General features: G+C 29.6%; 7 protein-coding genes across 8 annotated transcripts; 6 read left to right on the top strand and 1 right to left on the bottom strand.

The window, feature by feature from the left end:
• The first annotated feature begins 12,258 nt into the window (after positions 1-12,258).
• LOC113853000 (caffeic acid 3-O-methyltransferase-like) lies at positions 12,259-14,437 on the top strand. The gene is made up of 3 exons (XM_027483429.1): positions 12,259-13,549; positions 13,792-13,856; positions 14,138-14,437. The coding sequence occupies exons 1-3, from the start codon at positions 13,222-13,224 to the stop codon at positions 14,435-14,437; spliced, it is 693 nt and encodes a 230-aa protein (XP_027339230.1). The 5' UTR covers positions 12,259-13,221.
• Positions 14,438-18,669: 4,232 nt separating this feature from the next.
• LOC113850463 (probable indole-3-pyruvate monooxygenase YUCCA10) lies at positions 18,670-22,933 on the top strand. The gene is made up of 4 exons (XM_027481022.1): positions 18,670-19,281; positions 20,893-21,126; positions 22,463-22,588; positions 22,760-22,933. The coding sequence occupies exons 1-4, from the start codon at positions 18,670-18,672 to the stop codon at positions 22,931-22,933; spliced, it is 1,146 nt and encodes a 381-aa protein (XP_027336823.1).
• An 861-nt stretch (positions 22,934-23,794) lies between these two features.
• Positions 23,795-34,191, top strand: LOC113869571 (O-fucosyltransferase 38). The gene is made up of 13 exons (XM_027505961.1): positions 23,795-23,967; positions 24,063-24,129; positions 25,436-25,683; positions 26,222-26,315; positions 26,498-26,565; positions 27,286-27,374; positions 27,464-27,641; positions 30,063-30,191; positions 30,918-31,054; positions 31,146-31,359; positions 31,461-31,645; positions 33,370-33,465; positions 33,801-34,191. The coding sequence occupies exons 3-13, from the start codon at positions 25,480-25,482 to the stop codon at positions 33,937-33,939; spliced, it is 1,533 nt and encodes a 510-aa protein (XP_027361762.1). The 5' UTR covers positions 23,795-23,967; positions 24,063-24,129; positions 25,436-25,479; the 3' UTR covers positions 33,940-34,191.
• Positions 34,192-35,611: 1,420 nt separating this feature from the next.
• LOC113874505 (probable inactive ATP-dependent zinc metalloprotease FTSHI 4, chloroplastic) lies at positions 35,612-43,866 on the top strand. 2 transcript variants are annotated; one of them, XM_027512736.1, is made up of 17 exons: positions 35,612-36,074; positions 36,373-36,628; positions 37,588-37,960; positions 38,708-38,966; positions 39,618-39,749; positions 40,112-40,186; positions 40,252-40,377; positions 40,481-40,590; positions 40,670-40,748; positions 40,858-40,995; positions 41,091-41,202; positions 41,743-41,906; positions 42,017-42,122; positions 42,251-42,327; positions 42,631-42,774; positions 42,864-43,031; positions 43,165-43,866. In XM_027512736.1, exons 1-16 carry the CDS (start codon positions 35,835-35,837, stop codon positions 43,005-43,007), a joined length of 2,535 nt encoding a protein of 844 aa, XP_027368537.1. In that variant the 5' UTR covers positions 35,612-35,834; the 3' UTR covers positions 43,008-43,031; positions 43,165-43,866. The 2 variants fall into 2 exon arrangements, with proteins under 2 accessions (XP_027368537.1, XP_027368530.1); XM_027512729.1 differs by having other exon boundaries at positions 35,655-36,074; positions 42,864-43,699.
• A 1,859-nt stretch (positions 43,867-45,725) lies between these two features.
• On the top strand, positions 45,726-49,855 carry LOC113874521 (alcohol dehydrogenase). Its single transcript, XM_027512746.1, has 10 exons — positions 45,726-45,765; positions 46,792-46,928; positions 47,035-47,081; positions 47,269-47,594; positions 47,869-47,951; positions 48,036-48,111; positions 48,417-48,478; positions 48,565-48,660; positions 49,027-49,188; positions 49,739-49,855. The coding sequence occupies exons 1-10, from the start codon at positions 45,726-45,728 to the stop codon at positions 49,853-49,855; spliced, it is 1,146 nt and encodes a 381-aa protein (XP_027368547.1).
• A 1,519-nt stretch (positions 49,856-51,374) lies between these two features.
• LOC113853277 (cell wall / vacuolar inhibitor of fructosidase 2) lies at positions 51,375-51,911 on the top strand. Its single transcript, XM_027483828.1, has one exon. The coding sequence runs from the start codon at positions 51,375-51,377 to the stop codon at positions 51,909-51,911; it is 537 nt and encodes a 178-aa protein (XP_027339629.1).
• Positions 51,912-60,982: 9,071 nt separating this feature from the next.
• Positions 60,983-61,780, bottom strand: LOC113853298 (transcription factor HEC3-like). The gene has a single exon (XM_027483864.1). The coding sequence runs from the start codon at positions 61,778-61,780 to the stop codon at positions 60,983-60,985; it is 798 nt and encodes a 265-aa protein (XP_027339665.1).
• Positions 61,781-72,089: the final 10,309 nt, after the last annotated feature.

The following is a 72,089-nucleotide window of genomic DNA, read 5'->3' as shown; positions in this document are numbered from 1 at the left end:
TTCATGGCAAGGCAAAATTGCTCTTGAGTATGGTTGAATCGATTTACAAATGGCACAATTTAGGCAACAAGGTGACATAATTATTGGTGTTGAAGATGCTTTTATCTACAAGAATGTCAATTTTGATGCAAATTCATGATGATTGTTTGCTTCTTATTATAAGAACATGCTATGATATATATATATATATATATATATATATATATATATATATATATATATATATATATATATTGTGAGTAAGAATGTAGTTAATCAAATAACTGTGTAAGCGTCATTGATGTGACAATAGTAAGCTGTTTAAATTTTTATTGTTAGCATATGCTTTTTTCTTTTGTTGGGTAGCAAATTCTATTATGAAATGATGAGATGACGCTAAAATGACTGCACATATCAAAATTTGATTTTCCTAATTTATTGCTTTGTAACAAATCGCACCATATATGATCTGTGATATCATTATATTTTTACCCTCAACAAAATAATTAGAAAATTATTCTATTCTTATTTCTTTAATTTTTCTTTTCTTTATGACCAACGAAAAGCTTTCTGAGATTATTTTTTCATGTTTATAGAGTAGTATTTCAATGGAGTTTATCCAAATTCCCTGAAATCCAAATATCTTGTCATAGTTAATTCAAATTTTGATGACTGTATCCAGGAGAATGGACGTAGATTCATCTATAGTTTCAATTCTGTTAATTGTGGTGGCTTAATTGATAGAACCAATGAAAAAAATTTAATGTGGATAATTCAATGATGCAGTTTGAGCAAAGGTTGTTTATTAAAAAGATAATGAATGATATTAAAAGGGTATAAGAGCTTTAATGTGAATTCATGGCTTTATTGCTAATTAAATCGAGATGAAAAGGAAAAATCATTAACAAGATATAGAAGATTATCAAGGACCTTCTTGTATTAAAAAAAAATTAAAGACTATTTTATATTAAAAGATTTTTACAAAACATAGACAATTCTCATTCGTCCACTTAAGAGGGCAAAACACCAATGTGTTTTTAAGGATCATGTACTAATATATATCAAAGTCATTTTGTGAATTAGCTATTGCAATAACAACCTCCAATGCATGCTTTGCAAGTTACTTGAACACCAAAAAAGTAGAAAAATAATTCTATCTAAGGTGGACATGAATTAAATTTGCACAAAATTAATTTAAATCTATTTAAAATTCATTTATATAGATTGAATTTTAAACTATTTTATTTTATTTTATAAAAATTGGTTTAAAACCAATTTTAAAATTTAAATTTAGTTTAAAATCAAGTTAAATCCACTTTTGGCCAAAAGTAGTTTTAGTGTTATCAAAAACATCAAATAAAACATAAATATGAGTTCATATTATGTTAAATTCAATTTTTTTTTTAAAGAATGAAAGTAAGATTTTGGAGGATTTGAAAACTGCAAATTAATTAAATTAAATTGCAAATAAATTAAGAAATATTATCCATAGAATACCAAATGCATGTAACTCTGATTATCATAGTATATAAAATTTTGAATATTTACCCAATTCAATTATTAATTCAATTAAATAACCTAATTGAACTATATTACGGATTAAATCAAATTATCATTTAATCTAACCCGCATTAATTATCAAATTAGAATATCAATTAAATCTTAATTTGGACCACAAAAAAGTTAATCATGATCGCAATACACAAATTTGAAATTAGAGAAAAAGAGAACAAACTCAGAGCAATTTGACTCAGAACTTAAATCAAATTTATAGCATTTAGATTTCGTGGATCGAACGAAAGAAGAGGAGAATAAGAGAATTCGAGAGAAAGTAAAAATAACTATTCTTATTTTGACCAAATCTCAAAAGCTCAAAGTGTCTAATTGCATATGCACGCGCACACGCCCTAATTCAGAACCTTATTAATCTAATTATAAGCTCTGATTAGGGTAAACTAAATGAGCAAAATTTGGGCCTCAATTATAACTATAAGCCCAAATACAATTGTCTAATAACAAAGGGTCTAAATGCAATATCATAATAATATTCAACAAATCTGCCTTAACTTCAAAAAATCATAAAAAATCAAAATCAATTCCAAATTCAGCGATCCATATATGCATTTTGAAGCCTTGGATGAATAGAATCAAATGCAACTAAAACCAGCCAAAAATGATATCTGTAGAAAAAGTTATGGCTGAAAGAATAGTCAAAGGTTAGAATAACAGAAAATACAAAATTAAAGCATTTATTTGTAATAAGCCCAATTTATTCAAATAAGTAGACAATGATAAAAAAAAAGTCTAAAAATAAAGCATATTAAAAGTGATTATAAATTAAAATTAAACTATAAATATAAACTTAAAATATGTTACATCAGGGAGCTTAAGATGAGTGAAAATATATAGGTGGCCTCACATATGAGTGGAAAGGAAATTATGATGGTACATAGTAAACTTCATCAAGATGATCAGGTGAGGGAGAAAGCGACTAGTCTGTTGTTTGCACCTTAATGCGTCTACGCTATATTCTCCTCCCTTCCTTATGCATACTAGGTTGAGCTACATCAATGACTGGATTCATGATATTTCCACTTTGCAGTAAAGGTTTTATACAATTTTAAGAAATAATTTTGTATTGAAAAGAGGAAATTAAATTAAAATTGATTATATTCAGAATGCAAAGTGCGAAAATGTAAAACTTTCATTTAGATTACTCAAATTTGTAAAATTTCTCAATAATAAAGCAATGAGAAATAAATAAATTTAGGTAAAAAGTTGAAATAACATACATGTACACTGATCTCATTAATATACAAGAGTTTTAATATTTACAAAATATAATTTCAAATTGCATTAGGACTCATATATACCATTTATAAATACAAAATACAATAAGTCCTAATGAACAGTATATCCATGACAAAAAACTGAAGACGATCCTAGTCATCATTCCCAAACCATCCCTCTATCTCTGTTAATTCCTCTGAGGATATGTCCTTGTCTTCACCAAGATCACTCGTTTAGCCACCACTTCAGTACCTTGATTCGCTCTGCAGTAAAATAACTTGGTCTTGCATGTTGATCATGACCCAAAAAAGTATATAAATAATTCCACGCATTTGGCGGTCTGACCAAAAAATTATATCCTTAGGAGTAGTCACCATAACATTACATGTCAATTCAGTCATGTGCAAACCTAAACACTTCACACAATCCATGGAAATAAATGAGTGTGTAGCACCCAAGTCAAAGAACACATCCAACAATCTGCCCTTAATGACGCATTTACCTCTGATCAGCTCCTCAGATTGTGAAGCCTCTACCCTCACTCATAGCAAAGACTCTCCCTAGAATGCTCGGCTTTGGCCTTATGCTTGGCCCCGTGCTCTCTCTCGATTCAGCCCTTTGGACTGTACTCGTACTGCCACTTTTCTTAATAGCCCAGCACACATTAGTAGTGAGTTCAGTATTTCATCAATTCTTGAAACTTGGCTGTGTATTCTCCCACTGTCATGTTTCCTTGTTTCAAATCAAGGAATTCTCAAGCCTTCTACTTCTTCAGGTCCTGGAAAAAGTAGTTCCTTAGAAAGCTCGCCTTAAATGCCTCCCATTAAATGTAGCTACCATTTTGTGGCAAAGTCTGATTGGCAAACATTCACCAGTCTTTTACCTCTCCATATATAGCATGTATGTGGTGTATGTTACTTTATGCTATTCCCTGCATCTTATCACATGAAAGATCTTCTCTATGTCTGCCACCCACCTCTGAGCTCCTTCAGGGTCAAATATACCCTCAAATTTCAGAGGGTTGTGTCTAGTGAAGGCAGAAAGCCCTCAGTATTCAGCGGGCTCTGCATCTTGGTTGTGCACCAAAGTCTCTATAACTTAGGTCATTCGCTTTAGTAGGTCGTTGGTGACACCAGCTCCTCTACCTCTACCGGCCATTTCTAACCTTAGTCTAGCAAACAAATTCAACAAATCATAATTAATAAGTCAAATCAATAACAACATTTATAATTCAGGCACACAAAACATATCAACACATAGCTTAGACGCTTCAACCCCAATACTCCAGTCTGGTTTGGATGAACTACTCTGATACTAAAATGGTAACATCTTAATTTAATTTTTAAATATTTTCTAAATAAATTAATTTCGTAATAAATGGGAATAATGAAATATCATTCAATGATTTCTAATACATAATTTCAATAAAGTATTTCCAAAATAAGGAGAGTTATAAGTTTGAGACAAAACAAATGCTACATGACCTATTTAAATACATCACAATTTTCAAAAAAATAGTTTTATAAATTCTATAGCAGTTCTATCATTCTCGTTCACTGAGCCTTATGTTGATCGTCTAAGTCACCTGAAAATAAATGTAAGAATGAGTATTCTACACTATCACACACGCAAGCATATATCTCACCCAAATTTAAACATAAATTGAATCATACATTAGACAAGTACCAACTCATACTTTCAAAACATTTCATTCAAATTTCACAATCAAGTGCATTCATTGCACTTTAGCCACGCTCACTGTAGCATTTGTGATCACAGTTTTCTAATGTCCACAACCTTAGGAACTTACTTAGTTTCACACTATAGATGATCGCTGAATAGCCCCCGCTCCACGGATACAACGTGTGTGGTACTGAGCCTTCTAGCAAAGGTGTTAGTCAAAGGCCGAGTCAGGAGAAGAGTGTGTGGCCTGTGGTGCACCCATACTTACCACCAACCCTATTTTTCCTAAGGTATTTCCATCGGCCTCATCTTTCAAACTCCTAATGTATCGCTGAACCATTCATAGTTTCCAACCAATTCAAACATAATCACACTTAGCATGTCATTCACACACATTCTCGTCCATTTCATATTATTCTACATCGATCAATGGTATGTCTACACATACAATCAATCATTCCAAACACAATCACATTCACATGCACCCTACCATCTTCATCACACCCGATATGCTCGATATTTTATCACATTATATCCCACACAAGGTTTTCATCAAAATCCAATCACAATCAAACCATTCTCATCAAATATACATCGTTCTACGTTTTATCCTAATTACATTGCAATACACAACTAAATAAGTAAATTCTAAGTACAATGAGATAGGGTAGAGTCTCCCTTACCTTGGAATTAAGACCCACAACACAAATCGACAATGAAAGTGCTCTCCACACGAATTTTTGTCCTAAACACATGGAAAACTCCATGAGAAACCGAGAAAAGGAAGGAAAAGGATGAAAACTAAAACCCTAACTAATAAAACTTACCTCCAAGTGTCCCAATCACGATTTGAACCTTCAATCTTGCACCTAAACGATTTTGGAGGTAATTTAATTGGTGAAGAAGGGTTAAGGGTCGAGAGAATCGAAGAAGAGATGAGAAGAAAGGTGGGAAATGAATTTTTCAAAACCTAAACCCCTCAAATACCTTAGGATGGTGACACTCTCGCTACAGCGAGACATTTCTCGCTACGGTGAGGCCCCTTCTCGCTACAGCGAAATTATCAAAGGGTTCTGCAGCTCATTTTCTGCAGAATCTCGTTACAGTGAGACTATGCACAAAAAATATCCCTTCTTTGTTGCCCTCTCGCTGTAGCGAGGAGCCTCTCGCTACAGCAAGAACGCAACAGTTGCACTTCTCTCGCCTAGGGCCTTCTCGCTACAGCGAGAATCTATTCGCTACAGTGAGAATCTATTCGCTACAGTGAGAACGCCCCTGCAGCACACACTTAGCCTATATTTCCAATTAGTCCAACCCAACCACAAGTCAAACATTTTCATTCATATTTACGTGTCCATCCATACATGGTCATACACACACATACGCATATACTTATGTCATTATCATATAAATCAAAATGCACATTCAAACAACAATTTCACATACTTATATTAATAATAAAATAATATTACAAAATTCAGAGCGTTACACTATATATGTACAAGCATAGGGTATGGTGGATCCTATCACTGCAAGGGTAATTAAAAAGGAACATCATATCCTATGGTCATTTCTAAAGTAAATACAATACTTCATAATAAAAGTACAATGGCATAACCGCTACCACTCCCTAGATACATAGTCTAGTGTACTACTAATGAGCAACTCTAACAACCTAACGAGTCTTTAAGAAACTGTCATCTTTATTCTTTAAAAGATTTTGTAAGGATGAACCTCTTTTCTCATTACTTAACATGAATTCACAATAATATCAAGCAATATAAATAAGAATAACACACTAATCAATTGGAAAATACAGTTTATATGCATATGCATACAATAATCATCAATATTATAACTTTGTTATATTTCCTTTTCTACTGTTCTCAAGTTTCTGATTTCAAACTTTGTCATATGCATACAATAGGATCTCTTGAGGTCTTCCTCAGTATAGATAGTTTCTGAATAGTTGCAACTACACAAATACAATGTGTGTCAATCCGGTCCCTTTTAGCAAAACCATGGTTAGGAGTTTAGGTCAAGAAATGAATGTAAGACATGTGATGCTGTTACTCTCATTAATATGCACAAATTAAGAAAAGCATCCACCACCTCACTTTCTTAAGATTTCTAAAATCGCCTTTATCTTCTACACTCTCAGTGTACCTCTGAACTATCCACATTTGTTCTTATCATTTTCCTTTCTCATCTCATTTCCCTTTTCCTATTTCTCATTATGACTCCACTCTTTTCATTAGCCATTATAATATGAACTTATTGTTTTTATACTAACATGTTATTCATCTTTTTATCCTTCTATTTTATTCAAGTTCACTACCTATGTCATATATCAATTATTCATTACAGAAGATTGGTGTCTCTGGACTCAATCCACAACATACTTACATATATTTTCAATACACATGTCATTCTAGGTCATCAAGAATAAGAAAAACACATTTTATCAACGAGATCATTCAAACATATATTCACAAATAAGAAACACACAATCACATTCACATGAGCACAACACATCATGTTATCAATAATGAAATAGAACTCTCCTTACCTCAAATAGGCAAATTATCCAAAAGTCTAAGATCTTATAGCGATTCTGTAGAGTGGAGATTTAAACTTGGATTTAGAGTAAGTTTAGAGTTTAGGGACTTTTCTCTAAAAGGAGGGAAGAGAGAGTTTAGAGAAAAAGAGTTAGAAAGGTTTCTTGAATTGCAATGAAGTTTCTGAGCTGGAATCCCTTAAATATCTCTCAAATATCGCATGCTATCGCTTGAGTGAGCAGACTATCGCTTGTGCAAGACCATTCTCGTCTAATCGAGCCATTTCTCGCTTAGGCGAGAATATCAAATAGGAGTTCCTCCAAACTTTTTTTTTCTATTTTCGTTTAAGTGAGTGTCATTTTCACCTAAACAATAAGATATCTAGAGAGTTGACTATTTTTTCTGTGAATCCTCGCTTAAGCGACTCATTTCACTTGGACGAGATTCTTCCTTACTTAAGCAAGATCTCTTCTCATTTAAGCAAGAGAACAGTTAAACTGAGTTTATCCTATTCTCGCTTAAATAAAAATATCCTAAATCTTGTGGTTTTAAAAGTTCAGTCTTGTTTGAGCTAAGCCTATCTTACTTAAACAAGACCCTACAGGAGGCTTTTACCAATCACCTATAAATCATTACTAAAACACATTTCAACATTATTTAATATCAAACAATTTACCTTTTAGAAAATATTTTGACAGTTGCGATGCTATCCCCTGTCAATCAACGGAAAGAGATCTTAATCCCTCACGAGGATATTCCATTTGACTCTAACCCATCGTGCACGTGTTCCTCGTTCAAAAATTTTATATTAATATAATTGATGGATATAATTTTATAAATTAATTTAATATTTCGTTTGTATATTTGTTTTCGTGGATCAGCATCCAGCTGTATCACTATCATTACTTATATATTTCTTATATTAAATTGTAAAAATATAATAAATATATTTTTTAATAAATTTATATTATTATTAATTTTTATGATAGGTTAATTAACTGAGTGTGTGCTTGAATTGTTATTAACGGTATTTTATAGAATTGGATTTGAATAAAAAATGAATGGAATCTTGGGATTGTTTAGTACGATGTTTATGTGTGGGCCCTTGTATGCACATCTGGTGCCTTTTTTATTACACGTTCTCAATGTGTAATCAATTTGCCCCAACCAATCGAACGGCTATAATTCATTTGGCACGAAGTCGAAACATTGAGCGGATGGAAATTCATTTCAATTCAAAGTCTTAATAATTGCAACTGAAAAAAAGGCAGCTCTGACTCTTGTCTGTCGGCACAAAAATTGCATCTCACATCATAGAACAGTAAACATATAAAATAGTAATAAGCAGTTTTAATAATTTTTTAAGATTTTTTTAAAGTTACGTATTCAAATCAAACATTAAAAATTATTGAACAAATGGATTAAGTGTTAAAATTATTTTAATTTAACTTATAGTCTCAAGTTGAGCATCAGTGAATGCAAATTAAAGGAAAAGTGTTATTTATAATAATTTCATTCAATTCAAACAATTTTTTGATAAAAAAATACATGTGATATAGATTAAAAAACATTAAAAACATTAAATGTCTTACTAAATACTTTAAATTATTATAAAAAGCATGTTAAATATATTTTATGATTTACTAAATACTTTAAATTATTATAAAAAGCATGTTAAATATATTTTATGATTTTGAATCATAAATATTAACATTTTTTATGAAAAATATTTTTAAATTTTTAATATATATTATTAGATACAGTTTCAAATTTTTTTTAATTAAAATGCTTATACTATCCCATGATAGATAATAAAAGATTATTTTAAAATTTTCATAAATATTCAAGTGTTTTATAATAAATTATGATCATTTAATTTTTAATTTAGTTTAATTTTATAAAATTTCAATTTAATTTTTTTATCTCATGTTTTATTTTATTTTTTAAATAAAAATAAGTTTAATTTAACGATAATAAAAATTTTCAAAAGATATTAACGATTAAATTGAATTATAACAAAGATTAAAGAATCACGTTATTAATTTTGATAAAAATTACTTAAAATAAATAAATTTATAAAATAAATAAAATTGAGCTATGAGAGTTTTTTTTATATAGATTTTGATTTTCTTTTCATACAATAGTTTTCTTTTGATTATTATATATTTTCTTTTTTATATTGTATGTCACTTTCTTCTTTGCTCATTTTTGTCATTCTCTTTTTAATTTTACACGTTTTCATATAAGTTCAAAGAAGACATTATTTTTGAATTTTTTTAAATATTATTGAGTAATATGATATGATAATAATAAGAAAAGATATAATTCTCTTTTTTCTTATCAAATTTACTCTGTCTGTGTTTTTAAAGTTTGTGCACAAAAATTAAAAGAAATAATTAATATTTTAAAATTTATAAAAGAATATATTTTTCTTAAAATATTAATTAATATTTTGAATTCAATTTGTAGAAATTGTTTCAACTTAATTTGTAATTTTAAATTCAAATTTTAATGAATAAAAAGTGTATTAAATACTCTAAAAAATACTTGTAATATGGAGTAATTTTCTTCATTTAATATACAAAATAAATTTAAAATAGTTTAAAAAATAATTAATAGATTTCACAACTAATTATATTATATATTTATTTAATAGAAATATTTTTTAACATGATTATTTTATGTCATTTTACAACTTAAGAGAATCTAAAATTTATTATTTTGTAAATTTTGCTGATTGTACTTACGGATATTGATGAATAAATAATATTTTAATTAAAATTTATATTGTAACATATTAAAAACACAATTAAATAATATTTTGATTGAAGTAAAGTATATTTTTAATTAAAATTACCTAAAACATAATTTAAAACTTACATATAAATTTTATCCTATACCGTCATAACAGTGAATAATTGGAAATAACTGATAAAAATAATTATTATCAAGTATTAAAAATACAAAAAAACTAGCTCGCTTTTTTTTCATTAGCACCAAAAACAGCACTCAACATGATATTGATCATTAATCACCATAGCTTTTTATTTTTTTAAATAAAAATGCATACACTGTCTGTCCCATGTTATTACCAGTTTAAAAAAAAATTAAATATCGGTCCTTAATAAATTATTGTAAACTATTCTCTTGGTTCAGTTTTAATTGTTTTATGTCATATATTATAGAAAAAATAAATTAATTCTTTAATTTTTTTATTTTTAATTCTCCAACTTTTAAAATGTAATTTCATAAGTCTTTTTTATTAATAATATTTACTCTATTAACATTTTTATTTTTTTCCTATTGTATCATTGTTTATTGTTTCTTTTCATATGTCTTCTTCTACATCTCTCGAAAACCAGCACACACTCACGTTTTTTAACCTCTGGTACAACCACTCACATTTGTATTAGTTAGTTTGTTTTTAATTCAAAATTGTAACACAATTAGGATGGATACTACAACGAACGCGTTGATCGTGATAGTTGAACTCAATTAAAATGTTGTAAGACTTATTAATTTTAAAAAAAAAACTAAAGATAACAAAATAATGTATACAAAATAAAAAGGTGTAAAAATTAATAAATATTATTCTAATTTTCTTAATAAATATTAGGTTAATTTTTTAACCTTTTCGTTTATTTATTTATCTCTTGTTTCATCTTAATTTTGTCACATTTATCTTGTGGCAATCCCAGATTAATAAATTTGATCAAATACAAATAAATTTAATTTAGCAATAATGAAACATATCTGAAAATATTAAAGAATTAAATCAAAATAAAATAAAATCAAAGAACCAAATTACTAATTTTGATGACAAATATCTTAAAACAAATAATTTTTTTTAAAAAAAATCTGAGCAATTAGAGTGTTTTTTTTATGAAATTTAATTTTTTAATGCCTTGATTTTCGTATATTTATTTTATTTTATTTTATGTATTTTATTACATTTCTTGCTTTCTCTTCTTCATTTCATCCATTTTATATCACTGCAAAGTAGACATTATTTTTTAGTTTAAGATTTTTTATATTATTAAATAACATGATATTATTATGATAGAAGGAGAAAGTTATAATTTTTCTGAAATTTATTTCCTCTATTTTTTTTTTCATTTTAGTATTTGCACAAGAATTAAAATTGACATTTTAAATTTTATAAAAAGTATTACTTAGTTTTTTTTTATTATACCCTTTATCTGATATATTATTTAATATCTCATTTATTTATAATATTTTTACTAAACACCTATTAATTATTAAGTGTAGTTTATACAAAAAATAATTGTTTATTGTTTTATAAAATGATAATAAAAAATGAGTGAAGTGAAATTGCTAAAGTGTAATAAGATTAATTAAAAATATATTATGATAGTGTAATAATTGTTTATTTTAAGTATTAAGATTTTAAAATATGGGTTTGATTTAATATTAATTAGCAAGAGTTTTGGGCTAAAGTAATTTTAAACTAGTTGAGTATTGTATTTTTTTATTTTTTTTAAATTAAAGGGTGGTTAAAACTTGATTTTTTTTATTGTTTAGATTTGTATTTTTTTTTTATGTATTGTCATATATCTAATATTTGTTTTTGTTTTTTTTACCTTTTTTATAAATATGATTGAATTCTTACTAGGAAGGGAGTAAATAAGTTTAAGAGTCTCTTACTGCATATTTTATAAATTTGAAGAGAAAGTTATTATTTTCCTTTTCTTTATTCATGCTAAGTGAGCTAGCGATCGGTAATAGTACGTTGTATTGCCTATATAGCTTGGATCGTGTTGTCTCCTCTCCTGTCATCTGCAAGCAGTTTAGAGAGAAGCAACAAACAAGATCAAAGAATGGGAGATGAAGAAGGAAGTTATAAACAATGCCACAACAAGCTCTGGAAGCAAAGCAAGACTTGCCATTTTGGAACTAGCTCACATCATGAGTGTTCCGATGTCCCTAACCGCTATCTTAAACCTCAAAGTCCCCGAGGCCATGTGACAAGACGGTTTCAACACTAAACCCTAAACCCTACCATACGATCTGTTATATAAATAGATAAATGTTCTTTTCTATTATGGATAGCAATGGTATGGTCAATCATTGTGGGTATAATGGTAGATATTCTGAATCAAGTTATTATTATTTCTTTTTCTTCTTTTGCGTTAAGCTTATTTATTATTCTTTGCTACAAAAAGATTTTTTTTAATGAACGTGTCACAGTTAATTACTCCTTTTTTTTTTTGTTTTTTTTGTAAAGATGAAGAAACAAATTCTATTTTCTCTACTATTTACTACGAAGATGAAGAATTAAATTCTAACTATATTTTATTCTTTTTTTTACTTCTTACAAGTGCAGGATAATTCCAAGGAGCTACGGGTTTTTTTCTCCCAAGTGGGGCCCTCCCTTCACCACCTCCATGGGAATGAGGATGGTCTACAGGGTTCATAACTACTACTCTTACTACAGGACGTTTACCTAGCCAGCCTGAGTCTGGTCACTGTGACCCCTTTTGTGAGAAGGCACTCCTTCTCCCGAAGTTATAGGGCTATTTTGCTGAGTTCCTTAGAGAGAGTTGTCTCGCGTCCTTAGGTATTCTCTACGGTTTCAGGTACACGTAGAACCTCCAATGCATCCTCCGCTTGCTCACAAGCTACTACATCTTTGACGAGCACTTGTGCAGCAGTGGCCAAAGGAAATACTCTCTCACCGACGTCGGAAAGACCCTCGTTGACGATGAACATGGGTTATCCTATGCCTATTACATGCTCCAGCATCATCAGGTTATTACTTTTCCTTTTCATCGTCATTTTTCATGTTTCTTAACGTAATTGAGTAATGTGAGTGTTATATTCTTTTTTTTTTCTTTTTCTTTTATCGCATTAATCTAAATTATTTATGGTTGAATTCAAAGTTCAGTCTTCATGTTTAACAGTATAGAAGAAATTAAACATTTATTATTTAGAGATATAAAACTATAATAAATATTTTTTTCTTATAAAATTTACCACTTTTGCATCTGAGTTTAAAGGAAGTTTTTGGTAAAAAGTTTTTGAAAATATTATAAAAATATTAAATTGTAAATATTAATTAAAGAATGAATAAATCTTAGTAATATTTTTAAATGTATGAACTTTTATAAGAACAAGAATCTTATTTAATCATAAAAAAAGAAAGAAAGATGATGGATGATATATTGAACGGCGGTTCTGAAAGGATGCCTTGATGGGAGCATGGGCCTTGGTGGGGGAAGCAGTGGTGGATCCAACCACAGAACCATTTGTGAGGGCTAGCGGAGAGTCAGCGATAGATTACTACACGAAGCGACCAAATGTAATGGCTTTGATTTATAAGTCATTATCTGGAATGTCTGAGCCTTTAATGAGGGAACTGCTGCAACTCTACGACGGCTTCCATGGTGTAGACACACTTGTTGACGTTGGTGGCTGTAACGGTGTTTCTCTTCGCATGATCATGGCCAAGTTCCCCAATGTCCGCAGTGGCATCAACTTTGATCTTCCCGATATGGTGGCCAATGCACCAAACATTCCAGGTTCCTACCTACTTATGTATCATTTATTATTATTAATCTAATACAGTAAATAAAGTTCAATTAATTATTCAATAAAATCTTATTAATTCACTTTAAATAATAAATGATTATGTAGCACGTAATTTCGATTATTTAAATAACGTAATTAGATGTACATTTTGGATCACTGCCATCTTGGAATGTTTGACTTTCCGTATGGATTTACTGTTCGTATCGCTTTAACGTTAGTTATATATTCGTAGGTGTAACCCATGTTGGTGGTGACGCGTTTACTTCTGTTCCCGCTGGGGATGCTATTTTCATCAAGGTGCCTCTTCTCAGTTTTGATGGATTATTTGTTTTACTGTTAACAAATTAATTCTCATATATATATATATATATCATTTAACTTAATTCACACACATATACATATATATTATTTAATATTAATTTATTTATTAACATGTGTCTGAATAGTACATATTAACAAAATCCATTAAAAAATAAATAAATTCGAGCCAAATTTATGTATCCAAAAAGCCTGCTTCAACATTGTCTGATCAAATGACATGAGAAATTTCAAATTTTTGATGTTGTATGAACTTGCAGTGGGTTCTTTTAGCATGGACAGACGAGGAATGTAAGGTGGTAATGCAGAATTGTCATAAGGCACTTCCGGTGGATGGAAAATTGATTGTTTGCGAACCAGTGGTGCCGGAGCTGACGGATGACAGTCGTAGAACAAGAGCATTGCTTGGGGGTGACATATTCATAATGACAATGTATAGAACTAAGGGGAAGCACAGGACCGAAGAACAATTTAAACAGCTCGGCATTTCTTCTGGTTTTCCTCGTTTCCGTGCCTTTTATGTTGATCCTTCTATGGCTGTGCTTGAGTTTCAGAAATGAGTGGCATAACCTTTGAAGTGTGATATTAATAAATAAGTCTAGCATGATATATGACGAGAAAATACAATAATTTGGTTTTATCTTCTGCTTTTAAATTGTACACCGGAATATTGATTTCCTTTTTCTAAGATAGCTGCAAAAAACAGGAAGCAAAAATGAAGAAAAAAAATATTTAATTGCGTATATTATTATTAATAAATAATTATACTTTTCAATAGTAAACTTAAATGAACATTCAATTATGAATTAAACAAATAATAACTTAATCAGTGAAGTGATAAATTATAACTGATTAAATGTAAATAAAATAAAATAAATTATAACTCGTTAGATTTAAGTTAAATAAAAGATTCAGAATGTAAAAGTTTTCTAAATTTTTTTTTTATATATTTGATATTTATGGCATATATAAGTTTAAAATTAACTTTATTGTTATATATATATATATATATATATATATATATATATATTATAGGCAAAACAACGTCTAGTATCCATCATTTACGACTAGGACTATTGAGTATCTAATCTCATTCGCTTCCCTAGCTTTCGTCTCTCAGTGTCAGTGTCGGCCCAGCAGAGTGCTTTCGTCATTGGTGTTCTTTCCAATCTCTACGCATTTCACCGCTCCATTGGAAATTCCTTCTGCCCCTACCGTACTCTAGCTTAGTAGTTTCCACCGCCTGTCCATGGTTGAGCCTTGCAAACTTATTCAATGGTCATTGCTAACCGTTTCTGGTCTCAAATCTTTGGGGTTGCTTTTTTCAATAAACGTTGGTTACATTTCTTTATGTTATTTGTACCAGTAACTAGTTTATGGATGAGTGCTCTTGGAGTAGTTGGTCTGACCCTGAACCTACATGCCTATGACTTCGTTTCTCAAGAAATTCACGCAGCAGAAGATCCTGAATTTAATACTTTCTACACCAAAAACATTCTCTTAAACGAAGGTATTCATGCGTGGATGGCAGCTCAAGATCAGCCTCATGAAAACTTTATATTCCCTAAGGAGGTTCTACTGCGTGGAAACACTCTTTAATAGAACTTTAGCTATAACTGGACGTGATCAAGAAACTACTGATTTTGTTTGGTGAGCCGAGAATGCCCAACTTATTAATTTATCCGGTAAACTATTGGGGGCCCATGTAGTCCATGCTGGATTAATAGTATTCTGGGCCGGAGCAATGAACCTATTTGAAGTGGCTCATTTCGTACCTGAGAAGCCTATGTATGAACAAGGTTTAATTTTACTTCGTCATCTAGCTACTTTAGGTTGGGGGTAGGTCCTTGGTGGAGTAGGAGAAGTTATAGACACCTTTCCATACTTTGTATCTGGAGTACTTCATTTAATTTTCTCTGCAGTATTGGGCTTTGGTGGTATTTATCATGCACTTTTGGGTCTTGAAACCCTTGAGGAATCTTTTCCATTTTTCGGTTATGTATGGGAAGATAGAAATAAAATGACTACAATTTTGGGTATTCACTTAATCTTGTTAGGTATAGGTTCTTTTCTTCTAGTATTCAAGGCTCTTTATTTTGGAGGTATATATGATACCTGGGCTCCAAGGGGGAGATGTAAGAAAAATTACCAACTTGACCCTTAGTCCAAGTATTATATTTGGTTATTTATTAAAATCACCTTTTGGGAGAGAGGGGTGGATTGTTAGTGTGGACGATTTGGAAGATATAATTAGGGGGCATGTATGGTTGAGTTCCATTTGTATACTTGGTGGAATTTGGCATATCTTAATCAAACCCTTTGCACGGGCTCGGTGTGCACTTGCATGGTCTAGAGAAGCTTATTTGTCTTATAATTTAGGTACTTTATCTGTTTTTGGTTTTATTGCTTGTTGCTTTGTCTGGTTTAATAATACTGCTTATCCTAGTGAGTTTTACGGACCCACTGGACTAGAAGCTTCTCAAGCTCAAGCATTTACTTTTCTAGTTAGAGATCAACATCTTGGGGCTAACGTAGGTTCTGCTTAAGGATTCACCGGTTTAGGTAAATATTTAATGTGTTCCTCAACTAGATAAGTGATTTTTGGGGGGAAACTATGCGTTTTTGGGATTTGCATGCTCCCTGGTTAGAACCTCTAAGAGGTCCCAATAGTTTGGATTTGAGTAGACGAATTTTGGATTACATTTCCTATTTTCTTTAAATTTTTAAGCCTTATTTAATAATAAAAAATAAAATAAAATAATATACAAATTAATAAATTTGGTTAAAAATTAACATAAAAGGTTATAATACATGTTTTACAAAATAAAATAGAAAATGATAATAATAATTTATAAGTAGATATTATGTATAGATTTTTATTTATTTAAAATATATTTCTTAAAGTTAAAAAACATATTTTAAATTATATTTTCTATGTAATGATTTTATCCTCACATTAATCAAATTGACTAGTTTCATAATGTTTTTTTTTTTACTCTGCTCATTTTTTTTGTCTTTTGAATTAATTATATGATCGATTTTCGATTCAACCATTTTAATTGACAAGTTATGTCTAATTTTAATAACATTATTTTTTCTTTTTATAATAATCAATGCTTAAAGGCTCGTTAACAACAAACTAATTAACAAATTAATATGTGAAAACAAATTTTTTTAGGTAGAGGAATCAGTTGGGGAGGGAGAATGTTAACCGACACATCTCATTCGCAATATTATAAATATAACAATTAGCTTTTCTATAATTGATATTTTCAAATTACATGAAATCATTAATGTGTATAAATGGTTTTACCATTATGATTTTATTTCTTTAAATAGTATTTCCTTAAAATTATTTGTTATATCAATTAATAGATTAATAATATTTGATTAATTTAAAATAAATAGGTAATTAATTTTGAAATTAATTGTAATATATTTTTAATATAAAATTTTTATACTATCATCTGATTAAAATATATAAACATAATTTTAAAATTAAACGTTATAGAAGTTAATAGTTGTTGTCGATATAACAATTCAATATTGAATAAGAGTATACACAATTTTTATATCATCAATATATTTTAATTAAAATTTATTAATTTTAATGCTTAAAATGTAGAAAAAATTTGAAAATTTTTAAGTCATTAATAAAATTAATGCATATAGGTATTTTGCATAGTGTATTGGTTGTAGGTCCAGTAAAATTCAGTAGATAATTAATTGGTATCGTTTTATGCATGGATTGTCGTATTACCTTTTGCTCAGTGATTTTAGACAAATTTTGTGGGCAAGACTTATAAGAATTTTAAAAAAGTAGAGGAAATACTTTTTAAATAAACCACAATTCAAATCATATCAATTAAAATGATTTATGAAAAATGACTGAAAATATTTGTTAAAGAATACCAAAAAAAGATAAAAACTTTTTTAAATAGTATGAATACAACGAAATTCAAATAATTGAAAAGGTTGATGAATTTAATCAAAATTAAAAGATAAAATCATAACTAAACGACGCAATATGAAGGAATGAAATAGTAGGTAGGAATTGAGAGTCATTCCATATTTAAAAGAAAAAAATATATCCTTTTATATAATACAATAAATGTTGAATAAAAAATTAACAAACTATATTTAAATTCAGTTATTTTTAAAATAGTATAAGTTAATAGTGAAATATTTAAAAAGAAAAGAATATGCATAATTATTAATTAATTTCCAATAAAATATACAAAATATAAGATATTTGTTCTTTTTAAAGAGAGAATTTAACAAAGGTCTCTTTTAAGAAAAATATATCCTAATTCAATATATAAGGCGAATAAAATGAGTCTTAAATAAAGCTTTCTAAAAATAGAAGACCACGTATAGAAACTATTGTTTTATTAAGCAAAATATTTTTCAGCACATAAATGTGATTAATTCAATTATATGTGATCAGCTCAATAAATCGTCCAAATTAATGCTGATCATCCAAGCTAGTTATTCTTTTAACCATCCCTAATATTAATTGTATACATATTCACGTCCATATAGTCCCTTTTTTTAAAATTAAAATCATATATAGAAATTCTTTTAATATAGAATCATGTCAAACTTAACATCATGAGCTAAAAAAAATTATCAACATGCATAAATTGAATATATACATGATGATGATCAGCATCCAGACACAGGTATATAAAATTTGCAAATCTTTCTTGCTCTGAAATATAGAAGTATTACTTTTCTAACGAAAAAAAAAGAAAAAGGAAAAACTTTAGCCACTGCTGGCTCCTTGTGACAAATGGAGGAAGCCACAGTGATAATTGTAGGTGCTGGTCCTTCTGGCCTTGGAATTTCAGCATGTCTATCACAAAACTCTATCTCTCATATAATACTTGAAAAAGAGGATTGTAATGCTTCACTTTGGAGGAAAAATTCTTATGATAGATTAAACCTCCATTTAGCTAGTGAATTTTGCTATTTGCCTCTTCTGCCTCACCCACCCTCAACCCCAACTTTCTTATCCAAAGCCCAATTTATTCAATACATAGACACATACGTTGCACTTTTCAACATAAACCCTCGCTATTGTCGTTCGGTTGAATCAGCTGAGTACGATGAAGTTGGAGACACGTGGAGGGTTGAAACAAAAAACACCTTACAAGGCACAGTGGAAGTTTACGTGGGTAAGTTTCTTGTGATCGCTACGGGTGAAAATAGTGAAGGTTACATTCCTGATTTGCCTGGACTAGGAAGCTTTGAAGGAGAGATATTGCACTCCAAACACTACAAATCAGGTTCAAAATATGAATCCAAAGAGGTTTTGGTTGTTGGGTGTGGTAACTCTGGAATGGAAATTGCTTATGATCTCCATAACTGGGGTGCAAGACCTTCTATTGTGATCCGAAACCCGGTAAATTTTGGTGACTCTTTCTCTCCATGCAAGAATGTTGTTATTATTATTATTATTCACTAGTAGTGTTTAGACATGCATGCATAACCTTTGAGACCATGCTTTAATTTTTCACGGTGGTGTTTACTATAATTTTTGTCCTTTTTCTTCATTTAAAATGGCCGTTTGTTTAAACTTTTTAAAAACGTGTAGTTATTTTCGAGATTTTAGATAAATATTTTTTATTTGATTGTAATTATAAAAAGCTGTTTTTTTTTTATGTGGTTATCGTTTTGTTTTTGAAGTTACTCAAAATAGTTTTTGAAGTTACTATTGTTTGTATATATATATTTTTATTTTTTAAACACAAAAAATTAATAAATAATAATTTTTTAATTAAATATAATAGTATCTAATGTTATCAATTCGTTGTAGTTTTAAAATTTTAGAACAAAATTATTATATATAAATTTTTTATTATTGACGGACGTTAACTTTCTTACCATCTAAAATGTTTTAGTAAACCTTATTTTATTTATCCTTGAAAAAATGGAGTTAATGTTTTAAATTAAAATTAATAAAAATAAATTTTGATAATGTAATTATGTTAATGGTATTAGATGAATGTAACATTGACATGTTACAACATTTTTAGAAAAATTATGAAAATTAGTTAACTTTAAAAATAGTTTTATTGATGTATATAATTTAATTACAATGTATTATAATTAAAGACGATTAGATGAAATATTAGTCAAAACTACTATTGGTATATAAGTGGATGGAATCTAATGTTATGTATTTCTTAAAATATTTAAATTAATTTATATTAAAATATTTAAATTACTTATTTACTAAAAAAGTATACAATTTTTTTAAAAATAATTTATTTACATATATTAAATATGAATCTTTATTCTTAAAGAAATATTTTTAAGAAAATTAATTCCTTTTTTCATTATGCATTTATCCTTCATTAAATATTCAAATTTTTAATTCAATCTTAATTTATTTTTTATAATTCATTTCTTAATTTAAAGCTTTTATCTTTAATTTAGTTAAATTTAATATAATAAGATATTAATTACAGATAGTAAAATATATTTTAAAATGTTATAATCCTTATTAAATTTAAAAATAATTGTGTAATATATTTTAATTTTTTTTATTAAAAACTATTTTAATTTGATAATATCTATGCAGTATACGAAAAACAAATTAACAATCGTAAAGTTTAAACCAAAAGCTTTTTCTTCCTTTCATGTGAACAATTTATTGGATTTTTTGTGTTAGTCGTGGTGTTCAACTCATTTCAATATCTTCAATTCTTAAACATTGAATTGATAATTTTTAGACTAATGATTATTTAAAAAAACATGGTAATTGTTTTATAAATTCCAAAAATTCTTATAAAAATTTAAAAAAGTTAAGTTTAGAAATAATTTCAAATATAAAAACAAAATTAGTAAAACTATTTTCAGACTTATGAGATCGGGGGGGTTTACATTTAACCACTAGCCCATAAAATATAGATTGAGTTAATTTTAGTCGAACTTCATTCCATGAGATGAAATATTTTCATGAAAATAAGTGTTATGTTTTTCTTTTGGTGGTCATGTTTTTGATGTGTAGGTTCATGTTCTCACCAAAGAATTGATCCATGAAGGAATGCGTAAGCTGAAGCGTTTGCCAGTAGATGTTGTTGACAATGAGGTTACACTTTTGGCAAACATGGAATATGGTGATCTATCTAAGTATGGGATTCGTCGCCCCGAAGAGGGACCATTCTATCTTAAGGAGGTTAGTGGAAGATCTCCTGTTCTTGATGTCGGAACCATTGCAAAGATTAAGGAGGGAGCAATCGAGGTTCGTACTATTTACTACACAGCATTTTAGCACAAAACACATTACTTCTCCCGTTAATGCATCAACCAAGCGATATCTGCTCATATATTCAAGTTCTACATGTTTTTATGTCATTTGGGAAAACAATTAATAAATGTTTTAAATACTAAATAAATATCTTAACTTTTATTTTTAAAGTTATGTTAATTTATTCATTAAAATATACTGTAATACAAATACACCTTTTATTATATAAATTGATATTAAATTAAATTTCTAAATACTGAATAAATATCTTGGTATGATAAAAATATAATATTAAATATATTCTTCAAATAAAATTTAAATGATCCTTTTATTTATTTATAAATAAAAATAATTTTTTTATATTTTAATATTAAAAGAATTAGTATCATAAATATTTAAAAGTATAAATTAATATATTGTATAAATCTTTGAAGGACTTAAAAAAGTTAAAGAATTAAAATCTAATTTATAAACTTGTTTGCACACATCTTTTTTTTTTTTTTATATGTAAAAATTCATGTTATGATAATCGCTAAATATATATATGACAATAAACTAAATCAATTTTATCTGCTCTCACAAATTAACTGATTCATAATTGTGGTTTAACTTCATAAAATAATATTGATGGCAAGTTAAAAAATTATTAAATTTATTTTTTTATAGTTTCAATGTCATATAAAAAATTAAGAATTTAATGGTAAATAATATTTATCTTGTATTCAAAATAAATTTTAAAGTTTTCATTAAATAAAATATTTATTTATGACAAATTTCTTATGTTCACTAATTACCATTACTAAAATAAACAATGCTCCTAATAAGCTGAAATATCTACCATTTTTTCAACTCATAAAATTATCCTTTTATAATCGAAATGTACAAATTAATATAATAATATTTTAGTTTTATTTTTAAGGTATTATAAGAAAAAAATATAAATCAAAGTAAAAAAATATTCAACAGGTATTATGTTAATGTATATATTTTTAATTTAATATATAAAAATAATTTTTACTTATTAGAAATTATTGTATTTCTTGCAATCTTTTTAAAAAAGAATAAGAACTCTAAAATTATATAAAGAAGAAATGTAAAAGGTTGAAATATAAAAGATCAAGAAATGTATTGGTAAAATAAAATATTTAAAAAAAAATGTCATGATACTTCTAGCATAAAAGAGATTCCATGCGGTATATATAGATTTTCAAAAATATTTTAAAATAACAATAGAAATAAGTGATTGTTTTTCTAAAGTAAATAAAATCAAACACGCACTTACTTGGTGGATTAATTCAGGCCTTTTCTTCTAATTTTCCACTGCCAACAGGTAATTCCTTCTGATATAAGGAGAATTGAGGACAAGGTGGTTGTTTTTGGAAACAACGCGGAAAAAGAGTTTGATGCGATCGTGTTTGCTACTGGCTATAGAAGCATAGCTAATACATGGCTTAAGGTATGTGATAACTGATAAGATAAAGAGAGAATCTACTCTAACATTGATCAGCTTCAATCTCATACACCTTATGCCAAAACAAATAATACATATACATCTATTTCTTCAAACAAAAACTACTTATAGCTAAGCGCAATCTATACGCACTAATCTAATTGATGTCTTTCGCAGGACTACAAATATGTTCTTAATGATGTTGGGATGCCGAAAAATCATTTCCCAAACCACTGGAAGGGTGATCGTGGCTTGTATTGTGCAGGACTCTCAAGGAGAGGCTTATTCGGAGTTAAAATGGATGCCGAGGCTATTGCCGACGACATCAACCAAACTCTTCAGAGACGTTAATTATTATTATTATAGCAGAAGCCTTTGTCCTTTCAGTTCCAGTAAATTAGATTAGAATTTCATGGTTGGTTATTGTGTTGTCATGGTTAGTATAAGTACGTTTAAACATATTGCTGCTATTAATTAAATATTTGTATCATGTAGTATTAGAGTTGAGTAATTTATTCTTATCAAACTGTGTGCCTCGAAGCTTGAATGGTTATTGCATGTAGAGTATCACATGAAAGCCTTGAATATAAGCATCTTCTGTCCACAATATTTTTCTAACATCTCTCTTTGGGTTTAGTTAATCTATATACCCTTTTAACTAAAACTTATTTTCCTAGTCTTATGCTACATGTTACATGTGAATCTATCAAATAATCTATCAATTAAATTTCCAATAATTACCCGTAGCACCTTAATTTAAAATCTCTATCAAATAATTTAAAATATTTTTTAATAACATCCTTATTTTATAAAAAATTATTCTAATCTGTAATTTTATAAAAACCACTTATTTCAAGTCTTTTACCTTATTTATTTTTATTATTTTATATAAAAAGATTAAAATAAATATTATTTTTAAAGTAAATAATTAAATACTTATAAAATTTTAAAATAAAATAGTTGAAACTTACCTTTAAAAAAAAAAAAGTTAAAACTTATAATTTAAAATTAAAGAAAATATTGAAGTAATTTTTTTTTTGAAAAAATTTCCTGCTTAAGTTACCCAAACTACTCAAATGTAACGTGTAACTGGTGCATACACGTCCCCGAATTAACCGCGAACCTGAACTATCCGAACCGAACTGCTGCTCAAAATTCGGGTTTACTTCGGATCCATTTCATACAAGGGAGAAAAAAATGAACACCCAAATCACTTGCGTTTTGCGCTTTTGGATCCCTCGCCGGGCAGTCCATAATCAGATCTGAATCTATACGACCTTGTTCAACTTTATTCGTTCACAATTCACTTTCTGTGATCTCTGAATCTCACCGAAAGCTCCAAACCCTATTACCTTGCGATTGTTCATGTCAACTTTACTGCTTAGGTAATTTCTTCGTCTACTTTATTCACTGGCAGGATTCCATTGTTAGTTATGCACTTTTTACTGATTTATGATTACCGATTTTCTCTATGATTCAGGAGAAACAACGAAACGAAATAGGCAGAGGAACGTCTTTGCCTCTGCCGACGAAATCAATTGCAATTGGTGAGTGTATCTGTCTCTATTAATGTTTTCTTGTTGCCTGAAATCAAATGTGCTTGTTGTGAATAATAAATGTGCCTAACATAGGAATCATTTTGGTGTTGGAGTAATGGATTTAAAGTGATGTTCTAATTTGAAGTTATTGTATTATTTCGTGTTACGGGTTGTGTTTGTATTTTGTTCTTTTGTAGTTGCTTCTTTACTGTGTGAAGTTACTGGTTTGAGTGCTCCCAATTTGTTTGATTCATGGTTTTTTCCTGTATGAGTTTGTTCTTTGGAAATCAAATATGATTTGTGAAGTGAGTGTGGGTAAGTTTTTCTGTTCACTCTTTGTCTTGACACACTCGAATGTTGTTAATCTGTTTGAATTGGGGCGTGGCCATGGGCAATGGAGTAAGTTTCATGTAAGGTATGGGTTTTATGCTACTCATGATTTATTATTATTTTTGGGTTTAGCTTACTGAGTAAAATAATTGCCAAGGCTTTGCTATTTTGGGACTGCATGTATGATAGGATGAATGCTGATTTGGTTGTGGAAGTGTTGATCCCTTTTACACCTGTGCTGCTGTTTTGCTACTTGTAATCTGTGGATTGATGAGTGTTTTAGTTCATCTGCGATATGTTGGCATGAGTAAATTGCTTCTAAATATCTTGTTGCTTCTTTTGCTTTTCATCTTGCCTTTAGATTTCTCAACTTGTAGTCTTTATAGTGCATGGAGCTTTTGAATGCTGATTTTTTGGTGAGTTAATTTTCTCATTTTAATTGTCTTCAACATATGAGTGCTTACTGTGTTTGCCTTATTAAACAAATAATATTTTTTTGTCATAATCTTTTCCTATATATATTTTTATTTTTTATAAATTCTGAAAGAGAAGGCCAAGCCAACGATCAAATCCAAACTAATACCAATTTGATATTATTAGTTTGGTTTGAATTGAACAAGAAAAATTTCCAAAACTGTACCAAACACTTTACTACAATGTTTTGAATCTTTTGATAGGTTTGGACATTGTTTTTAACTTTTTTTTTTCCTCAACCTGACTTGTGCCTACCCCTACCCTTATATAACTCCATGTCACCAACATTCAACTTGTCACATTGGCTGGGTCATCAACTTAAATAGCTGGCAGGGCGATAACTTCAAGAATATTGTCCAACTAGCAATATTAATTGGGGGAAAAATAACCATTTTCCCATGCATATCAAGAGGAAGTGATCATAGTACATTTTTAAGCAGGACATGATATAGTTTTAATTTGTGTTTTTCCTACTGGGAAGTAATAGCCCTGTTAGTCTTGTTTCATACAGATACAGGTTTATCATTTTGAGTAAAGAAGAAGGTTTGAGCAGAGATGGTAAGCAGAGGCTCATACAGCTCTAGCAGCCTCTGGCCTGGTAGATTTCATGCTAGAAAGCTGTCTCCCAGCATAATCACTTTCTATACCCTGTTCATATTTGCTTTCTCCATCTTTGTGTTCTTGTTCTACGTGAGGAACATCGGGGTCGATGAAGATCCACCACACCCTCTGCTTTCTCAACAATCTCAATTCCACCAGGTACTCCACCATTCCCTTGTTTATTCTTTCTGTCGCTCTCAACTGAATTGAATTGAATCAGATTTTTGGGATCTGAAGGGAATTTACGGGTTTCCTTGCTGATCTTGTGATTGAATTAACTTTATTGTTTGGGATCCAAATCAGTTGCTGATTGTGTAAATTGAACCAGCTTTGTAAAATTGTCCTAATTTCTACATCCAATGACTGAGGAAAAACCAAGAAATTGTCTGTGTAGAGATGAAAATTTTGCAGTTGTGGACTAACAGTTTGATAATTTATCGGCATGTGTGCTAGCCATTTTTTTCCCTTATATTATAAATCTTTCAATATTTTTTTTGTCACTCAAAAAACATTGCAGTGCAAATGTACGCTAAGTGTTTGTTTGCTTAGATGAGTATAGATTTTTATTCTTGGAATGATATCAGCAAGTCTTTTTGGTTCTAGCTATATTAACTAGCACTCTGGCAGTTCAGGCTTTACTGCTTTTTTCTTTCCTTTTTCACAGTTCACACTCAATAACTGTTGCATATGGCTACAGGTGCCAGAGTTACATATGCACAACAAACAACTTTGGGATTCTCCGTTCAATCATGGCTTACACCAGTGTGTCAAGCCGACTACTAAATATAAAGGTTTCAGATGCTTACATCTATTCTTGTAATAAATTATTTGTTGTATTTTCTTCTTTCACTTGGTTCAACTCCTATTATTTAAGGTTTTCTTTTTCACCACAGCATCACCTGGCTGTCATTGTCTTGTGCATTTTGTCTCAGTCCCTTCCTCTCAAATATGTTTTTCACTTTTACTGCATCAGGTGCCCAAGGATTTGATCGCTATTTGACTGTGAGAAGTAATGGTGGACTAAATCAAATGCGAACTGGTGTAAGTCACTTTTCACTCTCTTGCACTGTCTTAACTCTTGTATAATAGTTAAATTCATGCTCTTATGCTTGTAACTGCATGTATAGTCAAATATTTACCTTCAATTACAGTTTCAAACTTCAGTATGAGTGTTACTATTTTAATTTCTTGTATCTGAATGGGTTTTTGAGTTACTACTTTTGGCATCGAGGGCCTTAGTTTGACATTTACTTCTTTTCTCTTAATTATTCTTTGTGAACAATTTGATTTCTTTTCCATTCTTGCAATACTTCATCAGTTCATTGCATTTATTAAATATGACCCAGTTTGGATAAACTTCTAGATAAGTACTTATAGAAGAAATAAAAATGTAAAACAAATAAAACGTATAAGTTAAAAAATAACTTAAATACCTTAAGTTTTAGAAAAGTTAAGTGAGAGAGCTTCTAACAAAATAGAGAAGCATAAGTTAATTTAACATATGAGAGGGGTTTATTTCATTCTACTTTCTTATTTTTGTATCTTATAAGTACTTATTGAAAAATTTATTCAAACTAGGCCTATATTGTGTTGGATATGGTGAAATGTAGTTTAAGTTTTGTTTTGTCTTCTGTATAGGGATTTCAGTTTGCATTTGATGGCACCCTTATGATTCCTTGTGTGAAGCTAACCGTTGTTCTACTTAATTTTTTTTAGAATTTGTTTTCATTGTACTTATGTAATCATTCCTTTTCCTTATAGATATCAGACATGGTGGCTGTGGCACATATAATGAATGCAACTTTAGTCATACCCCAATTGGATAAACGTTCATTCTGGCAAGACTCAAGGTATTTATGGGTATCCTTCATTTGGCTTGTTAAATAGTTAATATTATTCTTTTCCTATATTATCTTCTTCTTATTGGGTGTGTTCACAGTGTATTTTCAGATATATTTGATGAGCTTCATTTCATTGAATATCTGAAAGGAGATATCAGGATTGTGAAGGAGCTTCCCAAAAACTTGGAAGGTGTGCCCCGGGCCAGGAAACACTTTACTTCCTGGTCTGGAGTTGGTTACTATGAAGAGATGACAAGGTTATGGAATGAATATCAGGTACTCAAGTTTTTACCATATGATCTACAACCTCTTGGTTCTCATTTTCTGCAGAGGGCTTCATTGTAATTATTTGTAATACTTGCTAATTTGTTAACTTAGTTTGGTTGTTTAATCTCAAATCAGCACCTGTGAAAATTAATTGTAATGGGAAAATGGCTGGTAGGTAGAATTCTCAGGGATTTTTATAGATCTGAGTGTATAACTAGGGAGAAGTTACTTCAGATGACCAAATGCATGATGCAGGTTTATGATTATAGAGAAATGAGCGAGTTATGTTCTCTGGTATTGAGACACTCTTCTTTTTGCATAGACGTGTATGTGAAATTACAATAAAAAGAAAATGATGAAAGTATCAACCATATCCATTGCTAATTCTGATGCCTTGGTAACTAATTTTCCCACAAAAAATCCTACCCCTGAAGAAAACCTTTGTTCTCAAGGGCCAAAGTTCTTAATCAATTGGTTTATAGTCAATTGAGCAAGATTTTCTTCACATATTCCATCTAACAGGTTCCTTTGTTTTGGTTGTCAATGCACTGTCCCTATTACTTTGAGCAATGTGCTTAATGTTGGGAGGCAAATATACACAAGTGGATGCTGCCTGTAATACAGGTCTCCAATGCACCAATGATGACATAACACAGGTTACCAATATCCTTCAACCAAGAAGTAGCAAAATGTACCTTTGCACTGAAATGGGTGTCAGCAACATATAATATGTTTGCCCCTTTCTCTATTGATAACCTGACATCTATCCTTTATCTCAACACTGTTGTAGTGCATTTCATGAGGCTTTTTTGTCCATTCAAATGATCTTTCAAAACTAGAACTAGGTCCTGAGGGGATGAAATTAAAAGCACATGAATTTGTAACTCTTTAAAATGATCAGCAACAGCATTTCCATCCAAAAGAACAAACAAACAAACTCATTGAGAATTCCTTCCCCTCTGACTGCAATCACAATACTTATTAGAGCTAGCTCCACAATTCATGGGCATATGATGGCCTCATGCCATTGTGATCTCACCTTTTTCTCCATTTATTCTGTTGCAGCCATTCTGATCATTAATTGCATGTCCTTTCCAAAAGCTATTTGTTGGCTGACATTTTTGAAACATTTGCATCGATACTATTCGATGTGATAAATAAGTGACTAACACTTCCATAACTTTCAGTGTCTTCTTTTTCTCTCTCACTCTTCCTTTTGTCACTTCATCAAGTTGACTTGGGGAGAATTGCTAAAATTCCTGAGATTTAGAGGCTCTTGCATATAACTTAAGCAGCTTGTGGGCCAAATCTTTGTAACAATTTGCTACAATCGTCACAGGGATGTTTTGCATTTCACATTGCCAAATCTTTGAGAGTTCTAAACCTGCACCTTTTATTCATCTCTCAAAGATAAACCAAGGTGGAACCACTTTTTGTTCATATTATAAAGGACTATTAGTAATTAGTTCTAGGCCACATAGAAATCCAACATACTCAAAACTTCAAGCAACTTCAGAGAACTGTATCATATGGAGAATTTAACATGACTGTGTATTGACTAGTATGTCCCAATGCATTTGCTTTGTACCAACAAGATCCATTTTCACCATGGAATTTAACAAGAACATCAAAAGTGGATAATAGAACACCATTATAATAATTAGCATGGATGAAAATCAAGATAATCTCTTAATCATATCAAACTGTATCCATAACTAATTCTGATACCTTGGAGATAGTGACCGAAAACATACCTCTAACTAATATTCCTATAACAGTAGCACTTCAATTTCCTTGTATCTGATCTTATTAATAGGGCTGTTTGTGGAAAGTAACAGTATAAGTTATATAACTGAGTGCTGAGACACTTTATGCTTCAATCTATTTCTTTCTTCTTCAATATAAACAATACAAATCCTAAAGAAAAGAGAATGGGGGATAGGATGGCAGTTCAATGTAAATATGTCACACGAGTATGAATATTAGCATTGCAGTTTCATTACAAAAATTCATCTAGTTACACCCAAGCAGTTAGTAAAAAATCTAAGGCAGATTTTAGTAATATATATGGACAAATTATAATAAGAGAATGCTACTCTACATATTTTATAGGCGAGTTTATTCATAATAGAAGGATATAGAATGCTCATCATTTACCATATTTTGAAAGATCTCTGTTTTAGGTATTGAGAATCACATTGGATTTTTCCCTGACAATTTTTTGATTGATTATTTGATTACGTGTGTGCATGTACAAACTATGTATCTTCTCTGTGAAGAGGATTTCAAACTTTATGTTCATGGTCAGCAGCAGCAAGTGATTTTCATATTTTGTCATTGTGCTTCTATGATCTTGAAAATTTACTTTTTGTCCATGAACCTTATTTCATAGTCAAAATGTATTGAATTAATAATGATTTGATCTTTCAGGTGATACATGTTGCAAAATCTGATTCTCGACTTGCAAACAATGATCTTCCTCTGGACATCCAGAGATTGAGATGCCGTGCAATGTACCATGCACTTCAATTTTCTCCTCCTATAGACAATTTAGGAAAGGTTTGACTTTTTTTGTTTGTGGTTAATTCCTAGCATCCTAAATATCTCATAAAAGTGTTATAATTGCATCATATTGGGCATCAGTGATTGATAAAATGATGCAGTGGTGATTAAAGAGGCAATTACTGATTCAATTTCCGTGTTTTGTTTATTAATAAATTTTAATACTGACTAAATTGTAGCATATTTAATGAAGCAATTTAGAGAGAATGAAAAAAAAAAAGTAATGTATGTGAAACAGTAACACTGAATGAAATGTGAATTTTCCTTTCAATCTGTGCCTAAATAACTGAAAATCCTTAAAGGAAAAAGGTTTGACATTGAAAGGTGAAAGAGATCAGTGTATTAATTGCTTTCATTTAAAAAAAAGGTATTTTCAAATTATGTGGGAACAGTGGACAAATTAAATATTGGCAGTTCAAGATTTTGTGGGAAATTTTGCTATATGGGTCTGACTGACATATATTTGTCTCATCGGATGGGTAGATACTTTATATAGTATTTAGGAGTATTTGACTATAAACTTGAATTATTTAAATATTTTGAATGTTAAAAAGTTGTTTGGTTCAAAACCTTGTGAGGCTCGAGGCCAATATTTCTCTACATCGTGCTAGAAATGCATAAGATCCTAGGACGAGATATCCTTCACTTTTGATGCATTTAAGATTTCTACATGGAGCTTCCTGTTAAATTAGGTTCTGAGCATACATGACGGTGACAAAACAGAGGTTGGTGGATCGGCTGAGATCACGTGGGGAAAGGTATATTGCTCTCCATCTGAGATATGAGAAAGATATGCTATCTTTTACTGGTTGTGCATATGGTCTGACAGATGCAGAATCTGAGGAGCTTAGGATTTTGAGGTGAGAATAGTTATTATGTATATGCTACTATACTCAAGAAGTACTTTACCAGTCTACTGATTTTTTTTAATAATTGTTTCAATTCTTGTAGGGAGAATACAAATTATTGGAAAGTAAAAAATATAAATTCTACAGAACAGAGAATTGGAGGATTTTGTCCGCTGACTCCAAAAGAGGTGGGCTTTTTTCTTCATGCTCTTGGGTTTCCCCCATCAACACCAATATACATTGCAGCAGGGGAGATCTATGGTGGTAATACTCATCTTTTGGAGCTCTCCTCCCGCTTCCCTAATCTAATATTTAAGGTTTGTAAATCATTTTGTTGTCTAACTGAGTTAAGTAGTTCAACAGCATGTAATGTGACTGAGGTGCAAAGCTGGTCTGATTAATTGGTAAATGATAACAGGAATCCCTTGCTACTCCTGAAGAGCTGGAAGCTTTTGCCAATCATGCATCTCAAACTGCTGCACTTGATTACATAATCTGTGTAGAGAGCGATGTATTTGTTCCATCATATTCAGGAAATATGGCAAGAGCTGTTGAGGGACACCGCAGATTCTTAGGTCATCGCAAGACAATCAACCCAGACAGGTACTGAATTCAAGAAAATTTAATTAAATTTTTTTTTCTTGGGGCTGTCTGTACATTTCAACCACCTCTAGGTAATTGGTTTTGTTTTTCTTAATGTCCTCTATTTCCTTTTCTTGCCAAAATAATGTACAACTTTCACTCCAATGTTCTGTAGTTAAATTTCCAAAGAAAAAAGGTTAAATTAAAATTTTAATCCTTACACTTGATACTTTTTTAATTTAGTTCCTATATGAAAACATTTTATATTTTGGTCCCAACATGAAAAAAGTTACAAATTAATCCCCACCATTTGGCAACATTATAATGGTGTTGTATTATTCTTACATGGATTAAATCGAAAAAATGTTTGGTATAGGGACGATTTTTTCATGCTAGAACCATAATGAAGTGTAAATTTGTTTCATACAAGGATTAAAGAAGAGTAGTCAAGCGCAAGTATTAAATTGGATACTGATGTAATGACAATAGACAACAAGAAGAGTAGTCAAGCGCAAGTATTAAATTGGATACTGATGTAATGACAATAAACAACAAGAAGAGTAGTCAAGCGCAAGTATTAAATTGAATACTGATGTAATGACAATAAACAACAATGATCAATGATCATTTTGTAAATGTTTTTTCATACAAGGACTAAAATGTATTATTTAAATAGTCTAAAACAAAAAATGATGTTAAGTGTAGGGATAATTTTTAATTTAACAAAAGAATGCCTATTTGAATTATGATAGAAGTTGATAGGGGTCCCTTGTTCCTTTCTCTTTCCAATTATGGTGATTCAATGCTTAATCATTATTAATTTAGTTGTTGCCAACTAGAGAATAAACTCAATGTAATTGAAATGAGAATGTTGCATTAGATTAGATGCGTAGACATAATAGATAAGACAAGACTAGGAATGAATGTGATAGAAAACACAACCAGAAAAGAGAAAGAAAGTATGGAAGAGATACTGATATATGTATATTGCTGTATGAATAAGGAAATGTGAAAGATTGCACTAGCAACAGTAAACGAAGAACAAAAGATAGTAACTCAGGAGAGCACCACGCTCCCCTTCCCAAGCCACAATGGCCGCTAGATCAAAATGAATATTCTCTGCCTTTCCCTGATTCCTTCCTCTCACCTATAACCAACTCCCCTACCTCCCATCTCTAGTGGGCCCCAAAACAACCCACTCAGCCTAACTGACTAGTCCTCCCTTTTTAAACACGTGTCACCTTTTTACCTCTCCTGGAGTATACTTTCCAGGTCTTCTCTCCCTCACGTATCTGCTGCCCGGGTATCTCACTGTTAGCTGGGCTCACGAATGTATGGGCTATCAGAATGTATTAGAGAGAAAGTTGGAGGAGCGTTTATTGAATAAAAAATGATAGAATCTCACCTTTGGGCATGTGTAGAGAAAAGTTGTGGAAGCTCAAGTAATCACGGTAGATCAGATGGAGGGTTAGTCCTATTGCCAGGGAGATTGAGAAAAAGTATAAATGAAACCACAAAGATATGGATTCAGAGGTCAATAGTTCGTTCATAGACATGATTCACAATAAAACATTATGGTGTCGTTGAATCCACGTGACTGACGTTAGTGTGAAAAGACTTGGTTATTATTGTCTCTGTCTCTCAGATTTTTCTAATACATGTTCATAAGAATGAGGCTGGCACCATGCAAACAAGATGACAATGTTTTATCTCCTTTTTAATTTTGTTATTCATTTGGTCTTCAGGAAAGGACTTGTTGGAATTTTTGATATGCTGGAAACTGGAGAGATAAAAGAAGGAAGGGAACTGTCACAAATGGTGCGGCGGATGCACAAGAACAGGTGGCTTTCTTGCATTACGTTAAGTCATATTTATCCAAATAGACCCTTAAGATGAGCAGCTCATGTACTCAACTGCTCATTAGGTTCCTCTCCCCTACTGTTACTGTTGCGACCTTTCTGTCTAATTACCCAATGAAAAGTTAGAAGTTGAAATTGGTTATAACCTTCATTTTTCTTTATTAAAGTTTATTGCTTTTTTCCTTTTAATATGTAATTATTTTTTCTTTCCGTTTAATCTGCAATTACATGTTCTTTCCCATTTCACCTCTTGTTGACTTCATCTACCCAGTTATCAAAATAAAGAAGTTACTTATTTTTCATGATTATACGTGTAGGCAAGGAGCTCCAAGGAAAAGGCAAGGTCCCCTACCAGGAGTTAAGGGCCGAGCGCGATTTAGGACTGAAGAGTCCTTTTACGAAAATCCATACCCTGAGTGTATATGTGGCTCTAGAAGCAAACTAGAAATAACATGACGACGCACCAAACTGTAGTTTCAATCTAAAATTTTTGGAGGGACCGGTTTATCTGTAAATTTGTTTTTGGCAAACTAGGATTGTAAGTAGCCATTTCTGGTATGCTCGGTTTATCTGTGCCCTACAGCTATACCCTTGATCACAAATATCTTTATTTAGCATTTCTTAAGCGAATTACCTTTTTTATTTCTGGATTGTACATGATTTATATCACATTAAATTTTAATTCGTAGATAGAGTATGATTTTTATTTTAACTCCTTGTTAGTGTAAGAAACACTAATGCCAAAGAAGATAACTTTAATTTTAAAGTTTGATTTTAGCGAATTGTTTGTGTAAATATTTTTATATATCAATTAATTAAAGAGAAATGCTTTGTAGTATGAAATTTTTGCACGAATAATAGACGAAAGTAATTTACCACGCAATTCAGTATGATTTCCGCCAAATAATTTATTTTATTCCATTTTGCAGTTGATATGTCCAATGAAAAGATTACATGTAGATTTATCGCCTTTTGTACTATTTAGCAGTTCTCTTATTTAAAATATATAGTGTATATAAATTTTATATTATTACAGAAATTAACTACTGTTATTAATATGATAATTCATTATTGGGTTATAGTGTAAAAATTATTTATTTAGTATATTTAAATTAAATTCTTTTATATATATATATATATATATTAAATGTGAGTCTTTATTTTTAAATTAAAGCATTTTAAAATATTTTTTTAAATGAGTGTTTTAAAAATTATTCTCTTTCTCTTTATGTCATGAGTTTTTTTAAGTTCAATCTTCATTTAAATTATAAATTTTCATATTTTTAAAAATTATTATTTATTATTATTATTAAAGATTTCTATAATTTAATAATATCTGGACAGTGCACCAAAAATGAAGTTATTATCTTTTTCTCTCTCGCTCTCTGTGTGACATAGCTACATCGGAAATAATTTACATAAAAAAGTAATAAACTGAAATCTCTCTCTCTTTCTCACGATTTCATCTTTTAAAAAAGTTATTTCAATTCTTCTAAGAGTATTACATTCTTTTATGATTCTTTTAAAAATATGGAATGATATAATGTATGGTTATTTTAAATTTAACAAAATGTATAATTGTTTTACAGTCTTTTTTCACATATAACCATTCTTTTTATTCATACTATTATGTACATTATATAATAACGTTGGTGTCCACAACTTTTTTTTCTTGCAAATTAAGAAGGGATTTTCTTCTTCTTAGAATCTTATATTAAATTTTAATTGAAAAAATATTATGGTATAAAGTATCAATAAATTTGTTCGGTTACTTTAGATGAGACTAATTTTGACGTCAAACATTAAGTCAAGTTCTTCTAAAAACTAAAAATGTTTTATATAAACTAAAATGCTTCATATCACAACAAATTTATAATCACACTACTAAAATGTCTATGCTTTTTAATATATCACATATTATTTCTCTGATTGCGGAATAAAGAGATAAATTAATGTTATAACGTGAATTCATTTTCAGTTATTATAAACCCTGAAAATAATTCATTTATAAAGAAATGGGCATTTATACTTAAATTTGAAATAGGTATCTTATAGTTAAAAAAAAAAAAAAGAAGCTCGAATTTGTGGTTATTTTTCGTAAAAGCACACTTACTAGATTACTAATACGAACTCTAACAGATTAAATTTATTTTTTCTAAAAAAATACAAAGAAAAAGCGATAATCCTCCCCCATACCGTACCTCCAACACGAACTCCAGAATGCTGAAAGCGATAATTTCAATGCAATTGAGAAGTGAAATAGTTCAGTGGACTGAACAGAGTGATAGTAGTAAGAGATGAGTGTAATGAAAAGTTGAAAATTCTATCACTATTCTTCATCGCCGCTAAACATGAATTCTCACATCGCAAATACCATGGATTTGCTTCAACTCCCAAAACCCTTCTTGCCTCCTAAAACCCCTTTCCCTCATTCTTTACCTTCTCGCTTTCTCACAACTACATTCCCTCGTCGCAACTTAACAAATCGATGGAAACTCAGAACCACTGCTTCGAATTCCGTTTCCGACACTGCAACGTCCAAACAAGAGCAAGAAGAAGAAGAAGACACCGAGTCCATTCAGCTATTCGAGGTTCGCTACAGCAGAAAATAAACTTGAATTTTCCTTTTCATTTTCATTATGGTGCTCGCACGTGCACGTGGGTCGTGTTTGGGTTAATAGTTTAATTAATTTCATTATTGAGTACGTTCTTCTGAAATGAGAATTTATTCGTAAGTTTGATTATTAAGCTTAATGAAATAAGTTAGAAATAGCTTAGTTTGATTATAAAATGGTTATTACTTGTCACTTTGATGAGTTCAAATAAGCGCTTCCATACTCCTCATTTTTCTGTTTGGAACTTGTGAATTCATGAGAAAATTATGTGCAGAAACTGAAGGAGGCTGAAAGAAAACGGATAAGTGAGTTGGAAGAACTTGACAAGAAGGCAAACGTGCAGTTAGAGAGGCAGCTTGTCATGGCTTCTTCGTGGAGCAGAGCTTTGTTGACCCTGCGTGGAAAACTCAAGGGAACTGAATGGGATCCTGAAAATTCACACAAGATAGACTTCAGCGATTTTTTGAGACTTCTTGACTCTAACAATGTTCAGTTTATGGAGTACTCTAATTATGGTCAAACGATAGCAGGTGAGAAATTTTCTTTTCCAGGACTATATATAATATGCTTGATATGAAACTAGTTGGCTACATGCTGTACAAACATTTTGTGGGCTTTATATTGATTATTGGCCCTAGTGATGTGAACATTTCGTAGGAGCATCTTATGATAGATAACACAGATAAGTGGGTGATGCGTTTAGAAGTTTAGCCAAAAGTGATTAGAAAAGACTCTGCTTTCTATTAGCTATGCATTTTGTCAATTCTAAGTTTGATTTTTGTGGTTATGTGAAGTTCTTAACGTTGGGTTGCACTTGCTATTTGGTTGATGAAATTGATTCATGATCATTGCCTTTTTTGTGCTTGATGCATTGCTGTCTGTTTGAGAAAATCTAGCTCTATTTATCGTGAATTAAGTAATGAAGATGAAAGGATATGGTTTTACCATTTCTGTACGTGATGAAAAAAGTAGGTAGAAAAAGGAAAGATCAACAGAAAAAACCCCAGAATGGAATAATAATTTCCATTGTCCCTCAATGTGCACTTCTGTTTTGGACAGTGTCTGCAGTGACAAGAACTGGGTAAAAGGAATGCTCAAGTGGCAGTATATTTGTTTGTCATTACATGCAACCAAGGCTTTTGAAATTTTAATAACTCAAGAAGAGGAGGAGAAAGAGAAATTCTTTTTTGGTGCAATTTTGGTGATTGAGCAGGTTGACTGTTATAGAGCATTTGTCTCCTTTAGGTAGACTGTTCTGTTTTGTTAGGGTTTGAAGGTTTTAAAAAATTTCATTAACGGAAATGAACTTCTGTGTGCTATTTTAGTCATTTTAAAATATGTTCTCCTTCTTAGAGAGCAATTGACAAAAACATTGTATTGCGGTGTCACACTGTAGTTCATGCCATTGTTGCTTTCAGCTCAGCTATGTAAAGTGGTCAGTCTTGTTGAATTGTTGTTTTGCTCAATATTTGTTGCTATGCTTCTGCAGTTATTCTACCATATTACAAAAATGGGAAACCGTTAGGAACTGAAGGGAATCCTAAGGATATTGTTTTTCGGCGTCATCCAGTCAATCGAATGCCAATTGATAGTTGGAATGATGTTTGGAGAAAGCTTCATCAACAAATTGTAAATGTTGATGTCATTAATGTTGATGCTGTACCCGCTGAAGTATACTCAAGTGTTGCAACTGCAGTCATATGGTCTATGCGTCTTGCCCTGGCTGTTGGATTTTATGTGTGGATTGATAATTTGATGAGACCAATATATGCAAAGTTGATACCTTGTGATTTGGGAACTCCTAGCCAACAAATTAAGCAGCCACTCAGAAGACATGCACTTGGTTCTCTAGGAAAGAGTCGGTAAGTGGAGAAATATTCTGTGTTTTCCCTGTTCCATTTCCCATTAGTTGTTGGGAGTTGTATATATGCTGTGTATTGTGATTTTTTAACTGGTTGATGTGTGTCACTCAAGCAGGTAGTACCTTTAGGTTAGGTGAAAAATATGACATTCCTACATTTTCATTATTTTTAAAAATAAATGAAATTTAGTAGAATCTCTCTGTAATGCCTATATGTTAAATTTTGACAGCTAAAGAGCATCTACTTACTATTGCTGTCAGAAATTTGTCTGCAACTTCTACATTTGTTTCATTAATCTAGTCCAAGTTCGGATCAGTCTGTGATTATATAGTTACTGACAGTTTACGTCCTAAATACCTTGCAACTACATCCACTGTAAACTTGTGGGCCTGGATTAGCTCTACTTTATTGCATAAATTACTTATAAGAGATCTGCTTTTCAATCAAACTTTTGAGATTGAATATGTTCTTCTCAAGTTTCTTTTAGATATTGGTAGGGGACATTGTGCCTTCCCAGCTTGGATTTGCCTATCCATTTTTGTGATTTTTTTGCAATATCTAAACCATTTTGCAAACCTTTTACATCAGAAGAATTCTGGTTTTGTGGTGTCTAGTTCACAGCAATGGATTAAATATTGAATATTGTTGGAAAGTTTCAAGTGCAATTTTTTTAAAATGAAATAAAAGAAATTTTGTTAACAACTAGTCTCTTTACACCTGCAATCTAATTGTTATGTTTTCCCTCAGGGCTAAATTTATATCTGCAGAAGAAAGAACTGGGGTTACATTTGATGATTTTGCTGGCCAGGAATATATAAAGAGGGAACTACAAGAGATTGTTCAAATTTTAAAAAATGATGAGGAGTTTCAAGACAAAGGAATTTATTGTCCAAAAGGTGTACTTCTTCATGGGCCTCCTGGAACTGGCAAAACTCTACTGGCTAAAGCCATTGCAGGTGAAGCAGGGTTGCCTTTTTTTGCAGCTAATGGCACAGATTTTGTAGAGGTGCTCTCTTTTCCAAAGATGTCTATATGCATTGAATAGAAGTTAGGAAGTATAACTTTGGAAATTTTTTTGTTCAATATCTAAATCCAAAGTCATTGAATTTTTTGAAGATTGTGATTATAGATAGAATATAGAGTAAATGGAAAATTTGGTCCTCCAGAAAAACAAGTGTAGTGTAGCCATTTGGTTCTTGCATAATAATTATGTCTAAATGACATTGACAGGTCATTTTGGTGTATTTGTTATTGAAGGACTAAATTGATAGCATTTGTATCTTTATGGGACCAAAATGTTTTTATTCTAAAATTTGACAAGGTTAACTGGAGATTTCAACATATTAATCATTAGCTAATGAAACAATCTATAGCTATTCCTTCTTTCGATCAATACACAGATACACACAGATAATGAGATAAATATGACATTAATTTAAGTGTGCTAACTGCTTGTATCTACAACATGCACTGCATAATATTCTTTTGTCTAAATGAATGAAATGTATGATGACATGATGTCATCATACATATTGACATATACCCATGAAATGTGAAATATTGCATGCATAAGAGTTGTCTTATTTGTTATTACTTGATTGATTTGGAACTTTGAAATTAAATGAAATTGGCTCATTTAATTTTTCTTTCCCCCCAGATGTTTGTAGGAGTTGCTGCATCCCGTGTTAAAGATCTCTTTGCTAGTGCAAGATCATTTTCACCTTCTATAATATTTATTGACGAGATAGATGCTATTGGTAGCAAGCGAGGAGGACCTGATATTGGTGGAGTAAGATATGAACAATTTTTACATTGCTTTTGTTCTCCCAAATATGTGTATATAAGTTATGCGGAAAAATGAACTACTTCAGATTGTATATTTCTGTAGCATTAATGTTTGAATTTACTTGGAATTGTTAAAGTTCTATTTAAGATATTATCAATTTTCCTGAGGCTTATCTTTTTGAATAAAAGAAGAAATTTATCGAGACAAAGGGAAGGAGAATACAAATGGAAGGATAAGAATCCTCCTTAAAATAAAAGAAAAAGAAAAGGCAAACAAGAAGAAACGAAAGACATGGCTATTTACTTTTCGCATTCTAGGTTCTCACTTGTTCCTTCTGATGAAACCTCTGCAATTACATTATATAGGGAGGTGCTGAAAGGGAACAAGGTTTACTTCAGATACTGACTGAGTTGGATGGATTCAAAGTTACCACAGCACAGGTAAGTATTTAATTTGTTGCCAGCATCATAAAGATGTTATTTGACATCGTAAACTTGAATTTCAGGTGCTTGTGATAGGTGCTACAAATAGATTGGATATTCTTGATCCTGCCCTATTGAGGAAGGGTCGTTTTGACAAGATCATTAGAGTTGGTTTGCCGTCAAAAGATGGAAGACTTGCAATTTTGAAGGTATTTTACTCCCACATCCTTTTTTGGCTTGAGATCATAGCTTCCTCTCATATTTCATTATCTTTACTTACTTTTTTCTCTTCCTTTTGATGCACACTACTAGGTGCATGCCAGGAATAAATTTTTTCGTTCAGAGGAGGAAAAGGAGACTCTACTTCAGGAAATTGCAGAACAGACAGAATATTTTACAGGGGCTGAGCTACAAAATATACTGTAAATAATCTTTGATAGATATTGTTGCATAAATCTGTCATGAGATTTTATGCTAATATTATCATGAATTAAATGACAGGAATGAAGCTGGAATTTTGACAGCCAGGAAGGATTTGGATTACATTGGACGAGATGAGCTGCTTGAGGCATTAAAAAGGGTTGGTTTCTCGGCTTCTTTCTGTCTGGGCAATAATATTCTTTCTTAGTCAATCTTCAATCATTTTTGGTGCAATTTTATACCCTCTTATAAATCTTATGAATTTGCAGCAAAAGGGAACATTTGAAACAGGGCAAGAGGATAGCACTGAAATTCCTGAAGAATTGAGACTGAGATTGGCATACAGAGAAGCAGCTGTTGCTGTTCTTGCATGTTATTTTCCTGAGCCCCACCGTCCTTTTGTCGAGGTCGCTGTTCTTTATGTTGTTTAGCAAGTCTATGGTGTGTGGACTGTGGATACATGGTTGTTTCATCTGTGTCACTGTGTGTTTATTGTTTGCAGACTGATATAAATTCTATCCGCAGCCACCCAAATATGCGTTATGCTGAAATTTCTGGCCAGGTTTTTGCAAGGAAATCAGATTACATAAACTCTCTAGTGCGTGCTTGTGCTCGTAAGTTGTTGAGTGTCCAGTCATTTTTGAAAGTTTTTTTTTTTTTTTTTTTTTTTGAAATCTGAATTGATTTGCAAGTTTTTCATCATTTAGGTATTACTTTTCAAATAATTTCATGTTCCATATCTTGAATAATAATTGTTTTAGATTAAATGGCTGTTCAGTAGTATGAGGATTGCATTAAGATGATTTTTATGTCATTGTTATACACATTAAGTGCTTTTTTTTTCTCTGGAATGTCCTTTTACTTTTTATTATGTGAATCTTTGATGTTATTGAATGGCACCCTATTTTATATCATCTTAAATTTTAACCCCGATATCAATCATTGGTTTGACAACTTTGTCAAGGATTGTACTTGTAGCAGTGGGTTTCAGCATGTGAACTTCCAATGTAAAATAAACTATTTTGGTCATGAAAACCATCGAAGGCAAGCTTCTTTAAGAATACAAAGAACTTCCTGTAGCTAGCTACAAAGATGATTAACTAAGATTTGTGCTTTTGTTGTTAAGCTATTTGCTTATTGAAATTTGTTTGTAGCTAGAGTAATTGAGGAGGAGATGTTTGGGATTGAAAACTTGTGTTGGATCTCTGCAAAGGCAACATTAGAAGCTTCAAGGCGTGCAGAATTTTTAATCCTGCAAACAGGAATGACTGCTTTTGGGAAAGCATATTACAAAAACCAAAGTGATCTTGTGCCTAATGTATGTGTGTGAGATCTAACAACCTGTGCTTTAATACACATCCATTCCCTAGACAGAAGTATTTTATGTGTATAGTTGTATCACAACTTATGTTGAAGAGTTTTGTACAGCTTGCCATGAAGCTTGAAGCACTTCGAGATGAGTATATGCGTTATGCTACAGAGAAGTGTTCATCTGTACTAAAAGAATACCATTCAGCGGTTGAGACAATCACAGGTCTGGTTCTCTTGTGAGTTGCATGTAGACAAATGAACACTTTCTTCTAGCAATTATTTAGATTATAAGTTAAGACTTAGGGATTAAGTTTTTACTGTAGAATAAGTTAACGATTACTTATTATGCAGATATTTTGCTTGAAAAGGGGCAAATAAAAGCTGAGGAGATTTGGTACATTTATAAGAGTGCTCCTCGTATAACTCAGGTTAGATCTTAAACTAAAGTGCAGCACATTGTCCTGTTTCAGTTGCCTGCCAATATGTGTGCGTGATTTTGAGATTTTCTAGTCACATTTTGATATGCCATGCATGATCTGAAAGTATTATCACATTTCAAGATGGTGATTTCAAAGATGTTAATTATTTGTCAGTTGGTTGTTGATTTTAAGTGTTACAAACTTAGAATTTCAGTATGGAAGGCTCTAGACATAGCATTTTTTTAAATATTAATTTTGGCACAATAAATGGTAATCTTTTGAGGTTCTATTTTTTTCCTTTGTCTTGTTTAGCCTCCTGTAAGTCCAGTTGATGAATATGGAGCGCTTATTTATGCGGGACGATGGGGAATCCATGGGATCAGTCTTCCTGGAAGGGTTACATTTGCACCGGGCAATGTTGGATTTTCAACCTTCGGTGCTCCTCGTCCTACAGAGGTATATGTCAATAACCTTGTTTTATGGGCTGCTGTAATTTGTCATAAAACTGATTTGTGCTCTTTCATTTTTCCTTCTTTTTACTGCAGACACAAATTGTTAGTGATGAAACTTGGAAACTAGTAGATGATATCTGGGATAAAAAGGTTCAAAACATTAGAGATGAAGCTTCAAGGGTGATTGAAGAAGAGAAGGAAAAGCCACAACTTTTGATGGCGAGTCATTTTCTTTGAGAGGAACTTATATTTGACCAGCAGGTTTGTGGGCATCTTATTATATTCAAGCTTCAATTATCTTGGTGTTTATAGTATATTGGTTTTGGTTGTAACGAGCTATGGAAAAAGGTGACAACTGGAACATGCTTTATTTGACTTTAATTGCCATTGACAGGTGGCATGTACTGAGGAAAAATGATACAAAATCAGTTAATTATGTCGCAGAAATAGCAACAATGGATGAAACTAGTTACTCGTTTTTTCTCCTCCGATCTAATTTGCATTGTTAAATTTTATCCTGCCCTTTTCTTTGGGAAGCTGCGCCATCAGGATGCTATCTTTCCGTTTGGCCACAGCTCTTTATCAGCGTGAATATCCACTTGAAATGCATATTATCAAAATGATGATTGATACTCTGGAACAAGCTGAAGGTATTCAATTTTGTGAACGAAGAGTACGAGACCTTTTTTGCCACAGATGGAACAGGGAGAGTTTAGTCTGATCAGTCAAGTGAACTGCATTACGACCCATATTGTAATTTATCACATGGATACGTTATTGAGACAAATGTAAATTTATCAGTTATCTCAAATGTTTCTATATAGTTATTTTGTGATCGTTGTCGTTAATGAATGGTGCAGATTGTTGACTGATTTTCCATTACATGAATATTCATCATCAACCCTTCACAGCAGACAGTGGTTAGCCCCTTATAGCTCTAATGTCTGATGTAAATCTTGTACACCAAAAGTGATGTGCCAATATTAGTACTCTAAATTCTATTTATCCATTAACCTTCATGTAAAACAATTCCCAATATTTATCGAGCACACATCTTACTCTTCGTTGAGTTGAGGATTGTGACCATTATCTTCTTCTACATTTGATTCTTTGACGTGCCTTGTATAATATATAGTATTGCACCCGCTCCTCTTTCGCATTCGATTTTCACTCCAAACATGTTCCAGTTAGTTCCTTGAATTTCTGAATTCTAGATGCACTCTGTAGTCTAGATTTTTATTTTTAATTTTTTCTTTGTAGTCTTGAAAAGATAATAAGTCCAGAGAGATTATTGTACCACCACCGATTTTTTACACTGATCTCACAAAATCGCGCTTAATCGATTGCCAAACTGGTTTTATCATTTAATTTATAGTACTTATGTCTCCTGAAACTTGTAGTGCTAGAAATACTTTTAATTACATCTGAATGGATTTGTTCCTTTTGATCGTCTCAACTTGTTTAAAACCAATGTAATTATATCTGTTTTAAAATCGGTATATACTTCCTACGGAATATTTTTTGTCAACAAGTAGGGCAAATTACAATTATTTTCCAATGCAGTTTGAAAGAATTGTTGAAGGAAAAGTATTCAAGGTATTACATTTTTAACGTCTATGCTTTTGACACTGAAAAGCGGGATTCATGGATATTTTAAAAATGGTGACGTATTCATATCATACTTGTATCAGATAAAAAGGTTCCAATTCGTTGAATGTCGTGGCCATGAGATCGGCACAATCACGCTCACTACGAGCTTCGATGCTCAAGGTGTCAGTGTCGATGGTAGCATTTACAATATCTTATCCGAGGAGTTTCATGAGCATAAACATGAACATCGAAACTGGGCTTTTAAGAAATGATTATAATGATTATTAACGAGACCCTGAAACATCTGATAGACTGGTATGCTCTGTTATCTGTGTAACAAGATTAAAATGTTAGCAAGATTAATCTTTAAAAGTGTCTTAAAAATAATATATTAGAGGGTATCTTGCTAGCATTTTTCTGTGTTATGTTTCCACATGTTATTTGTTAGCAAAGCCAAATGGCAAAAAAAATATCAAAATTCATTGCGCTACTGAGAATATAACAATATTGTCATTAAAATCATTGATGATTAATAAAATATATGGTGAAAATAATAGAGCGTAAGAATAAAGTTACTCATTGTGAACGTCAATGGTGATTTATCATGTAAATAATTTAATTAAGAGAAATACTTTATAGTACAAATTGATTCCACGAATTAATACGACGAAAACCGGAATAAAAAATGTACGCTTAATTTCTGCCAAATCCATTAGTTTTGTACATATTTTATTTTAACTTTATCCAATAAAATATAATCACAGGGTTTCGTGTTAAATTCGGATTGAAATTATTCATTCTAATTAGCCAATCTCTTTTAAAAATATTAATATCATAACACCCATTTAACAATTAACATTCTTCATTTTTCTCTTTGGGTTACATTATTCTATCTTTTTTTTATATCTCTTTAAGTGTAACTAATTACTTACATAAAAGTCAACTACGACTTTAACTAACAATATTCGGCCTTATGGTTCTATTCCGATCCAGTTGAGACCTGTAGAATTGAAACTTGGAACGTTATATGCTATATGCAATTTGATTTATTATATTATCTCACAAAAAGGTCAACGGTCAACCACCAGAAACCAGACACTAGAATTGTTAGAAAGACCAAAGGCGCCGCTGCTTGTATGTTTGTGAGTGATGAGAAGAACAAAAACCAGCAGATTCCATGGTTTTTCTTGGTGGTACGTACAACTTTGAAAACTTATTTTTAAAATTGGAGATGAATATTCTTCTTCTTTGGTGCACTATATATATTCTACAGAAGCCAACCCATTTCTGCAGCAAAAAAGAAAAGTACTATTGTATTCTGTGTTTGTGTGAGTCATCATCAAAGGAGTTTAAAAGCAAAGAAAAATGGCTGCATCCACTGCTGGAAAGGTTATACGCTGCAAAGGTATTCTTCTGCTATATACAACTATTCCCGTTGCATCGGTTTTATTTTGTTTACGTGTGTGGACAAATAATAAAAATATATATAATAATTTTTTATGAAAAATTATAATTATTATGACATAATTTAATATATCAATAACAATAAATATTATAATTTTGTATAAAAATTTATTGTTTATTAATTTTTTTTGTTATCCGTACTTTAACGAAACCTCTATTTTATTTATTGTGGTTCTTCTTTTCACTTCATAAATGGTCTAAATTATCAATACATTGCCTTTCCTATTTGCATAACTATACAGTTTTACTTGTTATCTGTGTCGAAGTTCTTTAAAAGTTAAAGCACAAAACTATAATTATTAATTAGAGAGATATGTTGATTAGCTATTAAAATCACGTTTATAACTATGCACCTTACCCTCTAAAAGTTGAAAAGCCAAATCCATCTATACTAGTTTAACGTGGTCATATTCATCCGCTGCTATTAATGAAATCAGACATGCATTTGTTTACCAGTATACACAATAGATTACAAAAATATACTGTAATTGTGTCTTCCACTGTGTTTTCTTTATATTCCTGCCTAATTGCTACTGTTAAGCCATGCAAACATCAACTTTTTTTAATTCCTTCCATTGGTTTTATCTACTTCTGGATAATTCATATAATGTGACTTCTACCTAACTTCTAACGTCGATCATTTGTGCAAGTCTTCTCTTATTTCTTATAATGGAATGGTAGTCTGCTAATGTCTATTGAAAAAACTTACGAATATTTTATAAACAAAAATTGTGATTCTTATAAAAGAACTTACGACGGATATAATTTAAAATATATTCTAATAAATTTAAAATCGAAAAATTTATAACCTAAGTTATCGTTTTAAAAAAAATATAGCTGCTTAAATAACCTGTGTATCCTAAAAGTTATTTAAAAACTTACCGATTACTGAAAAATGTCACAACTCATGAGACTTCAACTTGTAATTTTGCTATAAATGAGTTGATTTAATGTTACTGCCCTGTAGCTGCGGTGGCATGGGAAGCTGGAAAGCCACTGGTGATAGAGGAGGTTGAGGTATCTCCACCACAAGCAAATGAGGTTCGTGTCAAGATCTTGTTTACCTCACTCTGCCACACTGATGTCTACTTCTGGGAAGCTAAGGTAATCAATAATTAATCATTCTATATGAAGTGATTCAACTATTTCGCCAAAGTCTAAACTATATTATTGAACACATGCTGACATTCTTAAATTTAATATTTTACAGGGACAGACACCATTATTTCCACGCATATTTGGTCATGAAGCGGGAGGGTATGCACAATTTTCATATGAAAAGCAAACAGCTTGTTTCTTAGTCTCTATTAGCATGTTTGATTCACGTTTGAATAAATATAGATTAATGTGACTAGTTATAAATTTTACGGACGTTTCAACGTGTTTTCAAACATATACTATGTTGATCATCTATAGCTTATGCTTTATTTTTCTTTGCTTTCAGAATTGTGGAAAGTGTTGGTGAGGGTGTGACGGATCTGAAGCCCGGTGATCATGTGCTTCCAGTGTTCACAGGAGAGTGCAAGGAGTGTCAGCACTGCAAATCAGAAGAAAGCAACATGTGTGACCTACTAAGGATTAATCCTGACCGTGGAGTAATGCTGAACGATGGCAAGTCTAGGTTTTCAATCAATGGACAACCAATATACCACTTTGTTGGAACCTCCACTTTCAGTGAATACACTGTAGTCCACGTTGGCTGTCTTGCCAAGATCAACTCTGCTGCCCCACTTGACAAAGTTTGTGTTCTTAGCTGTGGAATCTCAACAGGTTACAATAACTACATTCTTCTCTTTTTATCAATTGAAGTGTTCTCTTTTAAAGAGAATGTTCACTTTACTCTTAAGGGCTGAGGTTCAGCGACTAAAGATTGAAAAATTTTATTTGAAAAGAAAGTATTTACTATATTGAGATATAAAAGTGTAATCAATACTTTGTTTTTCATTAAAAACGTACTAATATTAGTTGTTTAAAATCGGCTCTTAGAGCTGAGAATAACAAAGTGCTCTTTTAATTAACAATTTTAATGGTTTTAATATTGAAGGTCTTGGTGCTACATTGAATGTTGCAAAACCAACCAAAGGTTCTTCAGTAGCTATATTTGGATTGGGAGCAGTGGGTCTTGCCGTGAGTTGTCTTTTACCAAATAAAAGAAAATTTTGATGCATCTATTGCTGCAAATAACTGATTTTGCTTTGACATTTTCTGCAGGCTGCTGAGGGAGCTAGACTTGCTGGTGCTTCTAGGATTATTGGAGTTGATTTGAATTCTAAGAGATTCAATGAAGGTGAGAGAATGAGTTAAGAAACCTTGAGAAAATATACATGGGGTATTTGGAAATGCTTATTTTTTAAACTTATGGAAGTGATTATGGCCTTTTTAACTGTTCCAGTAAGCTTGATAGTCAAACTTATGAACAAACTTCCATTTAATAAGAATTTATTAAATAAGTACTTAATTAAGCTGTTTATCCAGAGATGTCTATAAGCCTCATAATCATCCTGCCATTGAGGATCCTGAATCCCGATACATCAAAGATATTAAATAACCCGGTTCTAATTCTGTTCTGAATATGCTTATTCTTGTTTACAGCTAAGAAGTTTGGTGTTACTGAGTTTGTGAATCCAAAAGATTATAACAGGCCCGTTCAAGAGGTTTGTCAGTCACCTAATATTAACTTACTAGTCATGAAATTATACATAGATTTTACACTCACTTGAATCTCTTCAATTCTTTTCAGGTAATTGCTGAAATGACTGGTGGGGGAGTTGACCGAAGTGTTGAGTGTACTGGAAGTATTAGTGCTATGATCTCTGCATTTGAATGCGTTCATGATGTAAAGTTCCTCAAGCTTCTTCTCTAGTCATTATATTTTCATTGATTTTGATTACAGTGCATTATGCATGCCTTCAAATGCAATTAATGTGTTTGATTTTATGTTACCAAAAATTCTTCAGCTTGTAAAAGAAAATGTAATAATTATTTACTTTTAGGGAACTAAACACACAAGATCCTCCCTTCCCATTTGGATGTGTTTTATGAAGTATGAACATTTCCTGAGGCACCCGCGGGGGGACACCAAATGGTATAAAAAAATTATTCAAACAAATGTAATAAAGTACAAAAATATAATGTAGGTGTTCATAAATATTGTTCAGATAATGGAACTCCTCATTTTAACTTCCTCTGTATTACTTTGCAGGGATGGGGTGTTGCTGTACTTGTCGGGGTACCAAGCAAAGATGATGCTTTCAAAACACATCCTATTAATGTCTTGAACGAAAAGACGCTCAAGGGTACTTTCTTTGGAAACTATAAACCACGTTCTGACCTCCCATCGGTGGTGGAGATGTACATGAACAAGGTTGGTCTCTTCATTCATGAGAATAGTGTTTGACTTTGGAATTAGTGTTCCACTTTTATTGTTTAGATTTTTCTAACTTTTGTAACATTGCATGCACATGATTTAAAACAAATAAATAGTAGATTTTTATTAAAATTTGTTACATTGAATAATATCAATGCATTGAATTATGTAATTTTTAAAAAAAGCTTGCTACATATAAAATCTTATCAAGTGCAGCATAGGTTAGAAAAATCGTTATTTTATATGCATCCACACATTATAAGTTGAAATTGATTGGAAACAATCTTAATCATGAAAGTATGTTACATGTTACCTTGTCTCTGTGATTAATGATTACAGATAAGAGTGTTTCTTCAGTCAAAAGATGCTTCATGTTGCTATTACTTGGAAAAGTTGAAAATTGATAGCAATTTCTACGTGAAGTTGCTTTTGTTGACTAAATGGTCCTGTTGTTGGATTTAGACACTTAAATGAGTATCAACCTTTTCTCACCGCTTGTCACTTGGGATCTTACTCTTTTTCTTCTGAATTATTTCAAATGTGACAGGAACTTGAACTGGAGAAATTTATCACCCATGAAGTACATTTCTCAGAAATCAACAAGGCCTTTGACTACATGCTTAAAGGGGAGAGCCTGCGTTGTATAATCCGCATGACTGAGTAGAATTTCTTTAAATTAATTACTTTGAGTTTTGTAAAAATAAAATAAACTCTACTTGAGCTTGTATGTATCTGTGGTGGTCACTGTAGCAAAATAATGTCCATAATTTATGCTTTAAATTTCATAGGGAAGTTATTGTTTGTGTATCTCTAGTAAATCTCATGTGTTTGTACAAAATAAAACAAAGTACTAATGTACAGATGTGTTTTCATACAAGTAGATATATGCTTCAATTATTGAGTGGAACTGAAGTTTAAAATATTTATGTTGGGAATTAATCAAATCATATTCCTATGAGTTGATACAGTTTTCTACGCTGTTGTTATTCATAATTGGAAATTTTAACTTTTTAAGTAAAAATCAAAACCTTCTGAGAAGAGTCTAAACATAAAAGTTTTGTTACTTTAACGTCTGTGAAATCTAGTAAAGGAACCAATAATTGTGAGGCTAAAGCTTTTTCCGGTGCCAATGCACTGTCCAAATGTTGAGGCCTTTTTCAATTGCCAAAGCAGGAATGTTTCAGACCATGACAGATATGGGATTGAGAGTGTAGAGTATTGTTGGTTTCTGACCCGTGACTCTGCGCTCTTTGATGTTTACTACCGGACAACCAAAGCCTTATGAGTAGCATACTTGCTACTTCCAAATAATGCCCTGAATCTCTCACAAACTAGTGAATACAAGAAGAAAAAATCAACTCATTTTGACAACTTAAGACTAGCTGTTAGAAATATAATATAAAAATATCTGTCTTTGGCCAACAGTTCAAGCTTTAGGATATTAAAGTCTATCTAGTTATAATATTGAACCACCTTCATATGTCTAATCTTGCAAACTTTGTACATCAAATGTTCAATCATGAATATGAAGTGGTATGTTAAAATGTTTCACACTTATAATATGATAAAAATACTCCTTACAAAACTTAGACATCTTTCTCCCTGACATCCTCATTCTTCTGATAAAATGAGTTTTATTTTACCACAAGATAAGTGGACCCACGAATTATTCGTGCTTCAAGACCCAAAGATTCTTGCATGAAAGAACGTAAAAGAAATATAATATAAAAGTACTCATATACATTTACCCTACAGTTTAGGCTTCTGGGATAGTTAGTTCATAATAACACTAGCCCCCCAAAATCATATTGACAGCCAAAAATAATGTCCTAGAAGGTGAGTTTCTTTTATGAACAGAGTTTATCTCGTGACACATGATCAAACCGTGTGCATCTGTTATATGCTACATACACTACTAGTCCTACATAAAATATTGCTAGAATTTTTCGTGCAGTTACACGCTTAAAGAATAAGTGGAATATTTATTCATAAAACAGAAGACAAGGAAGACCTAAATAAGATCTTAAGAAGAAAAGGAACCACATAACTCTGCTTCTTGACTTTATTGCCCCACTTTTGTGCATACTTTTAACTCTCTAGACTCTCCTTCCAATTCAACTCTCCCCTCAAAAACTTCTCAAATAAACCAGAATAAGATACCAACACCCTCTTAAAACTCTATAATGGCTTCTAAGATCTTCTTCCTATTTCTCCTCTTTCTAGCGCACCCTCATCCATATGTACTAGTGAACGGAGATGCCACTTTGATAAAGAGAACTTGCAAGAACACCAAGTACTACAATCTCTGCTTCTCTTCTCTCAAATCTGATCCTAGCAGCCCTAATGCGGACCCTAAAGGCCTAGCTGTGATCATGGTTGGGATTGGAATGACCAATGCCACTTCCACTTCTTCCTACTTGTCTTCCAAGTTGCTTAGCCCTTCCAACAACACAACCTTGAAAGGGGTCTTCAAAGAGTGTGCAGTTAAGTACACTTATGCTGGTGATGCCCTCCAAGCTTCAGTGCAAGATTTGGCTAATGAGGCTTATGACTATGCTTACATGCACATCTCTGCCGCCAAAGATTACCCAAATGCTTGTCACAATGCTTTCAAACGCTATCCTGGTTTGGTTTACCCTCCTGATCTTGCTCTTCGAGAAGATGGTTTGAAGCATATATGTGATGTGGCAATGGGGATCATTGATAATCTCAATTGGTAGGCGCATGCATTTGAGTATAAATTTCACTTTGTTATGCAAATCATACATATATTATATCTCTGCGGTTAAATTTGGCTACTATGTATATCTTTTTATGTACTTGGTCTCGTATGAGACATTCTCGTGTTCTTCTAAAAGCCAGAGTTGTTCTATTGCTTACATTTAAATTTGATAGCTGCTACAACTGAGAATAATAACTAATAAAGCATACAAGTTAATTTGCATGTTTATCTAGCCCTTGCCCACTTATTTGGCTAAAGTTACTTAGTGCTGCCAAAAAGTGGACAAGGATGTGCAAATAATTTATCTACCAATAATGTAAGTATATGAATTATTTGGGAGATCTTTGACGAGTGCGTAGGTCATAGTCAAGTTAAATTAATTAAGAAATTTAGAAAAAGTTCAATAATTGTTTCAAATTACTGTATCATGATAGATATTCTTGTGGAAAAAAATTCATTTTTCTCACGAATAGACATTTAAAAAGTTGATTTAAAGATGTATTAGAAATTGACTACACTAACACAGCTCAATTCTTATTTTAGCCATGATTTTAGTCAAATTATCTTAACATAAATTTGTAGGATATTTATGAGTGACTCAGCATATAGATTGAGTAGAATCTAAACGTATTATTGCAGGAAATGAATTGGACTTGACTTAATCCAAAATCTAACTCAGAAAAAATATTGCCCAAATTTTATAAATACTACTTTGATTCTATTCTTACTCCGCTTTGAATATCTTATTAAGATATAATTTATTAAGATCGGACATAAAAAAAAAAAACAAAAAATCATTAAGATTTTAAGATGATGTGTACAAAAGCTCTTGAATATACAACTATAAATAGTTAAAATTAATTATAATAATATTAATTATTTATGTATAGCTGTAAAATTATCAAGAATAGCACTTACGCAGTGTACATGGACGTCAAAGCACAGGTAAAAATGTGTCAAAATCCACTCATATCAAATGCCATGATTTTAAAATGTCAATACAAAAAATGTCTTTGTAAGTTTTAAGTAGAAAACAAAGTTCTATGGTTAGATTGTTTTAATACACCTAATCTAATGAGAACAAGAGAAACAAAAGAAGTATATCGTGTTATACATGTGCACATACACGTCTAGATACAAGATTCACATAAGTTATTTTAAGGGTAATTTTAACGAAAGTTATTTTAATTCTTTATAAATATCAAATTTTATTAATTCACTTATTAAATTAATTTTTTAAAATAGATTAAGTTTATAAAAAGTTATACGAATAAAAAAACAAATTAATAATTTGTCAGACAGGTTTATTTCAATATATAAATAAATATTAATTATAAAATTAAATATATACAAACATCTTATTATTTAAAATTTGATATACATAATAAGTATCAACATATAATTTTATTTAAATAGGGTTAGCATTACTATTAGTGATAGATTTAACTATTCAAAAGTGATGCTGGAAAATATATAAATATTTTGGATATCCTTTTGTAATATCGACCTTGATTAGTTATCCAAGATTCAAGGACAAGGAGCAATACTCATAAATATATATACCCCATAATTTGATGGCTAGAAAAGAACAAGGAGCAATACTCATAAAATTAACAATAAATTGACCTTGATTATCTCACATTAGATCTTTACAGACTATACCTCTACTGGTATAGAAAGAAGATTCATCCACATTCAACTGAAGTTATCCAAGATTAAGAGGAGTCCATTTGATTATAATTTGATCCTTAGCGATCCTAAAAAAGTTTTAAAATCACTCCTGAAACATGAACTAATATACTTGCATCAAACAAAATTTTTCAAATAAGCAATTTAAGTTGGATAAAGGACGATTGAAATGTAAAAAAATTTATATCTTTCCATAAGTACCGTATAATAATACTAACTAATTTATTTTAGTTAGAAAAATTATTGAAAACACAAACTCATTGATTAAGCAAAATAAAATGATTTCAAACACGACTAGCATATTAAATAGTGCAACTTTTATAAAGACAAAAACATAATTAAGCATAATTTTTTAATTTACTCAAAATTAGTTTATTATATTTTTCACTCCCTCAAATCAAGTCTTATATGTATTTATTATTTAGACAAACGTAATTAATATTTTTAAAGAATAAAAATAAGAAAATAGTATTAATAGACTTTATTATAATTTTTAATATATTTTGATATTTTTAAATAAAAAATATTTATTAACTTGCTAATCAATACTTTTAAAATAATGAATAATTAAACCTTAGAAAGGATAATGACGTGTTTAAATTAATATCATATTTGTTTAAATAGAAATATATTCTAACATTATAACATATGTTTTAAATTAAAATAGTTTTATGAAGTTTTTAAACACGCATTAAGAAACTTTCCTGAAAATTTACAAATTACTTACAACATAGTTGTTTCAGGTCTTATCATGCTTTAAGGAGGGATGGGGAAGACCAATAAATAAATAAATTTTTGTTTCGAAAAATAGCACAAAATTGGGTTAGTAAGAAGGCAAAGAAATTTATTATGCATCTTTTATCCCAAGTGGCAAAAGTATTCCTTTTAGAAGCCATGAAATCATGATATTTGGTATCACACAGATGCAAGTGGAGGACAAAATACACATACCAATTCCCAATACCCATTAATTTCTTAGTTCAGCTTTGGCTAAGGTTATGGCATGGTTGAGACAATGATGGTGACGATGATACGGAGCCACGAGGTTTTGTTTGTCAATTCTATTCAATTAGATTATGCTTCTTTCAGCCCATTTGGTTTGAAAATGCCTGCAGACTCCCTGATTTCCTGCCGTTGAAACTTGTTTGGTTATTTGGAATTGGAACATCCATGATAAACAATGGAGATTATTTTATAGTTAATTTAAATTTTAGTTATTATTTATTTTAATTATATAATGAAGATTTATTCTGCTATGCATTTATTTCCACTTAACGTGTTTTTATTTTTGTCCACCTAATATGTTTCTTAAAGAATATCGTAACAAAGTTATTTCTCACTTGTGAAAAAGACAAAGGTATATTTAATATAAAAGTGAAAGAAAAATTATTGATGATACAGTTAATTATAAATGGTTAAAATTAAATATTATTTAAAGTTATATAATTCTTTTATTTAAAAAAATTATATAACTTTTTTATTTTATTCTTATGATGAATCTTTAGAATGAAACGAAACTATTTTCAAAAGTTACTAAAATAACATCTTAACTGTTTTTTTTTATTATTATTATTGGAAGTGAATTTTATTATACCAACTACATAGTTTAACTTTTTTATAAAGTATATTAATTGTATAAGATTTTATACAATTTAAATATTACTCAATACTTTATTATCTCATGATATTCTAACATATGATATGTTATTTTTAAATATAAATAAATAGATATTATTTATTACATATCTACAAATATTTAAACTATACAAAATTTTATACACATCATATCTTTATGATAATGTTATAAGATCAATAGTTAAATTAATAAAATTTATTTTTGATGTAAAGTTAATAAACATATCATTTTACTAAATTCAATTTATGATATCATTTGATCTTTAAACTATATCAACATGAATCAAGTTATTTAAGAATAACATAAATTTCATTAATTAATAAAATTTAATACAACAATCAAGCTCTATGAACGAGGGCTGAGTTTTTAGCAGTGAATATAAAACTGTTCGAATATAGGCTCGAGGCATGCCCACTTATTAACCTTACACCATGCTGATAGACTTAAATTAGTTGGTATAAAGAAGAAAATTTTAGACCATGTCTTCAGTCTTGCCCCCACGTTTACAGATATTTTACATTAACTTTTTACAATAGTCAAGTGCAGTATTAATTTATTATTATACAAATTAAACATATTTTTAATCTAAATGTTAAAATTAACTACTATGAATTAATTAAATGAGTGCATAAATCGGCTAAAAAATAAAAATTTCAATTTAATCAATAAAATTATTAGATTTCTTAGTTTGTATAAATCCTTTTATTTCTAAAAGCATAAATGAAACAAAAATGATATATTTTTTAATTAGATTAAAAAGCGATGGCAGAAACAAGACCAATTTATCTCAAACCCACTCTTATACCTATGAAAGGTGAGATAGGACATATTGGGCTAAATTGTTAATTGCACTTATTATTAGTTGATGTTATAACTGTAGTGGTTAGATAGTCCTTCTCAAAATAGCTACAATTTAAATCCTTAACATTAGAAGTAGAGTTATCATTTTCGTTGCAATATGTAAATACATTAAGGATGCATTTATTAATTATGTGTTTATTCTTAAAAGTTATATAAACAAACTCACATATTAAAAGAGACAAGCACATGCACCATAGTCAACAGAAAGAAGTCTGATAATCCGTAACAGCTACTTTGTATTTATGTACTAATTAATAGATTTTATTGAAAATGCGTAATGACTCAAGCTTTTGTCCATGTCTGACCATGTTACTCTCACTGAGAGTAACATGATTTTAGTGGTCGAACAGAAGCAATTAAATGCATTTTGTATCAGATCAACATGAGTTTCAATATCAGAACGACAGCAATTACATTGGGCTATTTATACTTATTAGCTACTAAAGTACTTCTTATATAAATGAGCTTTCTAGTTCTGATTGCCGATCAGATCATGCAAGGGTTTCGCAAAGAACTTGCAACATGAATCGATAATTATGTCAGCAAAACCATCGTTATATGCCTCGACCTACGTGGCTTTGATGCTTTTTAGCTTATATTTTTCTAAAGTGTGTTTAAAGGTATATAGTAAAAATCATAAAATATTTTAACTTTTTGGCTGTGAAAATGCCTAATAAAAACTTTCATACATAATCACTTCACTAAACTTCTTTTACATAATATATATATGACATATAATATTTATTATATACTGATTTAACTAATTAGTGAAAGTTTTATAACACTAATAAAGACGACGCCTAGCAAAATTTCGAATCCATTTATTGTGTGTACCTTATCTCAACCCATATCTGATATAGAAAGCAAAATATTATTGTAAAGAGTTCAACCCTTATCAAAGCATATTCATGACAGACCAAGTAGATCCCTGAAATGAAATTGCAGGGATATAATTTCAGTTATTCGTGCAGTCATTAAATTATTCAATTTAACTTTAAAATATAACTTTATCATAAAATAAAACCAAATTTGATGAATATGATTCTCGTAATTATTTAAAATTAACTCTAGAGAATAGTTATCTGTATGTATATGTTTACGTTGAAATTAAAAATTGAATCGGATTGGTCATCCAATTAGAAAGGCAATCAAAACTCAAAAGTCTAATCAGTTTAACTTAAACTAAAAATTAGTTAATTTCTTAATCGATAAGAAATGGCATATAAAAAACGGAAGAACTGTTAAATGAAAGAATTTTTTTAAGAGTACAAAAAAATAAATTTTGACTATTTAAGTGTAAATGATTAAAATTAAAATATACAAATTAATTTTTTTTAATATTCATCATTTATGTATGATTATATAATTCATATTTATTTTTTATTAGTATAAAATAACCTTTTTTTATTAAATAAATCACGTAAAAACTTAAAATCGATATAAACTATTGATGAAGAATCACTTTGAGAAAGCTATTTTCACTTTGAAACGTCTTGAACTAGTTTTTAATTATTTTTTATGATGTTCAATTATAAATCGTTATTGTTTAGTTTCTCATTATTGATTTATATCTTTCACTATATAATATGGTCATCTTATATTAAATTTAAAATTTATCAAATATTTTTCTATTTTAAAATTTATTATTTAAAATATTATATATTAGTTCCATTTCTATTTATCCGCTAATATAGAAGATTTATTTTCTCATTTTTTTTAATTTTAAAGTTTTAAGATAGCTTTAGTTACCACTTTTTTTTTATTATAAAATAAGAACATTTTAAAATTATTCTTTTTTCTCGTCATGTCACATGGCTTCTCATTTTCTTTGCTTTATTTAATTTGATTTAAATTTTATATCTTGATACACTATATCAAATTAAAGATATTTTTTATATAAAAATTTGATTTTTGATAATCTTATTTAATACATGTTTGATTTTTTGAGTTTTAAATATTGTATAATTTTTTTAATTTTAAAAATTTAATATTTTAATTCAATCTTATTTAACCTAACAAAATATTTATTATTAATAATAAATAAATTTATTTATTTTTGCTTTAATAAATATATTTATTTGACTTAAGCTAACATGAGTTAGCAAATAAGTGGTAGATAAGTAAGTAAGTCTTCTTAAATCGTTAGATATATATTTTTTTAAAAATAAACGATTAAGATATTTGACCTGCAACTTAATAATATCAATTTTTATATATTTATGATATAATTATCTATAAAAATTTGTGAAATTGCTCTTTAAATCTTTAAAATTTGTTATTTTATATTGATTGTATTGATAGTCAATTTTTATCTTTTCTAAACAAATCTTGTATGTATCATGTATTAAGATAGTAAATTTAAGGTTTACATTCACATATATTAATACAGTTATAATTTATAATAAAAAATAAGTTTTAAATTAATAAAAATATTAAACACTATTTTAAATCTTTAGGATTCTTTGCAAACTTTAATTATTAATTTCATAATTTTTATAATTAAAAATTTTATATTTACTTTCACATTGTTAATTCATCATGAAAATCAGCTCTTGTATTATTAGAGTTATTAAATACTATTTTAGATTTTTTTTTCATACATTTCTTGTGCACTAGTCACATCTGTTTTGCATAATTTATGTAAAATTCTTTTAAGTCATAACTTTCTTATTTAAGTGAAAGTTATATAAAAGAAAAATAGCTCACTAAATCAATATCACTTAGGATTATTAATTTGCTTAAGTCATATAAAATATTCTAATATTTGCTTAAGTAAATATAATTTGGTTTAAGTAAAAATTAGGTTAATTTTTTTTTTTACATTATATCAAATTTTTGCTTAAGCCAAATAATTATAGCTTAAGAGAAATTGACTTTGTTTAAGCTAAAAATAATAGTTTAAGTGAATATTGATCAAATTTGTATATTTATTATTGTATAAAATTAGCTTAAGTAAATATAGTATAATTTAAGCAAAAATTACAAAAAATGATTTTCTTGTATTTTTTTAGCGTTCAACCATATCTTTATATTTTGAGTTAGTCAAATTATTCATTTTTAAGAGAATTGGGATGAATATATAATGTTTACAAATTTAATTAGTTCTATTTACAAACATCATAATTCAAAGTATGATATTGCAATAAGAGTATGATTATTTAAATTTTAGATTTAAAAAATATAGTTGCATGCTATTTGAAAAGAAAAAATAAAAATAAATTGAATAAAGTTTATATGATATTATTTTAGATATCTTTTTCAAACTTTTATCGCTTAAAATTTAACTATAGTCATTAAATTTATCAAATTAGTCATTAGAAAATAAATAAAATATTTAAACTAATTTCGGAAAAAAAAATAAAAGGAAGTGAGTTTGAAAGAATAAGATTAAATTTTACGTAAATTAAAAAAGAAAACTTACATTTGTAACTGTTATAATAATATTTTTAAAAGATATTTATTCAAAAAATATAATTTAAATGACTTATTTTAAATATTTAATATTTAAAAAACTTTAACCTACAAAACTTATTAAGAATTAAATTATAAATATTATAATTTTTAAAATATATTATAACAAATCATCTTTCTAATTTATTTGAGTTATATAATACACTAATTTATATTAGTCATTAGCTATTTATTTATTCAATTTAAAATTTTTATTAAATTTAAATATAACTATAATATATATATATATATATATATTTAATTTATCATTTAAAAAATTGTTTAAATTTAATTATACATGTGCAACACATGAGCCACTAACTAGTAGATTACAAAATCAAAATGATAAATGAGAGAGATATAGAACATGTTAAAAAAATACAAGTAATTTTAATATTACAAAAAAATATATCATTAAATAAAATATAAAAAGTGAATAAAAAAAATAAATTATCAACTTATCAATTAATACTTTTACTCTTATTAATCTATCTTAAAAAAATTTACAAATTGAAAAAGATATATTTTCTGATAATTATTTGGTAAACTTTCTACTATATCTTTTATTAATTCTTCATGTATTGTACTTAAAACTTTTACATGAAAAATAGTAAAAAAATAATTATTAATTCTAACTAATTCTATAAGAACGTAATTATATCCTCTTATTAGGAAAAAAGAAATATATGTCTTAATTTTATTTTGTAACAAAAATTTCATTTTGATTTTTCTTAACTAATATACCGTTTGTATTTGTCTTAATGTTGTCCTAAACGTTCAACTAGTCAGATAAATACTGCTATGTATAACTCAATCTACGTTTGCATGTGTGGCTATATATATAAGAGAGAGAGAGAGAGAGAGAGAGAGAGAGAGAGAGAGAGAGAGAAGAGATCTAGAGAAAAGTGAGAAAAGGAGAGGGAGAGAGGGGATTTATGACGATAGATGGATGGGTTTGAGTATTCAATAGCTTCTCACGTCACATTTTAAATTATTCCCTGAAGAGAGTCGACCAAACTAACTTTCCGGCCAACTCGCAAACTGCACATATATTATGCCATTCTATTCCATCCACATACCTTATAAATAAGGATATATATACGTAACCCAAGCCAACCGTTATGATTATTCCTCACCCACTTTAGTCAACAATATCCTAACAAACCTTTACCCTCACACATGACCCTCCCCTTAAATTATTAGCCAATTAAAATAAACACTTCATAATGTCAAATGGATGAAAAAGAGATCAAACAAAGATAATTATATAAAATTAGTATACAAAATATAAGTGTTGAAAATATTACTATACCCACCTCTTACATTCCAATCCCATTTTTCTTCCTGTTCCCACCATTCACTAATGAACAAACATAATGTCATATATGCACACATTGATCCTAAATATTACTTACCCACTAAATCATCCCCAATTATTCACTAATTACCTCATGATTGTTAAAGCTGGAGGAGGCATCCCCGGCATGGGCATGGGCTCTGGTGTTCAACTCCACTTCAGCCACCATGTCCATGGAGGAAGAGGATGAGTTGGTGGAACCTTGCAATACATTTGGTGCAAAAGGCCAATCACTGCCCGTGGGTAACAAGAAGATACCATTATTAGGAGTTGTGGTAGCAGAACCAATGCAATTAATTGGTGGTTGTTGAGAATGTGGAGTTGATTGAAGCAACTTGATTTGCCTCTTCAAGAACTTGACATAGCTAATGGCTTCATCAAGCATTGAAGCTGTGTCCATTTTGGTGCCACCAGGGACGAGTCTTTGGAGGATGCGAATTTTCTCACTGATTCTCTCTCTCCTGTGTCGTGCAGCTACACTCTGTGGATCATCGCTTATGCGAACGTTTCTCCTCTTTGGCTTTCTTATGCTTGCTGGGTCTATGTCCACTGGCTGCATAGCAGCAATCTTGTACATCATTTCTTTCATGGCTCCTAACTCTTCTTCACCTTCTTCCTCTTCTTCAAAGTGTGTTCCTAGTATGTCACTCAGGAAACCTGAAGAGGGTGCCACCCTGGATGTGGATGAGGATGAGGATGACTGTATGTGAAGAGGGTGGTAGTTGGGCCAAATTGTTGAACCCATCGGAATTTGATGATGGTGATCATGGAAGATGCTGTTATTATGTTCATCCGTTCCCATATTCTCTTGATTATTCCAAGTGCTATGAACATTTGTGAATGTAGTGGTAGTGTTCTGGTTGGTATGATCCATGGTCACAAAATAAGAAATATGGGTGGGGTGTTTCTATTCTAGCTGATGTTATACTTTTGCAATTTATTGATTTTTTTATAGTTAATTGGACTAAAAAGTCTAAGAGAAATAGGAAAGAGAGAATCAATAACTAGGTTCTCTTATCTCGCCGCATAAAAGAGTTATCTAGCCGTGTGGTGAGAAAGGAAGAGCTAACTAGTATGCTAGTTGATTACCTTGGTTGAAGTTATCTCGTCCTCAATATGCACTTTGTCTTTGATGGTTCTTAAGGTAGCTATAGAGGGCCCAAGGAGAAGAAAGAGGGAGAGGACAAGTACTTGGAATGAGTTTTCACTGAAATGAGAGTGGCTGCAAAAAGTACACAGATGATGAATATAAAGAAAAGGTGGTGTTGCATGTTAAAGGGATTGAATATTGCAGTACTTATTCATACAAAATAAAGTATCGAATCAATTCCACATAAAGGGTTAAGGGAAAAAGTTAAAAAGAAATACACGTAGGGGAAGATTATCAGCTGGCTTAGTCTCATTCCAAGACTTCTCTCTCCAATCTGTTCTTTCGTGCACTGAAATCCTAGCTAGGGCTGCTCTCTCCTTTTCAAAATCCATTATGATTTAAGATTACTTTAAAGAATATATTTTCCTTGCCATAATCATATACATTTCCAAATGTTAATTGGATTTGTTTTATTTTTTTCATTTTAAGTAGTATACAAATTCAAAAAAGCAATGTAGTTAGTATAATTGTTTATGCTAAAATTATTTTAAATTTTTTAATTTAATTTGTATTCTTATTTCTCTCTCTATATATATGTGTGTGTGCCCACAAATATTATTTGCACCCGTTTAATTGCAATAAAGTTTTATAATTTTATAAAAAAAAATAGAAAGAAAGTTAATATTGAGAAAAAAAATCGTCATAGTAGACTTTGTTCAAACTGTATAAATGTTGAAATATTCATCGTAAAAAAAATAATTATAACATCATTTTCCCCTGTATCACTTTGATATCACATGTTATATGTGGTTAATATCCAACTTACACTGTTATTCATTATACAGACTACTCTTTCATATAATTTGATAATTGAAAAGAGTCAGTTGGCATCTTCAAAGTCAAAGTTCACACACATTAAAAATAGGAAATTGTGCCATTATTTAATCAAGGAGAAAGGAGGGATGCTTCCTGAACTTAAGTGGAGGAAATATATATATATATATATATATATATATATATATATATATATATATATCATATTGCTTAACACTAAACTGTAACACTGATATTATTTAATAACTTTTATAAATAAAATTAATACGTATTTTATTATATAATTTTATTTTAACAGATAATATATTTTTAAATGTTTAAATTATAACAAATTAATTTGACAGACATAATAATAAAAATAATATAACATGATTCAAAAGTTAGATTACTCAATTTTACATTTTATAAAAGACGAATATTAATAATATACTTTTTATTATTTATTAAAATTTATTAAAAATTATAAAATTATAACAGAAATATTAATTTAGGAGTGAAATTTTTTTAAAAAATTAACCTTAGTCATATATGGTAAAAATAATAAATAATTTAATTTAAAAGTTAAAAGCTAGTCAAAAGTTAAAAATTAAAAGTTAATAAAGTAATTGAATTAAAAGTATTTAGTAAAAATAAATACTAAATAGGACACACGAAATTACTTGGCTATGAATTAAAATTTAATTGGTAACTATATTTTTAAATAGTTTTCAATTTTTATATTTTAATTTATTTCAAATAAATTAGCATCTTAAAAATTAAGATAATAATTTTATTCTCATTTTATATTTTTATAAAATAAATGTATATTTTAATCTTAATAATATTATATTATAAAAATAATATTCGATGTGTTCGATGAAAATAAGAGAGTTAGAGAATGAAAACGAGGGTTAAGAATTTATGAATATAAAAAGGATAAAACAGTAATTTTAATAAGATAATAAAAATAAAAATAAAAATAAATTAGAAGCTAATTAATGTCAATGTTACATGAAATAATATTTTAAGGAAATACAGGTAAGGAAAATAAGTTTTTTGATCAAATAACTTTACTTTGTTTGAATAAAATTTTAAGCTAATCAAAATATGTTAAAAATTAACTTAGTTTACTTTACTTTGTCAAGCGTACTCAATTTTTTATGGGTTCTGTCTTCGTACGTACTGGGTGCTTTGGAGCACATCTTTTTGCATATATAGAATTGGAAGAATAAATTACATGTTTATTATTTACTAATTAAAGATCAATCTCTTATTTTGTTAATCCCAGAAAAGTATGTGAAACATATGTAGTATTTGATTGATATGGAACACAGTGCCCTTTAATTTTACCCAACTCCTTTTTCTGTGTGCCGAACAATTAGGGTAATTTATTGATGTGTAAGAAGATATTTTCAAAGTCATTATTAGTTTGACATCAGCTGCTGCAATATATGTGTCATGTGTGCTCAGTTTTTTTTTTTTTTTGGTAAATAAAAAATGACAAGGAATATTATTTTAAGCCAAGTTTCGCCTTAATTAAAACTCAGTTTTTTTTAAATAATTTTAAAATTACATTCCCACATTAGCCTGATGGATTTTGGAGAATGCCGATTCAAGACATAACACACAAAAAAGGTTTGAAATATCAATATTATTGATGATAACTGTGTGTGACATTAACTTCAATTAATTAAGGTACTCTCGTGTTAGTGAAGCCAACTAACTTTAAAATGCAGAAGCTGATGTTATATTTTCCCAAAGTAGAAGGTTCTCCCCGTCGAAGAGCATTGTCAAATTACATAGGGATAAAATTGAAAAACAACAAACATAATTTAATATCTATGCATAATTAATTCATGTACCTAGAATTTTGATGTCATTGAGTTTAATGGATAGAAATATATTTTAACAGAAAGATTTTAAATCTTTTAGGGTCTATCACTAGATACTAATACCTAACCTTAATCAGCCATATAAATAAAAATAGTACTACCATCCATCATAATCAATATGCTAAGACTTATTTGTTTTATAATTGAAGAAAATAATTCTTCTAGTTTTCAATTAATCTAAATTACATGCTTCACCAAAATTATTATTATTCATTCAACTTTAAACTAAGCATACACGGAGAACACGCAATTGGTACACATGTATTGTTCTACAATGGAGGGGGAAGAGAGAAAGTGAGAACACATTAAAGTTGAAAATAGAAGCAACAATTTAGGCAAAGGAAGAGAGTTACATTGCTATCTTTCTGACGATTGAAGCAGAGTCGGGTTTTACCATTTACAAGTTATATGAAATGAAATACTTAGAAGATAGACTCAGAAGCAGCAAAGTTGATCAAAACCACGTTACATCAGCCTCAGACTGGTGATCATCAGACGGTGGGACAACACACTAGTGTGTGATCATTTCTTTTCCTTTTCCTTTCTTAATTTTCCGGAGTTCTCAAGTACAACACACTACACCTGATCATTACTTTCACTGTATCTGTGTTATAATGCTATGTTGTTCTACGCTTGCGCATGCACAAAAATAATCATTCCGAGCTAGCTAGGGTTCCCGTTCTCCATTTCTCTTGTCTCTTCATATAGCGTTCTATATAGTCAACATTTAATTTTTGTAAGAATGTGAAGAACAGATTAAAAATAAATATCTTAAAAAATAAATACATTTACATATTTTGCTGTTGAATAAAATAGTTGTTCCAAGCAACACTTAACTCTTTCTCCTCATTGCAAAATTCTATTCACTTTAAATATGAGAAAAACTAAATATTATTTTTTGTTTTCGTAATTGTACAAGGCTAACTACAATATATCTAGGGAATTAATGTTATCTTAGAATCATGGGCAACAAAAAGTAAGGAAAATTTTATAATTACAAATAATCAGAAATATTGATTAATTACAAATGCAGAGATTTATCTCTGCATAAAAATGTATTTTTAATATCAAATTAGTTTAACTTTCATTTAAAATGAGGGGCTAAAGATTCAGATTGTCTCTCCTTAATGAAAGAACTAGACGTTAAATAAAAATAAAGAAAATACCAAAAATAAGTTATACAAAATTTGGTTAGATAAATTTTAGTAGACTAAGTGAGTGTGGAAGAATGAGGAGAGATGGGCTAAGGGATGGAGAGAGCAAGTAAGTATGCATGGGAGTGGGGAAGAGTTAGGTATGAAAAGAGAAGAAGGGTTGGAGTGTGAGTGAGAAGAAAAGTTGAGTATGATAAAAGAAAGAGGTTGAAAAGAAGAAGTTGGATACCAGAAAAGAGAGGAAGATTGGACATGAGAAAAGAGAGAGATTGAGGAATGAGGGTTGTAGAAAGGTATAGGACGGAGATGGTGTTAAATTTGTTTAAATAAATTTTGCGTAATTTCTTTTATCTTTTTTTTCTATTTTTATTAAAGTGAACTTAATTTTATTTAAAAATAAATAAAACTGAAGAAGCTAAAAAGAGAATAAGTTTATATTTTCAATGAAGTAAATTTCTCCTAATCAATTTCATATTTTTGGGCAAACTCTTTAATGAATAGCCTCACCTTAAACCAATCCAAATGAAATATCATGAAACCTAAAAATGACAGTAGGTAATGCGTGTATAAAATACTACAGTACCCATTTCCAAGCCATATATTTAAAAGAATTATTCATACTTGTTCTTCTATTTCCATATCTTGGACACCTAAATCCTTACACCCGTATTCATTACTTGTAGTTGTAATTAGTTAACTAAAATGCAATATTTTCTAACATTTTTTTTATAAATATTATGATAAAATGAAAAATTAATAAAAATATATCAAATAATGTGTAGAATTGTAAAAAATAATATAATATGGTATCAAGTTATAATATAATACATATAAAATTAAATTAAGATTATTTATGTAAAATTTTAATTTTAAATGTATTGTATAAAGATGTGAGTAAATAAGCACGAGTAATATTCATACACATTTGCAAGTACCTTCTATTAAGTGGGTATTTAATCAACCCACTGTGAGACCCAATAGATATAGGATTCATTGCTATATGTAATCAAACTGGATTTTATTGTGTATATCCATTTAGATCCAGCTGCCTCTTTATTTTTAGACTTTTCAACAATATCCATATTTCATTATTCTACGCATTCATTTCCTCATTCATTAACTGAACTTAGTTTTTATTGTTTGAAGTTTCTGTGAGGATTCATTATTAAGATTAAATAAAACTCTGGTATTAATTTCATGGAATGGTGTTCACTAAACACAAATTAATCAATACTTGACACTAGACCATTTTATTTTCTTTTCTTAAAGCAATTGACAAACATTAGGATTAATCACGAGGATCCAAGGATTTAAAACCGTGGATACTTAACCTTCAACTCAAACAACTGGGGTTGCTTTTGAAGTAGGATGGGTTTTCTCCAACTTCGGTGAACCAATGTTGCTAGGCGATATAGGTTCCTCAAGTCTACTGACAAAAGGATATCTTTGCACATCCAGTAGTAGTAAGTGTACGTATATACATAAACAGATAGACACAAATATCACAATTTAAATTTTGGGTGAGTTTATTATCTTTTAGATCATTTTCTTCTAAAAGTATTTTTGTATTAGAATTATGGGTATGATTATTTCTAGAATTAATGTCAATTTGTGAGAAAAGCCTCATATTGAATAAGAATGAGTAAGTCAATATATATATAAAACTTGTTCTCATATTCTTTAAGATTTTGGGTTAATGTAATATTCAATTTATTTATTTATGTTCTCACTTTTTCTCACTTAATTTATTGATTGGAATCTTTTTAAACCTTTCACAATTGTAAAATATTCTAACAATATTATTACAGTCAATGTTGTAACGTTAAGATAAACATTAAAGATACATGTAGTGGATTATGTGAAAATACTTGTGTTGAAAGTTGTATTGATAACGTGAAAGTTGAATGGTAGAACCATTAATGACAGTTAATAGCTTACAAGATATAGAGTGCATTGACAATTAAAATATTAACTAAGATCTAGTGTCACCATCAAGTAATCATGGATAAAAACAAACGTTTCCACTTTAAGAAAGAGATTATTGGAGTACAAGTGCAAAAGGGAAATCTAATATTTGATAGGAAAAAGGCAATTTAAGAAAAATAAAAAGTTGAAAATAGCCATGCACTTATATATTGCCTTAATAGACTTCGTTTAACAGATAGATTTAGACATGTTTGTAGTAAGGTTTAGATCAGTTTAACGTAAAAAAAAATGATACAATCATAAATAAATAAATAAAAATGAGCTTGATTTAGATTTATTTAAAAATAATATGAAACTCAAATCATTTTGATTTTATCTTATTCAATTTATAATATGTAAATTATATATAAATAAGAAATTATTTATTAGAAAAGTACATATACTTTTTAAAGTTAATTTTTAATATAATTCATCTCATACTTTCGTCTCTATCAGAATCTTTCACATTTTCTCTCTAAGAAACGATAATTGTGTTTAAGTCTTTAATATACAGTTTTTTGGCAAGGTATGTGAAGGTGATTTCCAAAGAAAGAAGAGATCTGATGTATGAGGAATTGTAAGCACATTTTTCTTGAATGACTTCATGAATAGCTGTCTTATTTGTAGGAATCCTTTTGTCCCCCAATGATTATTTGTTCGATAATTATAATCCTCACTGGCAATATAGGGTGTAATTGGGTTTGAAGAAAAATTGGATCCAAAGTAAATAAAATGATTAGGTTTATGTAGATTTTGGTTTGTAAAGTTTTTAGAACAACCTATACTAAACTAAACCAATTTCATGTTAGTTCAAGTGGAGAGCTCTAAACAGAGGTATGGTTACAATTTTAATATAAATTTTATTTAACTTATTTCTATTTTTAATTTTTAATATTTTAAATCATGTATAATTTTGGCTCTTTTAATTTAATTGTTTATATTTAATTTTCCAATTTAGAAATGGTTCAAATTAAGTCTGTTGTGTGTGTGTGTGTGTCTCATATATTTGTTATATTTATGTTAATTATTAAATATTTAAGGTAAAAAAATTAATTTAAAAAATTATAAAAGCTCAATGTGAAAATTTAACAATAAAAAACTAAAATAACACACAAGTTAAAATATGAAAATTAAAAAGTGCAACGAAACCTTAAAATAGAATTAGTCATCATACTGATATAATTCTTGTTGAGAAAAGTTTCCATTAATATTAACAGAACTCTATAAAACTAAATTTACATTATACTATGTTATTACAGACAAAAGAGAGATTTAAAAATACTTAGATTTATAGGACTCTGTAATGTAAACGCATCAAACTTTGGATCTTTTGGTCAATGATTTTTAAAATTTTTTGGTAATATGATTTTTCTTATCCAGATTTCTTAATCTTCCTATGAGATCTAGTGTTTCTCTTTGATAGGGAAAGAATAAATTATTTTACTAATCTAATTTCTTGAAGACTATAACCACACTTTATGTTTTGTTACCATTATCTTTTAACGAATTTAAAATCCAATATTATTTTATTTTATTTTATTTGTAATTTAAAGAATTCATTGAAATTAAATCACTTATAAATAATATATAACTCACTGTATATTATTAAAAATATAAATTATAAAATTTCTAACAATTGCCATTAATAAATACCTTTCTAATATTTTTTTCTGTTCCTATAATGTCCCATTATGAATATTACATTCAATGTCAGGAACGAAAGACGGAAAACTTAGCCCTTTGTAAAACTAGGATTAAGATATATACAACACCATCTTAAAATTAACAAGATAGGTGTAATATATATATAAGCTTCATGGATTATGTTTGACTTATAATTAAACTAGTTACAAATTTAAAGTTAGTTAAAAATTAAAATTTGAAAACTATTAGATTAAATAAAAAAATTTGATATATAATTTGAATTGAACTAGTTAAAAATGTAAGATATATCATTAAAAGATGTTTAATTTATTGACCTTTGACAATTATACATGATTTTATATAATTAATATTTTTTTGTAGTTAATTTACTTAAAAATGATTATAATGTTAAAAATTTAGGTAATACATTTTAATTTTATTCTTATTTTTAATAAAAAAAACATTATTAAAAAATTTATATTTAAATTTTGATAATTTATATCATTTAAAAAATAAAATTAATGTGATAGAATAAGTATTGGTCCAAGGGTTTTTGAAATTAAAAAAGTAAGAAAGAAATTATAATATCATAGAAAGAATAAAAATGAAAAAAAATTAAGAATTTATAAACTCAAAGCTATTAGTAAAATTAAAAAAAAAATTAACATCAACACTTAGAGTCCTATAAATAGTAATATTAAAAATATATATAGAATTTATTATAGTTTCATATTCTCAAGATAATAAATATTTTTTGAAATAAATTATTACTTTTAATTTTTATTCTCAAATTTAAGAATTAAAATTAATATTTTTAAAAAATATTAAAATAAGATCGTATACCAAATAGGTTTAATTTGATGAAATAAGCTTTTAAGTTAGTCAAGACACTTTTACTAACTCGTAAAGCTCCTCTTGCTTTTTTTTTATCACACTTAACTAGAAACTTATCCTTAAATTAATCCCATGCATTTTCTGTCAATTTTGTGTGCAGTGTTTTGATCAAATGGAAATTGTTATGCCATTGATGACATGATTAATTAATGCATGTACTGTCCATGTGAATGTACATGCACTGTTTCTTCTCCTTTTGGTATGTTGAGTTGAATTTTATACACAAGAACCATTCTTTAATCATGTTTGGGATGAGGGAAGAGGGTCTTGTATTTTTTTGAGGGATAGTGAACTAAATAGTAAATACCAATTTGATCTTCCATTAACGAACTCTTGCGAAATGTTGTATGGAAAACTAAAAAGTAACAATCACATTGGACCTACCACACTGGTCAAAACAATTTGATTGATTCCATTCATACACAACTAGAAAAAATTAGACGATAGCTTAGCTTTATTAGATACTTCTAGGGGGAGAAAAAGAATATTGAACCCAAGTCTATGGTTGTGAAACTGAAAGTAATTTAACTGTAAATGTTTAAAGATGACTATTTAAAAGCTTTGCTTTGAGCTAGTGTGCTTTTTGCCAGCTTGTTGCCATTTAGTTTTCGCTTCAATTTCTATCATTTAAAAAAAAAAGAAATTTCTCAAAAATAGAATACATGTAAGTCTAATTTGAGTAAACTTGCATGTAAGTTTTTATAAGAGAAAATAATATAATATAAAAATAATAAAACTTCTTGCATAAGTTTAAAACATCTTAATTCCTTAAATTTTAAACAAATTAAATTAAAATAACTTGTGAAAATTATAAGTTAATTTTAACCAGTGAAAAGAGTTGATTCATACTGTTACTTAATTTTTTTATGAAAGCTCAATCGTACTGGTAAAAGAAAAGGAACATATTTGGTTGAGCTCCAGGGAAGAAGCAAAGAGAAAGTAGATAGGGGTTTTGTATGCATGTGAATAAAATGGGTGGGAGATATTGGTATATATGGAAGAACATCTTTAAGAGAAGGGTTGGGTGAGATCTGACACCAACCCATGCATTCATTCACTTTCCCACCACCATACTAAAGAAAGTTAAAGGGTGTCATTGAATTCAACTCCATGCCTTCAAAAAGAGTGAGGACTATAGTGACTTGCTTTAGAGTGAGGAATTTCAGACTTCAATTTCCGGAAAAAGTGAAGGAAAAGTGCTTCTATTCTTGTTGGGTCCTGTAATGGCCTTTGGAAAGCTCTTCCTTGGAATTGCATCCTAACTACTTTTCTTCTGGTTTCGGGTATTTTAGATTATTTGGAATTTTATCGTTTCTTAACTCTTGTTTAGTTTAGATGGCATTCAAGAGGAAAACAAATCATTATTAGTTGTATGTGAATGTGATGTGTGGCTGTGCTACCTTGTTCGATACAAAATGTTTATCATTAGTAAAGGATATTTCAAAATCTTTTATATTTGGGATGTACTTTTGGAACCTGTCAATGTAGAAAATATTATAAAAAATAATTATATATAATATTATATATGATGGTAAGTTTTAGTCATTTAAATAATAAACCTGTTATAAATATTACATCTTTGACTCGGTTGAGTATCCGTAGTTTTCCTAGGAGAATAATTAATGTTTTTAAAATACAAGTTAAAAAATGTAAAATATTTTTCTATTATAATATTATCAATATAAATTTTATTGATATTTTAATTAAAAAATGTCACTGATTTTTTTATTA

Source organism: Abrus precatorius, unplaced genomic scaffold (genome assembly GCF_003935025.1).
Source record: "Abrus precatorius isolate BTA unplaced genomic scaffold, Abrus_2018 Scaffold10, whole genome shotgun sequence".
Lineage (NCBI taxonomy): Eukaryota > Viridiplantae > Streptophyta > Magnoliopsida > Fabales > Fabaceae > Abrus > Abrus precatorius.
This window is presented reverse-complemented; position numbering and strand designations above follow the sequence as displayed.

Excerpts from the sequence above, each read along its gene's own strand:
- LOC113853000 (XM_027483429.1), top strand. The coding sequence starts at position 13,222 with ATGGGAGCATGGGCCTTGGTGGGGGAAGCAGTGGTGGATCCAACCACA. Across the intron at positions 13,550-13,791 it reads CAATGCACCAAACATTCCAG|GTGTAACCCATGTTGGTGGT; the intron begins GTTCCTACCTAC and ends ATATATTCGTAG. Across the intron at positions 13,857-14,137 it reads GGGATGCTATTTTCATCAAG|TGGGTTCTTTTAGCATGGAC; the intron begins GTGCCTCTTCTC and ends ATGAACTTGCAG.
- LOC113850463 (XM_027481022.1), top strand. The coding sequence starts at position 18,670 with ATGGAGGAAGCCACAGTGATAATTGTAGGTGCTGGTCCTTCTGGCCTT. Across the intron at positions 19,282-20,892 it reads CTATTGTGATCCGAAACCCG|GTTCATGTTCTCACCAAAGA; the intron begins GTAAATTTTGGT and ends TTTGATGTGTAG. Across the intron at positions 22,589-22,759 it reads TAGCTAATACATGGCTTAAG|GACTACAAATATGTTCTTAA; the intron begins GTATGTGATAAC and ends TGTCTTTCGCAG.
- LOC113869571 (XM_027505961.1), top strand. The coding sequence starts at position 25,480 with ATGGTAAGCAGAGGCTCATACAGCTCTAGCAGCCTCTGGCCTGGTAGA. Across the intron at positions 31,055-31,145 it reads GAGGAGCTTAGGATTTTGAG|GGAGAATACAAATTATTGGA; the intron begins GTGAGAATAGTT and ends CAATTCTTGTAG. Across the intron at positions 31,646-33,369 it reads AAGACAATCAACCCAGACAG|GAAAGGACTTGTTGGAATTT; the intron begins GTACTGAATTCA and ends TTTGGTCTTCAG.
- LOC113874505 (XM_027512736.1), top strand. The coding sequence starts at position 35,835 with ATGAATTCTCACATCGCAAATACCATGGATTTGCTTCAACTCCCAAAA. Across the intron at positions 40,378-40,480 it reads GAAGACTTGCAATTTTGAAG|GTGCATGCCAGGAATAAATT; the intron begins GTATTTTACTCC and ends GCACACTACTAG. Across the intron at positions 40,591-40,669 it reads GCTGAGCTACAAAATATACT|GAATGAAGCTGGAATTTTGA; the intron begins GTAAATAATCTT and ends ATTAAATGACAG.
- LOC113874521 (XM_027512746.1), top strand. The coding sequence starts at position 45,726 with ATGGCTGCATCCACTGCTGGAAAGGTTATACGCTGCAAAG. Across the intron at positions 47,952-48,035 it reads TGGGAGCAGTGGGTCTTGCC|GCTGCTGAGGGAGCTAGACT; the intron begins GTGAGTTGTCTT and ends CATTTTCTGCAG. Across the intron at positions 48,112-48,416 it reads TTCTAAGAGATTCAATGAAG|CTAAGAAGTTTGGTGTTACT; the intron begins GTGAGAGAATGA and ends TCTTGTTTACAG.
- LOC113853277 (XM_027483828.1), top strand. The coding sequence starts at position 51,375 with ATGGCTTCTAAGATCTTCTTCCTATTTCTCCTCTTTCTAGCGCACCCT.
- LOC113853298 (XM_027483864.1), bottom strand. The coding sequence starts at position 61,780 with ATGGATCATACCAACCAGAACACTACCACTACATTCACAAATGTTCAT.